This window comes from Notothenia rossii (genome assembly GCF_949606895.1).
Source record: "Notothenia rossii genome assembly, chromosome: 10".
NCBI classification, from domain to species: domain Eukaryota; kingdom Metazoa; phylum Chordata; class Actinopteri; order Perciformes; family Nototheniidae; genus Notothenia; species Notothenia rossii.
The window spans coordinates 25,919,415-25,991,503 of NC_136908.1; the positions used below are offsets into that span (position 1 = coordinate 25,919,415).

The following is a 72,089-nucleotide window of genomic DNA, read 5'->3' on the forward strand; positions in this document are numbered from 1 at the left end:
GATGCACCTTGTTATTTCCTGAGCTCTTGGACTGTTAGGGGGAAGTGGCGCTCCAAATATTTCTGTCAGAGTCAGTTGGCCTGGCTTAGGCATTTTCCTCACAGTAGGTTGTTGTGTTCGGAGCTTTTCTGGGTGGTGATGTGACAAATGACTTCTCATGTTCGATGTGTTTCCCGAATTGTAGGCGACCGTCGCCCGGCAGGATTTGCAAATAGTTTGGCGTTTGTTAGTTTGCTTTTCACCTTTGTCATTTCTTGAAACGGGAAAACCAAAATGCTGCCACACAACAGCTTTAAAAGTCGATGGAGCATCCTCAATTTCACAATTTCTATTTAGTTGGTCAGCACGTTCGTCTACTCCATTCGCCATTTTCTCGTTGGGTCTGAGTGTGAGGGCGGGCTTGCACGCAAAGGATGATGGGAGTATTCTTGATTAGTATTATGGCGTCCTCTGCTGTTCAAACAAAAACATTACAGTTTTTATTTACAGGGCGAGATATAAATGAATGAACGGTAATATCGCGGTAGATCTTTTCAGTCTCACGACGGTATTGAGCCGTTTCATTACCGCGATACCGCGGTATCGGTATATCGTTACATCCCTACAACTGACACTTCACTGTGGAGTTGGTTACATCTTCGTTGAAGTACTGCCATACATAAGAATGTCGGACGTGTTTTGGAGCATTTTGCAGCACCTCGTTTACCTCAATTTTTTTCATGACTAGTCGACTAGGGCCTACAGCGCCGACTAGTGGTAAAGGTAGTCGACTAGTCGATTAGTTGGGGAAACCCCTAACACACACACACGCACATGCACACACACACACACACACACACACACACACACACACACACACACACACACACACACACACACACACACACACACACACACACACACACACACACACACACACACACACACACACACACACACACACACACACACACACACACACACACACACACACACACACACACACACACACACACACACACACACACACACACACACACACACACACACACACACAACACACACCAATAATAAAGATATGGATAGGGGTTACTATCTTAAAAAATGTGCAACTGTATTTTGGAACCTATCCATGTGAACATATTTTGGGGGTTGACCTCAAATCCTCCAGGGGGGTTTGGGGCTAAGATGTTTTTTTTATTTTGGAGTTAAATGCATCAATCTGGTGCATTTTGAGGGGAAAATAAAGAGACTAGATCTATGGAAACACCCATATGAAACAGATGCCACATCATAGACAGACAGTCATCCTGTGTGAGGCCAACCCACATTTGCGCAGCGTTGCGTTCACAATACCCTACATTAAAAAATAATAACCGCCAGGCCATCGGGAAACCTCCCGGTCCTCCCGATAGCCAGTCCGAGCCTGCCAGCAGCCCTCTACTTGCTAAAAACTTAAATATGAAAAGGTTGAACTACGCACACACACATCATCTCGGTTCCCGCAGCACGCTCACAGGCATAGATTGCTCAATAATGTATTGCGTACTTGAGGTGCAGGCATATTGTTATTCAAGAGATGTGTTGTTCTTGGAAAACATGTATGTTTTTTGCCTATTTACCTCGTTAACGTAAATAAAACTTATTACATTGACACATGCATTATTTGTGATTAAAAATAATGGTTGTTGGTAATGTATTAGCGACCCCCACAGATGTATGATTTCATTACATTACATTGCATTTAGCTGACGCTTTTATCCAAAGTGACTTACAGTAAGTACATTCGACCAGGAAGATACAACCTTGAAGAAAACAGAATCATATAAGTACATCAGGTTTCATAGAGCCAAACATTTCAAGTGCTACTCAACTGGTTTTAGATAAGCCAGCCCTTTATTAGTATATACGTAGGTGCTCTGTCAGCAGTTCTTTGTTAGCAATTCTATCGCTCAAAGTGGAGTCGAAAGATATGAGTTTTCAGTCTGCGGCGGAAGATGTGCAAGCTATCTGCTGTCCTGATTTCAATGGGGAGCTCATTCCACCATTTTGGAGCCAGGATAGCAAACCCACGTGTTTTTGCTGATGGGAACTTTTTTTTTGGCTGGTGCAGAGCAAAGTGCATGCGCTGGGGTGTAGAGTTTAACCATGTCCTGGATGTAGGAAGGGCCATATCCATCACAGCATGGTACGCAAGTACCATTGTTTTGAAGTGGATTCTAGCAATTACTAGAAGCCAGTGAAGTGAGCGGAGGAGCGGAGTGGTGTGGGAAAATGTTGGAAGGTTGAACACCTGACGAGCCGCTGCATTCTGGATGAGTTGCAGAGGTCGGATGGCACATGCCAGCGCCATATAGACTGAGAGTTACGTCATCTCCGTTCACTCCAATGGACCACTTTTTTACAGCAATGGCGGATCGTGGAGCCTCTCAATCGTTCCCCGGAAGTTAGCGCCAAGGCTAGCAGAGCTGTAGAGTTGCAGCATACTGTAATAGACCGTTCGTGACGGACTTTTAAAGGTAAGAAGAAGTTTAAAGATTTATATTGCGGATATTATCAGTACATCTGATTCAAATTAACATGTGTATTAAAGGATGTTAGTGGATTATCCCTAAATTAGTAGATTTAGGGAACGTTTACAGAACAGATTAAGCTAGGATACCGGATCAAGTTAGCAACACATGTTGAACAGCCTTTTAATTGTAAATTCCGTTCTCTTAATGTCATTTCGTCCAACGTTGTTGAATTAGAGAAGAGGGGCTTCTAAACGGGATTGTATGCGGGGGTGGAGGGAGCTAAATATGAGATAAATATAACTTTGGTGCGTGTAAGAGTGAGTGTTTTTAGCAGAGCCATATTGTGTCCTTGTGATTATGTTGATTATTACCTGTCTGTATAATGTTGCAGCTCAGCTGATTTTGGATTGATGGCAAAGGGAGAGGGACTTAAATGAGAGTGAAACACAAGGTAAGTTTAATACTACTGTTTTATATAAGTAAGCATACTAAACATGTATTCTATCACTGTATTATAAAAGTAATCTTGTTAGTAACCTACTGTATGGCAGGTGGAGGGGCAGTGATGTTACAGGTGCAGGAGCAAAACTGCAAGACTGCAAACTCACAAGACAGAGAAATCAAAGTTTGCTCTCCAGAGAAGAGGTTGATTTCACTTCAATTTTTTATTTCATATTTTCTAAAGATGTGGAAATGGCAAAAAAATTACTTGAGAGCTGTAACCAAGATAACTGTAACAACATGAGTAGAGAGCCACCAAGGTTTTTCAAGTCCCTCTCTTACTCCATTTTGCCAACCCAAACTTCCACGTACGTGATGGGACACCTTGCTTGTTTTTGTTGTTTGCGCTCCTCTGGCTGGGTGCTGGCAGGTGGAGGGCAGTGATGTTGGCAGGTGGAGGGGCAGGGATGTTACGGGTGGAGGGGCAGTGATGTTAGCTGGGTGCTGGCAGGTGGAAGAGCAATGTTTAGTCCAAATATTTCCATTGCAACGACTAATGGAAATGATTGCAGCTGTGGATCTGTTTGGGGGTCGCTGGATATGGTAGCTTGGCTGCTGTTGTTCCTTTTCACCTTTTTGGATTGGCTCTTGCTTCCAAAATGGCCATCTTTAAAAAAAAAAAAAATGTCCTGTCATTTCTGATTTGTTTGGCCTCAATTCTCAGCCTCAGCCGTATGAATCTTTTTACGAGTTTTTGTTGTACTCCACAGCATGACGGAAGCCTGCTGGAGAGGGCCTGAGCTTCTTTCTCCAAGACACCCACTGCGTTGGGGAGCTGCATGAGGGAGGAACCAGTCTTGGTCCTAAATAGTTCCTCAATTTGGTGAATGAAGTCAAAGGCTTCTTGGGAGGGACGACAAAGAGCACCTGCCGTGAAGTCTTTCAAGTCCACTAACAAGCTGTTGTCACCAGAAGGACTCTCATCATGGTGCTCTGTTGCAATTTTGCATTTTTCACAGATGCTGGCAAACTTGATGATTTTGTGGATGATGTAGCCTGCAAGATGGAAGAGAATACATTTCTCAGTTTTTGTGAGGTCAGGTGCAGCTGCTCTGTTCACGGCCATCAGCTGTTCCACTCCGACTGATGGAGTGATTTTTGACTCCCCTGTGTCCAGGAAGTCTGCCAAAAAGCTACTGTGGTCTTCCTGGTAGCTCCCAGAGCTGATGGTGGTGAGGAACTGCCCCACAGATATGATTCTCAGTGCATGATGGAATTCCACTGGAGTTGGGACAGGATTTTTAGACCTCACACAGCTGAATGTATTTTCAAGGCAGTCTTGTGTGAACCTTGATGTTAACACAAACCTGTGTCCTTGTGTAAGCATCTCCTCTTGTATGGCCAAAATTGATGTTGTTGCCATTATCACCCCTGTTTGAACTGGCTTCCAACCTCCCTTTTGACCTATCTTTATCCCATGAAACAGATGGACGATGTTCTGGAGGACGGTGATGGCCTTCTGGTACTCCTCCATCTTGAGCCTGCTCAGGGCTGTAATTGGATGGCGAGATGACATCAGATCAAACCAACGATCAACCTGTTCCAGGAACCACGCTGTCGTCAGGTAGGACAGAGGGCGGTTTTCTTGCTGCACCATGTATTTCAGCCCAGCACTTGTAGCCTTACTGAACACGTTTAGAGAAAGACCAACTTTCATCTTATCAAAGTCACTTGGCTCGATGGCTGCAGCTGAAAGATGGGGAGCTATTTTTAAAGCCATCCCTTCCTGAAAGGTCAATAAGTCCTTAATGGGGACCACAGAAACCTCGTTAGAGGGGAGGTTATCTCTGTTTACAACATCCTCAGGAATTATGAAGACCTGCCCACGGACAAGGGCACTTTTTTAAAATGTTACCAGATGTGGGACATCGGGCATGAAATAAAGCTGCCTGTCTGGTTTTGCTGGATGTGGCACCGATGTTTTATTTTTGGTCCACCCCAAAGGATTTCCACATGGCTCGGTTAGGGCTACCCATGTCGGTGGTGACATCAAGAACATGTAGCCCTATGGATGCTGCCCTCTGTATTATATCAATAATGATTGGCCTGTACTCTGCTCCATTGGTAGATATGCCAGTGTAATGATATGCCACTACTTGCTTCCACCGTGTTGTGTTTCCAGCCAACATAAACACACAAGCATGTGTTGCCACCCCTGTGTGACCTGGTAAAGTCACATCACCGTACAGTTTGCCTGTAATCATGTCTAACTCCACACTTGGTGTGATTGCCATTTCATCCAAGGTCAACACACACTCCCTTTCAAGGTCTGTCAATCTATCTGCCTTCAATTTTAGGAAATCAAAGACCTCTGTCAACACACCAGGCTCAAACTTAACACATTGCATCCTTCTTTGCAGTGTCCTTATTCCTGGAAGGGGAATCTGCAATTCCTGCAGAGTTTTGTAACCCGTTGGTCCGCACGCTAAGCACATTTTTAAAGCCTTCTCAATTGTCTCATTGCTCCATTTCATCCCCTTTGTGGTGAGTTTGCCTAATGCCTTAAGTTGGTCTTTTGAAAACGTTTTCTTATATTTCTTGTCCCTAATTTTCATTGTTTTCTTGAGAGCTGCATTTTCCTTCCTGATTTTTCTGAGTGCATCCTTTGCTTTTTTGGTGATTCCTTCTTGGCTCTTTAATTTTCCCTTTAATTTTTTTAATAGATCTGTTTGACTGGCTGCTGGTTCCCTCGTATTTTGACTGGCTAGTGGTTCCCTTGTATGCTGACTGGCTGCTGGTTCCCTCGTATGCTGACTGGCTGCTGGTTCCCTCGTATGCTTACTGGCTGCTGGTTCCCTCGTATGCTGACAAGCTGCTGGCTGAGTGGGTGGTGTCCACCCTCCCTGTCTCTCCTCACTAGCCATGTCCTCTCTTTCTTCACCCTCACTTTCCTTTCTCTCAGTCTCCTCATCCCTTCTTCCCTCAATCTTTGAGACTAATGTAAGTAGAAGACATGGCACTGTACATTTCGAACATTTAAAATATTATACCACTTAAAAATAAGAAATATTACTTTTGTTACTAAGAGTTATTATACCTGTGTCACCTTTCACACTATAGCTGTGATCATGAGCTATGGGCTTTGTAGATACAGGTCCCGGGGTGAATCGTGGTGCAGGGGCCCTTCTCTTTTTGACCACAGGGTGATGCACGAAGATGGTGGGTATAGCCTCTGCTCTCAGCCTAGTCTTGCCCTTTTTTGTCTTGACAAACTGGTCTGCATCAAAATGTGCCTGCGGAGTGACTTGAGGTTACTTCACACACAGAACAACTCAGTTTTGTCTGCCCACATACATATTCCATAGTGATTGAATACACAGTATTAGGAAACACTTTATACTTACTGGACATGTTATACTCATTACATACTGTATATAAAATATGACCAAGAATGTGAGACAACTTTATAGACATTCCTATCACATCTGTTACTGATGCCATTTGTCATACTTTGTTAAACTCACAAATAATAAAGTTCCATAACTTCAGTTGGGAACAAAGACCACACCTTATCTCCCCAAGGCAATTTCCCATCCAATAGGTGTGCTATATAGGTGTGTATAACCCTTTCTCCTGTCTGTTACTCCCTCTTTCAGCACAAGAACCAGAGGGGGATTCAATGGAGCCTGAATACCTGCACTGAGACCTAGGGCTGCAACGATTAGTCGACATAATCGACGACGTCGATCATAAAAATTTGTCGACGCGGAATTTTAGTGTCGACGCGTCGTATAAAAACAATCAGAGAGCCGGTAACGTTAATTCAAAACTGCGCAAATGTTCATTTGTAACTGCAATGCACTACAGGAAGTGCTGGGGGCAGTATACTCTCCATTGTCTGCCATGACTGCATTCTGTACTAACAACAAAGAAGAAAGAATACGAACGATGGCGGAAAGGAGAGAGAATGAGGGTGATGAAGAGCTCAAAAAAGCGAGACCGAGAGTTTCGAAAGTGTGGGAGTATTTCACAGACGACAAGCCAAAGAAGTCAGTGAAATGCAGAATTTGTAAAGGGGAATTGGCATTCCACGGCAGCACTACAGTGATGCACGAGCATTTAAAACGCAAGCACCCTGGAACCGTGAGGACTGCTACTTTGGATCATGGGTAAGTTTGAGCAAGTTAGCCATAGTCATGTTTACGTTAGCTTACATGTTGGAAAACAGAACGTCTCATGGTTAATGCTTGCTCAGCAAACGCTATTTCAGTTATGTTGAGGCTGCGTGTCCACCAACGAGCTGCTAAACAGCGCCAAGCTTACAGCGTAGTAGAGCACAATAGAGCTTTATCGACGCTGTAATTAATTCCAAACTTAAAATAATAATTAACAAGGGTCTGCGAAATGACAAGAATAAAATGCGATTGAATTTGTATTGTTTATTTTGTTTTCATTATGATATTTTTGTATTTATGTTATTCAAATACATTTGATTAAACAAGTTCAAAGTTCAAATTCAAATGTTTCATGAGTCATTATTTTAATTTTCTATGGGATCATGTTATGTTAAGGCAGAGGGACTGGACAACAGGGTGACATTCACAGGTGTGCAGACTTGAGGTAAAACATGCACTGGAGCCCGGAAAAGGAGCCGTGCCCACAGGAAGCAGAGATGGAGGGTGTGACAGAAATAATCGTTAGATTAGTCGACTAATCGAAAAAATAATCGACCGATTAGTCGACTACCAAAATAATCGTTAGTTGCAGCCCTACTGAGACCCTCACCCTGCACCCTGAGTGTTAACTCTCAGTGTTTTTCAAGCCTTTCCCTGTTTTTTTGTGTTAAACAAAACATTAAGCTTTCCCAATGGTGTGGTTTAAGTTTTGTGAAAAAGTGCAATTTGAGCATCGATTTGAGCATCCCCAGGCAGCACAGCAAACCATGGTGGCTACTAGGAGGCAGCACAGCAAACCAGGACAACACGGAGGAAAAGGCACAGACAAACTGCATGATATGCTATTCAATGTTTATTGAATTCCATGTATTTGCAATGGATGTTCCTGAAAACAACACATTTAACATCATCATCATCATGCTGCTGCTGCTGCTGCTAGTCCTTTGATAGTCACCTGTCGGTCTCCTGTCCTTTCTGAAAGCCATAAAGATGACATTGGTCATTTCGATAACTTGTGTCCTCAATTACCATGGGATTACTGAAACTACCATGAATTTAAGAAAATGGTAGAAATTAATCTAATCTGAATTTTGAAGCATTCCTTTAGATCCCCTCCCTCTAAATATATCAATAAACATTAGAAAGTGATGCTCCTGACTACCATACAAGTTTAAGAAGATAATATTGGTTTTAAAGAATTCAAAGCTATAAATAAACAGCAACAGGCTCTTTAACCAAGGCACTGTTAGCCTAACATGGAAAGTAGTTGTTCACACTAATCCTAATATTATCACTTAATACTAGTAAATTCAATTAAATTTTTTAAAACATATTGATGTAAATACATACAGATATCGATTTGTTGTATAAATATTGCAAATCAAAATCTTTATTCACTAATAATTACCAAAAATCGTAGTTCTATCTCCTGTTATCAATGCATTCACATTGCCCGCCATGAACTTCCGGGGAACGATCCTCGTCTGCATGAACCACGTGATGATAACCGTTTTTGGACTTCCGTTGTCGTACTCTTCTATATATATGGCGCTTGCACATGCAGGTAGACCAGCCAGGAGGGAGTTGCAGTAGTCTAGGCATGAGATGACGAGAGCCTGGACCAGAACCTGCGTTGCTTTCTGGGACAGCTGGGGACGTATCCTCCTGATGTTGTAAAGTGTGTATCTGCAGGAGCGGGTTGTAGCAGCGATGTTTGCAGTGAAGGACAGTTTGTTATCTTGGATCACACCCAGATTCCTTTCAGTCTGAGTCGGGGAAACAACAGAGGTGCCGATGTTGATTATTAGGTCAAGAGTGGGACAATCTTTTCCCGGAAGGAAAAGCAGTTCAGTCTTGTCAACGTTGAGCTTGAGGTGATGAGCAGACATCCACTGAGAGATGTCTGCTCGACAGGCAGAGATGCATGCGACGACCTGGGTCTCTGAACGGGGAAAGGACAGAATTAGTTGGGTGCCATCAGCGTAGCAGTGGTATGAAAAACCATGCGGGCTAATGACTGATCCGAGCGAGTTTGTGTACAAGGAGAAGAGGAGGGGACCAAGAACAGAGTCCTGAGGGACCCCTGTAGTTAATTGACAAGGGTCGGATTCAGACCCTCTCCAAGTTACCCTGTAGGTACGGATTTCACTGCGTCCGTGGGAGCTCAGACCCCTCCTTATGGGAGCTCAGCTCCCATTGGCTCCCACATAACTCAAACCCTGTATTTACACCATAACGGTGCACAGCTGATATAAAAGGACTTGTTTTTTTAAATATTTCTTTGAATATAAGAATGTAAATACTGAGTTGAGAGAACAGGGGTTTTGGGTGATGGGAGACACATCTATGGATTCAGAGTTGCAATAGCTTACCATTAAATGACGGGTATACTGTACCTTCCTGTCTGTGATGTTTTACAAATCAGATATTAATATGTGGAAGTAAAACATGTGAAATAATATAGCAATATCCTGTAAAATTATGTGAAAACATGAATAAAACTACACATCTTCAGATGTTATACATACATAAGTGTCCTACACTAATAATACAAAGTTATTATGGCATTGTATAATTTATGTGTTAACACCATAGACTGAATATATAAACAATGTTACAAAAAATGTTAATTTTTTGTAACATTGTTAATTACTTTAAACTTGACAGTTTTTTAACCCGTACCGCCTAGTGGTTAAAGCACATTATTGAATTATTTTTGTTGAATAATGTTATATTTAATGAAAAAAATATTAAGAGTACATACAACATGGGGGGAAAGTAGAAGGTCAATAATAGAAATATAGAATATAAAAAATCAAGAAGATACTGTAAGTGATCTCTACAATAAAACTGTTTAGTGCAGGATGTACAAAGATATTAATATGAGGACGTGCAAAACAGAAAAACGAATGAACCTTTATTGAGCAGGTCTCCCTTGAAAAAGAGATCAATGATCTCAATGGGATACACCTGGATAAATAAAGGTTTGAAAAGAAATGAAAAATTCAAACATTAAAGAATACTTTAGGTTAAGGTCTTTTTTTAATTAAGAAAAAAGCTTTGGGGGTATCAACAGATCAATATTAAGTCTGACAAAGTACTTAACGTCTAATACAGGGGTTTCAAACTCAAATACACAGTGGGCCAAAATAAAAAAAACGGTACTAGTTGATACTGGTTCAATGTTTATTTCAAAATGTATTGAAATGAACTTATTTCACATATTAAATCTGGAACTAACAAAGCTTAAATTATTGCCTATAAAAACAACATTAAATAAACAGTTGCATTCATTTCTTATGGCTCTATCTGCAGCTTTTCCAGAGTCATTTCTTATGATTACATTTTTCCACAGCCAACAACAGCTTCAAAAAAACAATTCCCCTCAAAGAATAAACCAAACATTCCCTGTTTTCGCAAGAAAGAAAGTGCAGAAGGAAACATCCATTTAAACTCAGTGTGCTGCTCTGTGATGCTAGTTAAAGCCAGATACTTGGCATCTCATCTTGGGTGCAAGCAGGGGTGAAAGTGGTTTGAATTTACTATAATGCTACCCCGACCTTCATTGGTTCATATTGTTCTCCTCCCGCCCCCAGCTTCATGCATCCCTGAACACAAACTTCACATTTGTAATGTCTTTATGGGGTAGAAATTAGAAACACTTGACAATATGTATAGTCAATTATTTATTTTCAATTGTGCATACAACTTGTGTCAAAACTTAACAGACCATTAGCAAGGCATGTTGAGGGACGTAAACTACACACTTTTCCACATTTTCCACAGAGGGCTGAAGTAGCTCTCCTCTTCTGTGTACCGGCGAGCCATGCAGCTTGTTGAGTGGGCTGCTCTTCTTCCTTTGCCCAGCCAGGTCTTCACATAAGGCAGTGGATCCCACTGTCTGCATGGTGGTCCCACAGAGCTGATGAAGAGGAGATTTGCTGCATTTTTTGTAGTAAGTTTGCTCCTATACTCAGTTATGATGTTATTCATTGTGCTGAACCCCCGTTCACAGTCAACATTGCTTGGAGACAGTGCCACTGCCATGAGCAACTTCTTCATTTTGTTGGGAATGTTTCTTCCTCCACTGGCCTTGTATTCTGTGAATCCAAGATGGGCCTATTGTTGGTTCACATGTAGGACATCACACAAAGCCCTCAACTCATTATCTCCAAATCGAGGATTGTCATGGTCCCAGTTGCCAGGTTTGAGGACTGCCATTTGATTGATAAGGCTGTTATAAGCCTCTTTTCGGTTGGCTGCAACACTGGCCTGTGCTCTGTTTGCTGTGGTTGTGAAGAGTCTTTTTTTCATATTGTCTGCCATTGTCTGCCTGTTATTGTATATGTAATATTTTTCACTCCCTTCTCTTTTTCAAGTGAGGGTGCATAACATTCAACTGGGACCCTTATGCACCCCCGTAGAACCGGGCCTGGAGGTGGCCAAACTACGGCCCGCGGGCCACATGCGGCCCGTTGATGTGTTTAATGTGGCCCGTCCAATATTGGTATAAATGAGCCAGGGTTCCCGCGCTGATCTTAAAAAGCCTTAAAGTCTAAAATACAACGATCCAATTTTTATTTATGTTATCCCCCACTGTCCACACGCCGCGCGCGCCGCGAAAAGTCCCTTCCTCCCTGGTCGTCGCAGCTGCGCGTGGACGTCGCCCCGCGCGCGGGAGAATGAGATTAAAACAACCCTCAGCCCGACATGAATCAAGACGGAACCAAACAATGCCCTCCGGCCCGGCTGTCACATTGATACATCATTGTGGCCCCTGAGCCAAAAAGTTTGGCCACCCCTGTTGTAGGACATTAACGATAAAACAGAATATTGTTGTTCTACTTTTAGACATCTCGAGATCGACTGGGGATCGACTGGTTGGGCACCCCATATAGAGATATACAGTTTGCTAGTTAGCTAACTTATTATATTCATCATGGCCAGGTTCATGTCCATTCTCTGGGCTAAATAAGCATCATCACCTGTGTCATCTGTGGGCGTTGTTTTTCAAATTTTAAGCACATTCTGAGTTTCTTCATCTCTCTCCTTTCTCTTAAACATCTGAAGAGTCGTCGTTTGCATTTTTGCTTTAATTACCACGTAGCCTAATTTTCTAGCTGTCATTCAGTCACTCCATTCTTTTCTCCTCCCGCTGTTCTGATCAAGTGGGAAAAAGCTAATATGTGACCCGCTCTATCGAAATCAGTCGGAAGTCGCAACGGCTCATTTCAAAATAAACGTGGATTTGCGTAAAAAAATAGTTTTTCGGGGTTCGGGTGTTTTGTTTGATTTTAAATAAACAAATTCTTGGCTTTCAGAATATGAAACTTGTTTTGACAAATTCAGATGATAAATACAACTTAGAAGCTTGTAACGGCATAATTACAAGCGGAGAACGGAGTAACTTGAGGTCACAGCAGGCATAACAACAGCCGGTGTTTCTCGTTACTGTTTTCCCCGGGACACAAACACAATACGCACAAACGCAAAAATACACAAACACACACACGTATACACACACACACACACACACACACTCGCGAGCTTCCCCCAGACCAGTAATCCAAACCAAAATATCTGCCCTTCGTAGTATAAATTCCACGGGTGGAGCTGTCAATTCTTCCTGGTCCTCCGGACCGCCTGGAAATCTCTTACCGGTACTAAGGACCGGGTAGGACCAGCACACTTTCAACACTGGGTGCAAGTTCATCAATGTTTGGGGTCAGGCTCTGAGCTGAGGGATATACCGGCGGGCCAGATCTAATAGCAATTAGAAATTATCCTGCGGGCCGAAATTAAATCCACCAAGGGCCTGATTTGGCCCCCGGGCCTTGAGTTTGACCCATGTGTCTAATACATTGCTTTCCTGCAATGTTAACTATGTTGAAGCACTTATTTTAACTGATATTATACATATTAATTATACTCTTATAAGATGTATGAAGATAGTATAAGAAATGTACCGAATATGACAGTTTAATGGTGGAGGTATACACACATATTGCAGATTTATAGGAAGAGACTTCTTTGTCTCACTTTTTTCTGTCTCCCGTCTGTTATAAATGTGTGTCTGTGGATGTGTGCATCACCCATCCATGTGTATATATACATCAAGTAAATATCCACATTCAGTACATTATCATGGCCATATTGATTTTACATTTTGGTGTAAGTGTAACAGTCATTTAGAAGATTGGCAGCTTTTATTATTGTCGTCTGCCCTGCAGTGTTCTTGGTCTGCTTCTAAATCAGACTTTACAGGAAATCTGCAAGATAAAAGAAAATCTTCCAACACAAATGGAATCAAAGCTTTCAGAGTTCATGATGTTCTAAGAGGAAGATGCACTCTCAACATGTTTTTTTATTCCACAGTAAAAAGAGAAAACGGAACTGAAGCAGCAGCTTTTTATGGGGGCTGACATGCAGGAACAACTATAAGCAAGGCCTTTGTGAGCGGGGGAAATGGGTTTATGGGAAATGGATCTTAACGTTATGTCATGCTTGCACTTTGCTGCTATCAGCTGCCTCAGCGATGGTCCCATCTGTAGCAAAAGGAACATGCCAATGTTGACATATAAACTATATGACCCCACATTAGACGATTCCAAATCAACGTTGCTATAGTTTAGAGTTTTTAGGAATTTAGATAGCAAATGACTTTAGTGAATGAACAGTGTAGTCAACACATTTTTAGGATATACTGTACAGAGAGCTAAACGAAAATAAAAAGCAAACAAGAATTGGATGACAAGCTTAATATAAAAGTCTGATTGCTGAAGAGTTGTTAATGACCTTTAAAACAAGTATATTAAGCTGAAACATTTTATATAAAGAACGGATAATTATGCGCAAGATAGGAGAGTTTTTGTACAGTTGTCTGCCTCAATCGACATGAAAGTATATTATAAGTGATTTTGGCAGTAGGAATGTACCCGGTGAGAAGTGTTAGGGAAAATGTTGACAGTTCAAGCGGGTATATACTGTGTACTGTATGTATATATACATGTATATACATAAACTCTATATACATGATTGTATTCTATTTATTATTATATTCATCTTTCATTAAAAGTAAAACGAAAGCATAGGGAAAATAAAAGCATATTTGAACCTAATGTCCTCGTGACATTTCTTAAAATGAGGGACTAGAATACTCACCCTGTTATCTTTACTGTCACTTGTATTCATAGGGCTTGGCAGTGTGAGAAAGTGTCTCACCACTGTTGCCTGGTGACTGTGGTCCTGTCAGCACACCTAACAAGCCACAAACATGCTTTTGTTTTTAAAACAACTGCCCTCCACCTAAGTAGCGCACTCAGCGAACATCACCCAGCAGACTGTGATGATGGGGATACTGTGTGGAAACTGCGTTGAAAGTTGCATTCAGTCCCCAGGACATGCCGTTGTTCCTGCTGTTTTACTGTCAGAGCGTAGAAATGCATTCGCTTTGACAACACCTACCACCTGGTAGAAAGCAAAGCAATTTCACAAGAAGGCACTGAATTTGAATTATCATCAAAGGGAGCATATTACATGCAGGACTCTTTTTATAAAATGCAATACTCTTTGTAATTAATCAACTTCATTTGTTTTCTTGTGTTATGTCTATCTAAATCCTTGGCTTCTCCTCTAAAGCACTTCACATCCAGCTGGTATCTTGCTCTCATAAAAGAAGTGGAAGTGGAAGGCAGCCAGCCGCTGAGATTGAGTCCATGACATCTATTGGCCTCGAGGATGGAAAAAGAGAGAGAAGGAAAGAGGGAGGGATGGGATGTGTGACAGAACATCTACTCTAGTTGAGTTTTTCTTTCTGTGAGCGTAAAGCTTGAGAGAGCTCTTCGAAAGATATTTCATGTGAGAATTCATAGCTTTTGATAGGAAATGTCTGTGCTCACCTGCTGCCTTTGTGACTATGGAGAAAAGTGCAAAGTGAGGAGAAAGCAGTTTTTTAAAGTTGCACTATTCAGTCTGTCTATGAGTTCCTGTCTCTATTCAATTCCTAAATGCTTCGGTCTCTGAATCAGCTTCTCACATGGGAGAACAAAGCTGACCTTGGTCTTGGAATTTGAAGGAGCTCCAAGAATTATTCTCTATTATTCCTGAGTTGAAGTTGATTTTAATGCATTTTGTGATGATATTGCTAGCTGTGTCCTGCACTAATATTTCTCAATTAGCTGCTGGGAAGACTGCCATAAAACACTGACTGAGAATCCTCTTTCTCTAGCACCACCATGTGGTGGGCATTTGAGTCAACACCTTTGGATTGTCATAATGTTTTGTACAGAAATTCCTGGTCCCCAGAGGATTAATCTTACTATGATGACACTGCACCACCAAAAGGGTCAACAGATAAATGTGTAAAATTGATTCATGACTAAATATTTGATGAATCATTCCCATTAGTCACACATAGCATTTAGTGCTAATTAGCATGTGTTACTGTAGCATGCTTACACACCAAACATGAATGAGGAATGTGGTGATAGACCCTTTGATAGAGTCTTTGTTAAGTCTTTAATTGAGATGAATCTGGTTATTGTTTTTGAATTGTTGTACAAACATGCAGGGCCGGCCCTAGACTTATGGGGGCCCTAAGCGAGCATTGGCTTGCCCCCCCCCCCGTGCGTTCCCACTACACAACACGGAACCAACTTTTGTCTTATGATGCTAGCATAAGCACACATATTGTATAAATAAGCAAACACAGTGAACCTCACCTCTTCTAGGGGGGTCCGGGGGCATGCTCCCCCGGGAAGATTTGTTTTTAAATATTGAAGTTAAAAGCATCAATCTGGTGCACTTTGAGAGCAAAATGAAGAGATTTATGGATACATCTCTCAACACCCATATGAAACAGAACTGTAAACAGATTTTTGTTTATGGATATTTTACAAATCACTCCCCTTTTAAACTGTATTCTTGTTTTGTCATATAGTATTTCATAACTGTTTTTCATGTATTCTCTCTGGCTGTCTCATAATGTTCACATATAAACTAGCTGTCAATAGGAATATCATTCAGAAGAATTATAATTTCATGCAAAAATCTGTCACAAAAAGAGGTTGCACATTTAAATTCAGGTGTTGTTATGGCAACGTCAGTGGCCAAACAGCCACATTTACTGCTGCAAATACGTTCATACATGCTGTTGACACGCAGTGGCAACTATGCCACCATTTCAGCTGACTTTTTCTCAGAAATACTGTCACATAACATCCATATATTTCAGTGCTAGGTTGATGCTTAGTTAAGCTAACTATGAAACACTTTAACTGACAGGACTCCGGATCAACTGTGTACTGTAAGGTTGCTTCTAGCTTCATGTCGAACAGTAAGTCAACATTTCCCAGAGAGCTTTCTTTGAAATCACCAGGTAACGCTAAAAAACATTACATTTAGATTGTATGACAAAGTGTTTATTTAATATATCTGGCTAGCTATATCTACTTGCTAACGGTTTAGCTTACCCCCGTGATTCAAAGTAACGTCAACGTAGCTGTCATTTTTGCTTTGCTTACATGTTCGCATAACTTGGAAATGTACTGACATTTGCATACCTTGTTTACCTGGCTCAAGTGGTGGCTCTGGGGTTGTTGTGTGAGCCACAACTTGAGAATTGTCGTCTTTTTTAAGAAAAATGTTTCTTATGCCCATCTTCAAAAACTCTGAGTCCGACTGACAGTTTATTTTAAACATTGTCACAGCTCATAGGATAGGTAGCCTGTCAGCCAATAAGACAGATTTTTATTTCCATTCAACTCTTTGGTATGTCTGGTGTCTTGCCTCTGTTGCATTCACTGAACACTAGGGGTGTAACGGTACACGTACCCGTACCGAATGGGCCCTTCGGTTCAGTACACATGTGTACCGAAGTGTACCGAACGAATATAACGTTAAATGTAAAAAATTGAGAACGTGAAGTTCGTGAACAACTTTTTGGAAGTAATCTCAGCTGCTGCGTCGCAGCAGCCATAGTAATTTGCTCACATTGGGTTCAATACGTCATAGAGCGAGCAAGTCATTTCATTGGACAAGAGGCATACTATGAGAGCTGGTCACAGGGACGCGTTCAAATGTAGTCAGTAATTTGAGGAACTGTCGAAATGGCGAACGCAGATAAAGTTGAGCTCGAAAATCCTCTAGCATCATTGAAGTCTCAGGTTTGGGAACATTTTGGTTTCGCAGTTACGTACAAGGATGACTGACAAAGACAGGTGAACCGAACTGAAACTGTTTGTCGGCATTGTTCAACTAAAATTGGTTACGCGGCTGGCAATAGACAAGTTTACGCGCCAAAACACGGGTAGCGCCATAACCCTACACAAATGCACTTCATTTCCGCCGGAAGTCTTTTGCACAGCGTCTGTCGGTGTAAACCAGTGTAAACAGTCAGACGGGCACTGGTGTAAACACAGCGATTTCGATGCTAACAGTGATGCTAGCTTGGGAACACGATTCTACTTCTTTGACTGGAGATGGCGTTACTCTCCCCCACCCGAATTCAGTGCAAAACTGGGAGGATAACATGACGACGTGGCCCAGCATAACGTACAGCAAAATTTGCTCCTACTTCGTTCAATCCATGGCAATAGATGGAAAAGCAATGGACAGTCTGAAGGCATATCATAAGGCTGCGCACATTCTACTTTGCCCACATGCTCCCGAAAATTGTTGACGATTTTGTTGAGGGAAGGTTACAGTTCTGCAGTAAATATCTCAGCATTTTAAAACCAAAATAAACTGCCTTATTTAGGTCATGCCCACAGGAGCCAACAGTTGTCTGTTGTTTACATAATGCACAATTTACATGATCTCTTTATGCTGTGCAATATATCATATGTGCCTGTACTGTTTGAGTGAAAATAAAGTTTGATGTAATTTAATTTCATTATTGCACTGTTATTGCATTATTGCATTTCATATGTTCCTTAGAGTGCTACAATTTCTTTTAACACAGTTCATCATTCATATTAAGCTCATACTGTACATAAATAACACTGAATTAATTAATTGTTGAGAGGAAACTAAAGAAATGGCTTCAACAAGAAAGATCACATGTTTAATCCTAACAGGTATTACAAATTAAAATATAAAAGCAGCCCACACAATTACATCACTATGAAAATATTCATATATAATATTAAAAAATACAATGCATGCAGTATTTGTTGTGTTTATCTGTATTTAATGAACAACATGGCTGGGTGCTGGGTGCTGGTTTGTGGTCGTAGCACTCTCTATCTAACCACTCGTTCAGGTGCTTTCTCGAGTGATTGTAACCAACTACCGCACACGTAGTTCCCGAACCACTTTTCTTCATGTTGTAATTGTTATATCCTCTTTGTCTCTGCGATATCAGTGCTTTGTCGGCACAACGGAGCTAGCTAGCAAAACAAACCCAGTCCGCCAAAACGGAAGTGCATTGCATCGAAGGGAGGAGTTCAGGATGTAGAGCGGAAACGGCTCAATAACTTGTGTATACATCCAACTTGCACACTCATTTGAAAAGGCATCACCCGAACGTGAATATCACCGGTGTTACAGTATAAGTTGAGTCATGACAACTGGCGACATTCTATTATTTTCGTCATAGGAATCCGGGGCGTGTACATTGAGGACCCATTGTTGACTTACCAGGAAAGAAACATCGTTTGTCGTTTACGTTCATCTTTTGCCATATCTGCCTTCCTAAGATCACTTTGCTGCACATTCAGTACTCGTATGTGAGGTTGTGGGTGAGAGTCCGATATCGTGACGCTTACAGGGAGGTATCGAACATTACAAAGTAGGTGACTGTGTGGATGCCTGTTCAAAACATTGCAAACTTCAATAAATCATTTAAATTATATATTTGTGTCCGACTCTCATTTGTTCATCGTTCTTAATGTGATGTATAGTAGCTTTGATAGCTGTCCATACCTTCAGACAGCCTAAAAGTAAAACACAAGTTGTTTATTCACAGCCCGAACGCTCATCGAGATGACTGGATCAGTCATGAAACTTGTGATCAGCTCCGATTAAATTGTGATATCAATTCTGTAGCTAACCTCCAGGGAGCACGTTTATTTTATGAAATACCTGTATCCCTCTCATCACAACAAGATTCTACACTGTGCAGGAAAAACAATTACATACATGAAAATAACCTTGATGCATGGGAATTAAACACACAAACTATCTTCCGTGGCTATACTGATATGTCACAGTAACGGTAAACCACAGAAAAGTAAGTCCAGCGGGGCACAAGTTGAATACATATAATACGGTAGTTCTATTATGCCTTTAAGCCTATACGTTTAACGTTTATTTCATAAAATAAACGTGCTCCCTGGAGGTTAGCTACAGAATTGATATCACAATTTAATCGGAGCTGATCACAAGTTGTCATGACTGATCCAGTCATCTCGATGAGCATTCGGGCTGTGAATAAACAACTTGTGTTTTACTTTTAGGCTGTCTGAAGGTATGGACAGCTATCAAAGCTACTATACATCACATTAAGAACGATGAACAAATGAAAGTCGGACACAAATATATAATTTAAATGATTTATTGAAGTTTGCAATGTTTTGAACAGGCATCCACACAGTCACCTACTTTGTAATGTTCGATACCTCCCTGTAAGCGTCACGATATCGGACTCTCACCCACAACCTCAGATACGAGTACTGAATGTGCAGCAAAGTGATCTTAGGAAGGCAGATATAGCAAAAGATGAACGTAAACGACAAACGATGTTTCTTTCCTGGTAAGTCAACAATGGGTCCTCAATGTACACGCCCCGGATTCCTATGACGAAAATAATAGAATGTCGCCAGTTGTCATGACTCAACTTATACTGTAACACCGGTACCAAAAGAAAAAAGACTGAAGTGCAAACCCAACTCCCGCTAGCATTTAAGCCTCCACCACTCGCAAAAAGTTCAGACCGAGCCAAATCTATTACTAACGCCAAATATCCTTATGTTGCCATTATGGTTGCCATGTTAGCAAAGCGCTACCTGGTTGTATCTGCTACCTCTGTCCCTAGCGAGAGGGTGTTCTCCACAGCAGGATACATTGTTAGTGCCAGCAGATCTGCCCTTTCTGCAAGCAATGTGGACAAGTTAAGTTTTCTTTAAAAAAACATGAAAATACAATGACAAACCAGTCATAATGTCAAACTGGCTGCTTAGGTACTAGTACAGTACAGTTCAAGTACAGATTATTTCAGTTCATCGAAATGCTGCTCCTTAATGTTTATTTTATTATATTTTGTATTTATTTGAGTGAATATTCACAGTTTAATAATAATTAAAAACCCAAAACTAATAGTTTATGTTTTGTAAGTACTAGTACAGTAAAGTTCAAATACAGATTATTTCAGTTCATCGAAATGCTGCACCTTAATGTTTATCTTATTATATTTTGTATTTATTTGAGTGAATACATTATTCACAGTTTAATACTAATTAAAAAGACAATTTTTTCTGCTGTACCGAAAACGTACCGAACCGTGACCTAAAAACCGAGGTACGTACCGAACCGAAATGTTTGTGAACCGTTACACCCCTACTGAACACAGGAAATTACAATCCTGCCGTCCTCTCATGATGAGGTTCAGGTAAAGCACGGTTAATGTATTATATTATTGACTCAATAATATAATACATGACTTTGAGAGTAGGCAATCTAGGCATATTAACACAATTAATTAAACATACTTATCACTGCGACAGTGTACTGAGATCTTTTTTTCTTTTTTTTGTTGCTAGGGGGCCCCTTAGTGGCTGCGGGGCCCTAAGCGGCTGCTTATGTCGCTTAATGGGTCGGGCCCCCTCTGCAAACATGTTTTAGATTACCTAATTTCGAAACACTGGTAGGCCAGCCATATCTTCCCTTTGCTTTGCCCTTGGCTTTCTGCCACGGTTGCTCTCCGAAGTGTTTGATCATCCCTCCTTGCACTAATACAAATAATTAGACTGGGGAAATATACCAATACTGCCTCTTTAAACAGAATGGATGTTTTCTGTGACTATGGACTTTGTGAACAGAGCTGTTTCAAGCCGGTAACATCCCCTGCAGTCTTAGGACCTCATTGACTGATGATGACTGATGATGAGTGTTCTACATCTCTGATCACAGTCCCTGCATGCTGTGTTAACAGCTGCTACCTGTCTGATCGCCCCTCTTCTCAACTAAAGGAGGTCAATAAAACAGCATATAGTCTCATCTAGGTTGGTCACACAGAGTCCAAAGTATCCTTCTGGACATATTTGACCTAGAATTAAGACTTAAATGCCTTCTTTTGACAATTTCAGATGTGTTTCTGTTTATGAGATGCTATTTTAACAACTTGCAAGTCACATGTAATTATGGTAATAATATTAAAAATAAAGGAGAGAAGGAGAGAGCAAAAAGAAAAGTGAACCAAACTGCTCTGTCTGATGCCGTCTGTACCGCAGCATCAGGACAAAAACTACCAGACTCGAAGACAGTTTTATCCCATACAGTAGGCCTTGAGACTATGAAACATCTGAGCTTGCACTATTTTTATTTGTGTTCTTTATATATATTTGTTATGTCTTCTGTCTTGTAAATTGTACTGTTGAGGTTTCATGCATTACATAATTACACCGCAGTTTTTATATATGTAATGACAATAAACCTTTGAATCTTGAATTTTATCTTTATGAAGAAATGTTTTTTCTGCAATGTCAGTTCTCCAAGGTAAAAGTTACATGTTTAACATTGTAGATTGTATACATCTTTTAGCATTCAAGCAAACGGTATTAAGTGAAGAGTGTGATCTGTTGGGTTTGAATTCAAGTTTCTATATAAATACCAAATTATGGAATATATGCATATTTAAGTTCTGGCTTCAGCACACCAGAAGCAGGACAGATCTGAGAATTGTTGAATATATATTTGCTTCGATATATTATTATATTGTGTGGCATCCATCCATCCATCTTATCTTAATATTTTTAATGATTATGTTAGTTATGAAAGCCAGGCACATTCACTGGTATAACTAGATGATTTAAAAGTAACAAAAAAGTGCTTATTGGAATGGCATCAAACAATTTATTGCAAATTCCTTAGTTTTCCTAGGAAATTCTAGTAGTAGCCTAGTAGTCCATCGTGACGCCAGGGAACTGCGATGACGTAACGTTGCCTGGTCCGTCTGCGCTAGGTTTGTCAATAAAGGTTGTATTTGAAGCCAACCGGGATGGCGCATTAAGTGTAAAATGACTGCTCCTGGGAAAGATAATGTATGTTATATAATGTTGACCAAATTAAGTGATTTTGCATTAGGAAAGCTGCTGGAAATGTACAATAAGATCTGGGAGAAAGGGAAGCTGCCAATAATATGGAAAGAGTCTGTCATTATTCCTATTAGAAAACCTGGGAAAGATCCAACCAGTCCAGGCAGTTATACACTGTAAGAAACGTACCGTGAAATTCACAGTATTTAACTGGCAGCAATTGACAAGTTACTTACTGTAATTCATTTTACAGTATTTAACTGGCAACACTTGACAAGTTACTTACTGTAATTCCTTTTACAATTGCTGCGAGTTAAATACTGTAATTCATTTTACAGTAAGTAACTTGTCAATTGCTGCCAGTTAAATACTGTAAAGGAAATCACAATATTTACAAGTTTTTATTTACAGGAACAGTGTAAAATGAAACAAAGTAACTTCCAAGTACTGTATTTGTGTTTCCGGTAATAGTGTTTTTAACCAAGCGGCAAACTCTGGGGCAGGTGTTGTGTCCAATTATGCACCCCCGTCATGAAATGCACCCCTTGTCACGGGAACGCGCATTTCTAAATGACACGTTTACACCTTAAAACGATGTTTAAAACGAAAAGTAAACGTTCAGGGTTTTTATTAATGGTCATTTTCAGACTGTGAGTTGTTTAGTGGTAGCTCATATAGTCTTGATTATTCTGGTTTAACTTTTCGCTCCGTATTTGATGGTACTGTAGTGGTGTCGAAATTCATTCGTCACTTCCTTTCCAGTTTTGTTTTTTTTTTATCTTTCTTTTTATTATTATTGTTACGTCCTGTCTGTATAAACGTGCTTTAAAATGTATTGTTTAATTTTACATAGTTGTCATCTAATAATCAAAATATATGTTTATGTTACATAGTCTTTGTCATTATATTTTTGCCACGCTATGCACCCCTTGCTATCTTACATAATAAAAGTGTCACATACATGAAACTTGCTCCATTTATTGGTACCAGTCCTAGAACCATACCCTGAAAAATGCTTGAGGGTGGGATTAATAGAAACCTCTTTTGGGGTGGTGTGCATTTTATGACAGGCCTGGTTGCCACGATATGCACCCCCTGTGTGTGCGCTCTTGCTTAAGACAACACATCCCTGTACATAGCTTTTAATTAGACAGTAAAAGATCAGTGTAAACACAGTCAGACGTGATAAATAACATCAGAGTACCGCACAATTTAGACAAATTATTTGCAGCACCCTGTGGTACGTTCAATTTAGCTGACTAACCTTTGACAGCATACATCATCACAATGCACCCCAAGGGAGGATTTGAATACTTTCTTCCATTACAGAGCATGTATTATTTCTCATTGATGTAGGTATTAAGGAGTTTAGATTACGTATCCCCTGGTTGCTGAGAGTTGAGAAAATACAAACTGAACATGCAAGTCATGTTAGGGGATATTTAATCCATCACCAAGTTACAGAAACTACATAAAGGTATTTTTTACTGAACACTTAATAATTCCCTATGCTAACAATAGTTGCATTGGTTGAAATGACAGTGGACAGTTAATGATGGTTCCTTCGGGGCATTATGTGCATCCAGGGCACAAGTACGGTTGGTCCACTGGAGGCCTTTGTACGCATTGGTGGTGGTACCACCGCTGACAAATGTCACAGCAAATCTGAGAAAACAATAAATACTTGTTCTGTAAGGTATGCATTATGGGATTTTTTTATGATAATAGAATATCTCTAATGTATTTCCCACTAACATTCTAACCATTCCTTCAACTATCGAAATCTTTCAAAAACATAAATGTTGTGTTATGAGAAAGAAATACATTTTCAACAAAAATGTATGGAAAAACAATCAAAACATTAATCCTTTATCAGTTAATGCTGAAGATGCCAAATATAGTAGCAATTACCAACGCAAATGTTATGTTGATAAAGTCTGGAAACATATTTCTGCTAATTTTCTTTATTTGTAATGTGCAATAGGAAATTACCCAATGTTCTTCATCCTGCTCCTCCATCCCACAGTAAAAGCAAAGCCTGCTTAGATCATCTGTTGAGACAAAAAGTAATCAATATCTTCAAATAAACCACATTGCAGATTTGGGGTCAAGGTGATTCATTCCAATTTTTGACTAAAAGTTCAATTATATAAGGACACATTTGTTGTGGTCTTTTATTGTTTTGTGTGAAGAAAAGGCAAAACACACACAAACACATAGATTTTCTAAATTATTAAATCTGAGCACAGAGGAGCCATCTGCTCCTTCTTTCACACTCTCCTTACCCTCTGTAGAATGGGAACCTGCACAATATCATTACAAAACTTCCAAAAACTTATTTCGCACTGGACACATCAATTTAATTTTGGTTCGCATGATTCTTTTGTTGTTCATCACATGTATTAGCTTTACAGCTTTGATTATAATAAGTTCAAGGTAAAAATTAACTGAGGATATCAGTTAAAAGTAATACACACCAATGAGCACATTGAAAGGAGGAAGATGGAGAAATCTCACATCTTAAATAAACCGCAGAATTGAAAGGGTGTGTTAGAGTGTGACGTGTGTAGTCTATATGAAATTGCAGTTCAAGATGCCTGCCTGCGATGCTTCTATGTTATCTGTATAGTTTGGAATTGAAATACACAATATACTGTATGTAGTGACTATTTACCCTAATCTATACTTAAGCCACTTTCTTGCTTTTAAAAACCTGATAATGTCCCTGGTCAATATTAACCCAACAGTACCAATGGTCCAAGCAGTGATACAATACAACAATTTGCATGGAACATTATTAATATACTAGGTTATTGATTCATACTTATGAGATACGATTAATAAAAGTAACTACATGAAGTCATTGACAATGTTGAGAAAAAAGGTAACAAACCAGATTCTCTGAGGAGAGAAGTAGCAATGTCAAGCCTCAGTTCGTGCACTGCCTTCTGTGAGGTTTCAAACTCAATTGCCTCCCCCAGTAAAATCTTCTCTGCAAACTGAAGAGAGCTCTGATTAGTATATGGACTGCATGGTCTATGATTTACCCTCAAATGGAATACAGACAAATGACCCAACAGATTTAAAGAATTACATGTTGTATATGTTTAGTTTGACACAATTCAATACATCTTTGATCAAGATGTATAAAAGCAAGTCAAGATATTCAGTCTAATTGCTTCTGAATTTGAGTTTGAGAGTAATGTTTGGGTAAATGCATTTCACACTCACTTTTAAGGCCAGGACACCACAGGATGTGCTGTCTTGTTGGCGATTATGGGGGAGGGTGCATTGTCCACCCTGACACCTTGCAGCCTTTCATACTCATAAAGGCTCTACAGTATGTAGATAGTACATGTGTCAAGATGCAGCACATCATTGTCAAAAAACGCATACAACACCAGAACTAGTACACTGTATCAAATGTACCTTGTAGACTGTAGGCACACCCTCATTTTGCCTTTCCCTTCTCCAAGTGGATCCAAGAAGAGGGTTTTCTTCTCATGGGGGTACATTACCTTTTATTATTCACATGGAAACACAACATGCATTAGGCAGGAACCATACACTAGGCAGGTACGATGTAGGGTATTGTTTAGATGTTATCAATAATAAGTGACAGCATGTATGTGTGGCCCGGTTATCTTGCAAATCACTAATTATATATGGTGTATACAGCACTATAGATACAGAGTGGAGCTTAAAATATGCTCCTATTCTCACCACCAACATCCAGTGATGGTTCTCGTTCACAATTCCCACGATGACTGTGTGTGCCATTGGATCAACCTGAGAGTAGTTGCAAAAGTATTACATTCCTGTTGAAAAACACACATTTGCAACATTTACAAATGCAAAGTCATTCCAATCATGTACATACCCGGATTCTTCCAAATTTGTGTTTCCAGATGGCGGTCATAGCATAGCTGTCAATACCAGCTGCTTGACTGTCATTGCACTGGTTAAATCTTCTTACAATGAGTGTAAGGTAGGCATTGATCACCTACAGTATGAGAAAAATGATCACAATGTATTAAAAAGAGGCATGTTTACTGTAATACTATCAACTACATTGTTGTAACATCACTGAATTTCCTTTTATGATTTAAGTCAATAAAACTGTAATACAATGTTTTGTGACTCATTAAAACAAATATTGCCCATTAGGGAACGGAATTATATAAAATATAAAAATATAAATTATAATGTGACAAGGCAATACCTCACTCTCCAGCTCCTTGTTTGGACCAGTGTTTGTGATGTCCCAAAAAAAAAGTTTGTATGGCCCTATTTTTGAAAGGAGGACGTGTACATCCTTCCCAGCCCATACCTCCTGCACATCTGAAAAAAATACATTAATGCACCAACCATGATATAGTTAAAGAATTAGTTCATGTTTACATAATCACTATTCAAATGTGACAAATCAATATCAAAACACCTACATTTGTCAGTTAGAGTGACAGTATTTATTGGAGCAGATGAGGCTGGCGCTGATGGAGCAGCATGTGGGGCTGATGGAGCAGCAGGTGAGGCTGATGGAGCAGCAGGTGAGGCTGATGGAGCAGCAGGTGTGGCTGATGGAGCAGCAGGTGGTGCTGATGGAGCAGCAGGTGAGGCTGATGGAGCAGCAGGTGGGGCTGATGGAGCAGCAGGTGGGACTGATGGAGCAGCAGGTGGGACTGATGGAGCAGCAGGTGGGGCTGATGGAGCAGCAGGTGAGACTGATGGAGCAGCAGGTGGGGCTGATGGAGCAGCAGGTGGGACTGATGGAGCAGCAGGTGGGGCTGACGCTGATGGAGCCTCCATGTAGGCTGGTGATGTGGAAGGTGCTGCTGTTGCTGTTTTTTTTTAATTTGGTGAGGGATTCGGGGCAGATGTGCTTTGGATATTTTCAAGTGATCCACATTGATTTTTTTTTTAACTTTACCATCCTCCGATAGCAGATCAGCACTTTTCCCCTCTAGTGCTGTAATTTGGAAAGGGCCAAGGAACTTTGCCTCAAGCTTGCCACCTTTTCTTTGTGGGTTCCGCACATTCTGTCGCCACACCTGGTCACCTACTCTGAAGTGGCATTTAGGAATGCCCTTTGTCAAGCGCTCCCTGGTGCTTTTTTCCTGCTTGGAAATATTGCCATGGAGAATGTCCTTGATTTCCTCAAGGTTTTTAACGCCCTGGGAAACCTTTTCCTCAGCCACAACATCCTCAACACTGCTGTCTACCTGTGAATAAATGTTTTGATATTCCTTCAGTAAATGTTTTCAACATTAACTTGATATACCTTAAGTTTTATTGAGACGTGTTTACCAATCATGAAGTTTTCTGGCACCTCGGTTGGATACCGAGCCTCTCGGCCAAACATCAAAAAGTATGGTGAGAACTTAGTTGTCATCTGCTTTTTTGTTCTCAAGCCAAACATGACTGCATCTAGGTACTCATCCCAGTCTTCTGGTTTGTCTGCCACCAGCTTCCTGAGAGCTCTAAAAAAAAACCGGAAATCCATCCATCCATCTTCTCCCGCTTATCCGTGGTCGGGTTGCAGAGGTAGCAGTTCCAGCAGAGAGCCCCAAACTTTATTTTCCCTGGCCACATCAACCAGCTCTGACTGGGGGATCCCAAGGCGCTCCCAGGCCAGCGAAGAGATATAATCCCTCCACCTGGTCCTAGGTCTACTCCTTGGTCTCTTCCCATCTGGACGTGCCTGGAACACCTCCCTAGGGAGGCGCCCAGGTGGCATCCTAACTAGGTGCCCGAACCACCTCAACTGGCTCCTTTCGACGTGAAGGAGGAGCGGTTCAACTCCGAGTCCCTCCTGGATGACCGAACTTCTCACCTTATCCCTAAGGGAGACACCAGCCACCCTGCGAAGAAAACCCATCTCGGCCGCTTGTACCTGCAATCTCGTTCTTTCTGTCATGACCCATCCTTCATGACCATAGGTGAGGGTAGGAACGAAAATGGCGCAGTAAACAGAGAGCTTTGCCTTCTGGCTCAGCTCCCTTTTCGTCACAACGGTGCGGTAAAGCGACTGCAGTACCGCTCCCGCTGCTCCGATTCTCCGACCCATCTCACGCTCCATTGTTCCCTCACTCGAGAATAAAACCCAGAGATACTTGAACTCCTTCACTTGGGGTAAGGACTCATTCCCTACTTGGAGTGGACAGTCCATCGGTTTCCTACTGAGAACCATGGCCTCAGATTTGGAGGTGCTGATCCTCATCCCAGCCGGTTCACACTCGGTTGCGAACCGATCCAGTGAGTGCTGAAGGTCACAGACCGATGAAGCCATCAGAACCACATCATCTGCAAAAAGCAGTGGTGCAATCCTTAGTCCACCGAACTGCAGACCCCCTCCCCCACGACTACGCCTCGAAATCCGATCCATGTACAGGACTGTCTCAGAAAATTTGAATATTGTGATAAAGTTCTTTATTTTCTGTAATGCAATTAAAAAAACAAAAATGTCATACATTCTGGATTCATTACAAATCAACTGAAATATTGCAAGCCTTTTATTATTTTAATATTGCTGATTATGGCATACAGCTTAAGAAAACTCAAAAATCCTATCTCAAAAAATTAGAATAGTTCCTCAGACCAAGTAAAAAAAAAAGATTTATAACAGCAAAACACAATCAAACATTTGAAAATGTCCATTAATGCACTCAGTACTTGGTTGGGAATCATTTTGCACGGATTACTGCATCAATGCGGCGTGGCATGGAGGCAATCAGCCTGTGGCATTGCTGAGGTGTTATGGATGCCCAGGATGCTTCAATAGCGGCCTTTAGCTCATTAGCATTGTTGGGTCTGGTGTCTTTCAGCTTCTTCTTCACAATACCCCACATATTCTCTATGGGGTTCAGGTCAGGGGAATTTGCAGGCCAATCGAGGACAGTAATGCCATGGTCAGTACACCAGTTACTGGTGGTTTTGGCACTGTGGGCAGGTGCCAGATCATGCTGGAAAATGAATTCCTCATCTCCATAGAGCTTTTCAGCAGACGGAAGCATGTAGTGCTCTAAAATCTCTTGGTACACAGCTGCATTTACTCTGGGCTTGATGAAACACAGTGGACCAACACCAGCAGCTGACATGGCTCCCCAAACCATCGCTGACTGTGGGAACTTCACACTGGATTTCAAGCAACTTGGATTTTGCTCCTCTCCAGCCTTTCTCCAGACTCTGGCGCCTTGACTTCCAAATGAAATACAAAACTTGCTTTCGTCTGAAAAGAGGACTTTGGACCACTGTGCAACTGTCCAGTGCTTCTTTTCCTTAGCCCAAGTCAGACGCCTCTTCCGTTGTCTTGAGTTCAGAAGTGGCTTGACCATGGGAATACGGCTATTGTAGCCCATTTCCTGGACACGTCTGTGAACAGTGACTTTTGATACCTGGACTCCAGCTTCAGTCCACTGTCTTTGAAGCTCCCCCAAATTCTGGAAGCGACTCTTCTTCACAATGCTGTTAAGGCTGCGGTCATCTCTCTTGGTTGTGCAGCGTTTCCTGCCACATTTCCCCCTTCCAACAGACTTTTTGTGGATGTGCTTTGAAACTGCACTCTGTGAACAGCTTGCTCTTTGAGAAATTTCTTTTTGTGTCTTACCCTCCTGATGGAGGTTGTCAATGACGGTCCTCTGGACAGCAGTCAGATCAGCAGTCTTCCCCATACTTGTGATTTAGTTTACTGAACCAAGCTGATTGTTTTTCAAGGCTCAGGAAACCCTTGCAGGTGTTTCGAGTTAATTAGACGATTCAAGTGATTCGTTGAACACCCTACTAGTATACTTTTTCATGATATTCTAATATTTAGAGATAGGATATTTGAGTTTTCTTAAGCTGTATGCCATAATCAGCAATATTAAAATAATAAAAGGCTTGCAATATTTCAGTTGATTTGTAATGAATCCAGAATGTATGACATTTTTGTTTTTTTAATTGCATTACAGAAAATAAAGAACTTTATCACAATATTCTAATTTTCTGAGACAGTCCTGTATATTACAAACAGGATTGGTGACAAAGCGCAACCTTGGCGGAGGCCAACCCTCACCTGAAATGGGTCCGACTTACTGCAGAGGACCCGGACACAGCTCTTGCTTGGGAGTACAGAGATTGGATGGCCCTGAGTAGAGACCCCCTCACCCCATACTCCCGCAGCACCTCCCACAGTGACTCCCTGGGAACCCGGTCATACGCCTTCTCCAAGTCTACAAAACACATGTAGACTGGATAAGCGTACTCCCAGGATCCTTGCGAGAGTAAAAGCTGATCCGTCGTTCCACGACCAGGACGGAATCCGCATTGTTCCTCCTCAATCTGAGGCTCGACAATCGGCCTGACCCTCCTTTCGAGTACCTTAGAGTAAACTTTCCCGGGGAGGCTGAGTAGTGTGATGCCTCTGTAATTGGCACACACCCTCTGATCCCCCTTTTTAAAAAGGGGAACCACCACCCCGGTCTGCCACTCCTTCGGTACTGTTTCCGACTTCCACGCAACGTTGATGAGACGTGTCAACCATGACAGTCCCTCAACACCCAGAGCCTTCAGCATTTCTGGGCGGATCTCATCCACCCCCGGGGCTTTGCCACTGTGAAGTTGTTTGACGACCTCAGTGACCTCCCCCCGGGAGATTGGTGTCGATCCCCCGTCATACTCCAGCTCTGCCTCTAACATAGAGAGCGGAGTTGTCGGGTTCAGGAGTTCCTCAAAGTGTTCCTTCCAACGCCCTAACACTCCATCAGTTGAGGTCAACAACGTCCCATCCTTACTGTACACAGCTTGGATGGTTCCCTGCTTCCCCCTCCTGAGGTGTCGGACAGTTTTCCAGAACAACTTTGGTGCCGCCCGAAAGTCCTTTTCCATGTCTTCTCCGAACTTCTCCCACACCCGCTGCTTTGCCACGGCCACGGCTGCTGCCGGGATAACAAATCCCTGAAGGCCTTCTTTTTCAGTCGGACAGCTTCCCTGACCACCGTTGTCCACCAGGAGGTTCGAGGGTTACCACCCCTTGAGGCACCTAGGACCTTGAGACCACAGCTCCTCGCCGCGGCTTCGGCAATAGAGGCTTTGAACACCGACCACTCTGGTTCAATGTCCCCAACCTCCACAGGAATGCCCGAAAAGCTCCGCCGGAGGTGTGAGTTGAAGGCCTCCTGAACTAGGGCATCCTCCAGACGTTCCCAGTTCACCCGAACTACACGTTTGGGCTTACCAGGTCTATCCAGAGGCTTCCCCCGCCACTCGACCCAACTCACCACCAGATGGTGATCAGTTGACAACTCCGCCCCTATTTAGGGGCAATGGATGTCCACTCTCGGGAGATGACCGACAGTGGTGCGGTTACCCAAAGTGACAGACCTAATGTTAGCCCTATTTACAGGCAATGGACGTCCACTCTGGGGAGAGAGACCTCCAGCGTGTGTCCCTGCCATGGGGACTCTGTTTATTTCACACTTCCAGGACAGAGACCGGGAAAATCTCCTCTCTGTGGCCCCTCCAAGAGCCCCAAATGACGGAATAATGACCTCCAGCGTGTGTCCAGCAGCCGCTGATATGGACGGAAATCTGTCCGTTTCGTTAACATTTGAATGGCCAAATGGACGGAAATATGCCCATTTCGTTAAAACGCCGGACTGGAGCCTGTGCAGGACCCCAGTGAGAGCTCCAGACTGTGTGCACTGTGTTAGGGACCCATATGAACGGTGTACATGAGTGTTAAAAGTGACTTAAACTGTTTTAATTCAACAGCAGCCGCTGACAATCTCACTGTGTTACCCAGGAAATGAGCCGGATTTGTGGGTAGGCTGAGTGTTGAAAGTGCATCAAACTGGTTTTAATTCAACAACAGGCTGCTTCATATCACACTGTTACCCAGGAAATGAGCAGGATTTGTGGGTAGGCTGAGTGTTAAAGGTGCATTAAACTGGTTTTAATTCAACAGAGGACAGGCTGCTTCATATCACACTGTTACCCAGGAAATGAGCCGGATTTGTGGGTAGGCTGAGTCAATAAACTGTTTTAATCCGACAGCCGCTGATGCGCACGGAAGTCTGTCCGTTTCGTTAACATTTGAATAGCCAAATGGACGGAAATCCGTCCGTTTCGTTAACATTTGAATGGCCAAATGGACAAGCCTGATTAAAGCATATGCAGGACCCCAGTGAGCTCCAGACTATGTGCATTGTGTTAAGGAACCATATGAATAATAGCATCAATCATTTAAAAGCAAAAATAACGATTAAAAATCATTTTTAGGGGGAAAACGGTGGATCTGTCCATTTCGTTAACAATCTGATAGCCAAATGGACGAAAATCTGTCAGTTTCGTTAACAATCTGATAGCCAAATGGACAAGCAGGTAAAAACGGCCGAGTCGCTGCTCTCAGGGCCTCAGACTCACAGGCACACACACCTGCAGAGAACCAGGGCGGTGCACATGGCTTTTTTACCCAGCAATAAGTCTCTGAGAGGCGGGGGAAAGTTGTGTGGATAGAGGCAGAGCGCAGCGGCAGGCAGAGCGCAGCAAAAGCAGCAGCAGTCAGAGAGGAGCAGGCTGCGATACCCCCCCCCCCCCCACAGAGCCCACCCAGAGGACAGGCTGCGTCACCTCACTTTGTAACCCAGGAAAGGAGCAGGAATCCTGGCTGCGTGAGTGTTAAAACCGCATTAAACTGTTTTAATCCGACAGCCGCTGATGCGCACGGAAGTCTGTCCGTTTCGTTAACATTCTGATAGCCAAATGGAAGGAAATCCGTCCGTTTCGTTAACATTTGAATAGCCAAATGGACAAGCAGGTAAAAACGGCTGCTCTCAGGGCCCCAGGCTCACAGGCACACACACATGCAGAGGTCCAGAAGCAGGAATCCTGGGTACGTGAGTGTTAAAAGTGCATTAAACTGTTTTAATCCGACAGCCCCAGGTGCTGACGAAAAACAGGCGGAAATAAATGGATTATTTTACCCAGGAATAAGTGTTTGCAAGGCGGGGAAAGTGTTCCTGCAGCCCCTTCATCACGGTAATAATGATTAGAAATGATTTCCAGGGCAGAAAGCGTTTTTTAAAAGTGGAAAAACTATTTTAAACCGTTTGAAATGACTCCCAGGGTGCTGATGGAAAGCAGGCGGAACAAATGGATTATTTTACCCAGGAATAAGTGTTTGCAAGGCGGGGAAAGTGTTCCTGCAGCCCCTCCATAATGGTAATAATGAGTAGAAATGATTTCCAGGGCAGAAAGCGGTTTTTAAATGTGGAAAAAACTATTTTAAACTGTTTAAAAAGCACAAAGTGATTTGAGTGCAGTTCTCATGTGTCCCCACAGGAGGGCGCATCATCCCAGGGAGCACAGTGTATTAACAGTAACAAATACAACAAAAACAGGGCAAAGCACCTCTCTGTGGCTGCTCACAGACCCCCGAAGCAGCTCCAGCTCGGCTTCCTAACACGGGCAAACAGGTTTTTTCACACCTCCAGGACACAGACCGGGAAAAGCACCTCTCTTTGACACCTCACAGAGCCCCAAGGGACGGCCTAATGACCTCCAGCCTCTCTCCCTCACATGGAGCTCAGGTTATTTCATACCTCCATCAGAGGGACCGGGAAAACCACCTCTCTGTAGCCCCTCACAGAGCCCCAAAGGACGGACTAAGGACCTCCGGCAACAGTGGCACTTCCATAACCTCGTGCACCGTGAGTCCCCGGGCCCCCGGACTTAAGCACTCCCCCATGGACTAAACCCAGATGATCACACCCTACAGAACTTCATGCCCCTGGTAACCCTAAAGGGGGTGGATTTTGCGGTGCTTTACCGTCCGCATGTTTAAATGGTCGGGGAAAGTGTTTTCAAACGTCTGGAAGAGAGTTGTAGCTTGTCATTTTGCACGATATAATTTAACATGTAACCTCTCCTGGAAATGCACAGAAGGAAAGGTTACATGTTAAATTATATCGTGCAAAATGACAGGCTATAACCCAGGAATAAGTGTTTGAAAGGCGGAGAAAAGTTGTTTAAAAATAGTCTGATACCTCCAGGGCGCATCACCGCATTTTACAAGCCAGGGAAGGTGTCTGAATCATGGGTAAACATTGTTTAAATAGTCTGATACCTGGTACTATATTTGCCCCTGGGAACCTTCAAGGTTATACTAATGTTTTATTATTTATTTAATTATCACACGATTTTTGCAAAAACAGTATACAAAATATACATAATAAACATAATAAACATAATAAAAACATGATTAGCAGGGGTCTGGGAGCCATATTAGCCGTCTAACTTGTACGGTACACCGGGGGAAAAAGGTTGAGTCCACGGCCCCTGTCCCCTCATCAGGAGTATCAACCGGCCCTGAAGAAGAGGTATCGCTGCTCTCCGCCCCTGAGCCCTCTTCGGAGGTAGCTGACGGTGGTAGACCTCCTTCTGATGATGCTGCTGCAGCTGCTGCCGCCCTGAACATGGAGCGGATCTTCAATCCCTCCTTTATTCCAGGCGTATTTGCATAGAACCGGTCTGCAGTGCTTACGTCGTGACACATAAACCTAGCGAGAATCGACCTGCTCTCTGGATCTTGGTGATGCTTGATATTGTCAGCCAGGGCAGTGCGCAAGATGGTGAAGGTGACGGCCGTTTCTAGCCCAGCATCAGCCCAAGCCCTCTTCAAGTGAGCGTTCAGGTTCTTGGAGGCGTGCTTCCCCGTTGGGAAAAGAAAGAATTCACTCTGAGGACCCGAAAAGCCCTCTTTTATCCCCATCCACCGCATGACCCAGCTAAACTCCTTTACTGTAAGCAGCAGCTGTGTTTCGCCAAATGTCTTGGCAGTCTTGTGATCCTGCACGTGGATGATGTAGCCCTCAGCAGTGCCCCTTCTGTCCGCCTCAAAGACCTCCGTGTTGGTCATGTTTGCGTACACACCCGGACGGTGGCCATACAGGAGGCTCCAATGGAGGGTTAGATAGCCATATAGCAGGTACTGGGTGGTTGAGGTCGGATTGCTAGCCATCAGGTCAAGGAGATCAGGGATGCGCTTCTCAGCGGCCGCCATGGCGGCGAGAAGCTCCGCCTGGCTCGGCAGACGATCCAGCTTGTTCCTCTTCACCTTAAACTGGTGGACAGTGACAGACTTTTTCAAGTCGTTCATGTTGGCTGTCACCTCTCTGATGATGTGGGTCATATCAGACTGGGTGAGCCTGCACCCCCGAAGCTTTGACGCAGACAAGTACCTCAGGAAATGGTTCACAGTCTTCAGGAACAACAGCGATGTTGTGACTGCCCGGCCCGACTTTGAAATATACTCACTCCAGCCACGGACCCTCTTTGTGTCTTTTAGAAACAGCCAGTCTGACAGCCGGTCAACACCATGGGCCATTAATACTAGGATGTTCTTTATCCGGCTGACATTGGACATACAATTCTCTTTCCGTTTTACTGTCGGTGCGACACCCTCACAATGATCTCTGTATGTCTGAATGTACGTCTCCATGCTTTTAGGCAACGTGATTTCACGCATGGTATTCCCCCGTCCCTTCCCAGTGGACCAGTGATTTGGGGGAGAGGGCCAGTCCTTAGCCAGATTAGCTTTCAGCTTATTGGAGACAGACGCACGGGTCTTCTGGCATACAGGGGTTTCACTACCGGAGGCTTCTGCGGACCGCATGATAGTTTTCACCGGGGTCTTGAGAGGGGTATTGCTGCCGGAGGCTTCTGGGGACCGCATCACAGACTTGGCCGGGGCCTTGAGAGGGGTCTCACTACCGGAGGCTTCTGCGGACCGCATGACAGTCTTCACCGGGGTCTTGAGAGGGGTATTGCTGCCGGAGGCTTCTGGGGACCGCATCACAGACTTGGCCGGGGCCTTGAGAGGGGTCTCACTACCGGAGGCTTCTGCGGACCGCATGACAGTCTTCATGAAGAATATGTCAGCATAAATGAGCATAAATGAGGCCACTCCACCCAGCCATATCAATACTCATATTGCCCGAGGCACGGGCCGAGGAGGTGGAGTTGCAGCAATCTTTGACTCAAGTTTACTTATCAATACTAAACAAAAATTAAATTATACCTCCTTTGAAAGCCTCATTTTCAGTCTTACGCATCCGACCTGGAAAACTTTGCAGCCAATCTTATTTGTTACAGTGTACCGTGCACCAGGTCCTTATTCAGAATTCTTATCAGAATTCTCTGAGTTTTTATCAGCTTTGGTTCTTAAAACAGATAAAGTAATTATCGTAGGTGACTTTAATATTCATGTTGACGATGATAAAAATAGCCTTACTGTTGCATTTAACTCTATATTAGATTCTCTTGGTTTCTGTCAGAGTGTAAATAAACCAACCCACTGCTATAATCACACTCTTGACCTTGTTCTGACTTATGGTATTGAAATTGAGCAACTATTAGTCGAACCGCATAATCCTGCTTTATCCGACCATTTCTTAGTAACTTTTGAAGTACTGTTACTAAACTACAAAGCATTAGCCAAAAGCTCCTGCAGCAGAAACCTATCTGTTAGTGCTATAGCCAAATTTAAGGAAGAGATTCCACCAATACTTAACTCGATAGCATGTCTGCATGTAGGGGAGGAAACTTATACAAAATGTACACCACCCCAAATTGATCATGTTGTTGATAGTGCTACAGATGCGCTGCGAATACAATTAGACTCTGTTGCTCCTTTGAAAAAGAAGAAAATAAAACAACATAGATTAGCTCCATGGCATAATGCCGAAACCCGCAAAATAAAGCAAAAGTCGAGACAACTTGAAAGGATATGGCGTTCCACTAAACTTGAAGAATCTCGTTTAATTTGGCATATTACTCTCAATGAATATAAGAAAGCACTGCGTAAAGCGAGAGCAGCATACTACTCTTCATTAATAGATGAGAATAAGAATAATGCAAGATTTCTTTTCAGCACTGTAGCCAGGCTGACAGAGAGCCACAGCTTGACTGAGCCTTCTATTCCCATAGCACTCAGTAGTAATGATTTTATGTGCTTTTTTAACGATAAAATTGTTACTCTTAGAAACAAAATCAATGACCTCTTGCCTTTGACCAGTATAGTGTTATCAACAGCTCCCGGAAACGTAAGTTCTAATAATATTACACTAGATAGTAAACTAGAATGCTTTTCAGCCATAAACCTTGAACAATTAAATTCAATGATTCTCTCTTCTAAACCATCAACGTGTATCTTAGACCCGATTCCAACTAAGCTGTTAAAATAAGTTTTTCCATTAATTAGCACTTCTTTATTAAATATTATGAATATGTCTTTATTATCAGGCTATGTTCCAAAATCATTCAAAGTAGCAGTGATAAAACCGCTTCTTAAAAAGCACAACCTCGATCCAGAGGTCTTAGCCAACTATAGACCTATTTCTAATCTTCGGTTCCTCTCAAAAATTCTTGAGAAAGCAGTCGCAAAACAGCTGTGTGATTACTTAAGAAACTATGATTTATTTGAAGATTTTCAGTCTGGCTTTAGAACACAACATAGCACAGAGACAGCTCTGGTTAAAGTCACAAATGACATTCTAATAGCCTCTGACAAGGGACTTGTCTCTATTCTTGTCTTACTCGATCTTAGTGCTGCATTTGATACTATCGACCATGATATCCTATTGCAAAGACTAGAGCACTTAGTTGGCATACAGGGAACTGCTTTAGGCTGGTTTAGGTCTTATCTATCTGAACGCTCTCAGTTTGTACGTGTCAACGATGAATCTTCCATGCAAACCAAAGTTAGCCATGGAGTGCCACAGGGCTCAGTGCTTGGACCTATTTTGTTCACCCTATATATGCTTCCGTTAGGCAATATTATAAGGAATCATTCTGTAAACTTTCATTGTTATGCGGATGATACTCAACTATATTTATCAATCAAGCCTGATGAAATTAATCATCTAAATAAAATTCAAGACTGCCTCAAGGACTTAAAAACGTGGATGACCTTAAATTTTTTGATGTTAAACACGACCAAAACTGAAGTTATTGTACTTGGCCCGAAGAATCTACGAAACAAATTATCTAAAGATATATTAACTATGGATGGCATTAATTTGGCCTCCAGTGAGACTGTAAGGAATCTTGGTGTTATATTTGATCAGGATTTATCCTTTAACGCCCACATAAAATCAATTTCAAGGACCGCCTACTTCCATCTACGTAACATTGCAAAAATCAGGCATATCTTGCCTCAAAACGATGCAGAGAAACTAGTCCATGCATTTGTTACTTCAAGGCTGGATTATTGTAACTCCTTATTATCAGGGTGTACCAAGAAGTCAGTCAAGTCGCTTCAGCTGATTCAAAATGCTGCAGCTCGTGTACTAACCAGAGTTAGGAAAAGGGACCACATTACTCCTGTTCTGGCTGCCTTACACTGGCTCCCTATAGAACACAGGATAGAATTTAAAATTCTTCTTCTCGCCTACAAAGCCCTCAATGGGCAGGCACCATCTTACCTTAAAGAACTCATTATACCCTATTGTCCTACTAGGGCATTGCGTTCCAAGAATGCAGGGTTGTTGGTTGTTCCTAGAGTCTCTAAAAGTACAATGGGAGCCAGAGCCTTTTCTTATCAAGCTCCACTTTTGTGGAATCAGCTTCCAGTTTGTGTTCGGACGGCAGACACCCTATCCGTTTTTAAGAGTGCGCTTAAGACCTTCCTTTTTGATAAAGCTTATAGTTAGGGCTGATTAGATTCATCCCCTAGTTTTGCTGATATAGGCTTAGTTTGTCGGGGGACATCTTACTTCTTCCTTCTCTCTGTCTATACCTGTGTACTCTCATGTTCCGATTAACCCAGCTTCCCCAAATTTCTTTCTTTTTGGTGTCTATATACGCCGGGATCCGGAGTCATGGATGATCCTGCGGTCCTGTGTCATGGATTGCGAGTCCTGGATCTTGAGTCGTGGCTGCGGTCCTGGATCATAAGTCCTGGATGGATATCCTCGTGGATTCATCTTCTTATTATACACACATGCATTTCAAAACATTTGGACTACCTATGTTGCAAATGTATTATCTTTTCAATTTACACACGGCATCTATTGCACGTCTGTCCGTCCTGGGAGAGGGATCCCTCCTCTGTTGCTCTCCCTGAGGTTTCTCCCATTTTTCCCTTTAAACTGTGGGGTTTTCTCTGGAAGTTTTTCCTTGTACGATGTGAGGGTCTAAGGACAGAGGGTGTCGTATTGTCATACTGATATTCTGTACAAACTGTGAAGTCCACTGAGACAAATGTAACATTTGTGATATTGGGCTATATAAATAAACATTGATTGATTGATTGATTCACCGGGGTCTTGAGAGGGGTATTGCTGCCGGAGGCTACTGTGTTCATGCCGGGGGTACTTGAGATTGCCAGGCCCTTAATTCGTATACATTCTTCGTCTTCCTCAAGCACAGCAGCAGTGGCACTCTGCTTCCTGGGTTTTAGCCCCTCTTTCAGCCTGGAGCGCAGGGTCTTCACCTCATCAATGAGGGCATCCTTCTGAGCCCTCAATGCCACATTTTCCAGCCTCAACTGCCTGCAGTCCTCTTCGTCACACTCGGTATGTGGGGAGAAGGGTGGAGGGTGCACCGGGTATTCCTCCTCATTGTCTATATCCAATGATGTAGCCATTCCAATGATGGGATTAGTCTCTCGGAGGTCATGGAGCAACTGCATGGCCACACTATGCTTCAGCCTTGCCATGACCTGATGTGCCTCATCTCGGGAGAACTCAGGGTGGTCACGAGTTACATGACGGTGTAGTCTCTTCCCAGCATACGAACACCCTGTGATGGGACAGGGTTTGGTTCCGAACATTTATTCTACCACTGGCCATTTTAGGAATGATGCCTCTTTCCTCCAGGTTCCGCACTGCATGTTTGTGCTTAAGGTGCTTATTCAAAGCCAGATAGCAGAGTCTGTACACCGGGCATTCGGACAACATCCTTCTTAAAACACACACAATGAATTGTATTTAAATGGTTTTCTGTTTCTCCGTTTATATGCGTTAGCTAACCAGTGATTGCAACCATGGGTCCGATGCTTCAATGCAGGGAACACGGACCAAGGGGAGGACTTGGGTTACCACCTGGTTAAAATGGTCCCACCTCCGCGCCAACGCGGGGCTGGTGATGGGTCCGATACATTGATTGTTTTTTGTTTCATGGTTCTGCCACGAGCTCACAAGACAGTTTTGGGTACGAAAACGTGGGGATAACAGTACCTCCGGGCGCTCCATCCCGCGCCGGCCTTCGCCGCAGCGGGGGGAGGAGGCATTGAACCCCTCGCACCTGCCCCCAGGGGGAGGCAGGGGATTCAGGTACCCGGAGGCGCACGGTGGACGGCCAGGGCGAGGCCGCCACACCGCACTGGAGTCAGCGTTCCGAGTTTTTCGAGCCAGGTCCCGGTGAAACGCAGTACGGAGCACCCGGCAGGAGCATCCAGCAGACCCCCCCGCCCGGTTCCCTCGTCCCTCGGAAGAGGCGGAGAGGTGGGTGTTTTTCATCTGCTGGCGGACTGCCGGGGAGAACGTGCTGCTCGGGAGCCAGGCTCAGAGTTAGTGGCAGTGAGAGCCCGTGCACCTGCCTTTTACAGCAGGCACGCGCTGGTATCGGGGTGGGGAGAGAAGGTAGAAGCAGAGGCTGCAGAAACAGCCAGAGCCTTCCCCTCTAACACACCCTTCATTTGGTCCACATGCGCTGGGCAGAGTCCCCTGTCAACTCTCCTTATATTCCTCCGGAGACCAGTTGGGACATGGCAGCATCCCACTTCTCCTGGTACACCATATTGTTAAATGAGCTCAATAATGTACTGCACAACATCATATGCGTAAATGAGCTACGTAATGCCTGCAAAATCACATTTGGTTTATTCCCAAAAAGCCTGGAAAAAACACATATATCCGTCATGTCCTGTAAAATATAATTCTTTGTTTATTTCCATCCTTCAGGCAAATACACATATCTTTGTCCGCTCCAGGAGCAGAGTCGAACCCGCAGTTTGGAGGAACCGACCACCAAGCACCGGAACCTGGACCCGGGGAGGAAGCCCTCTGATGGCGGATCAAATTTGCTGATACCGCAGCTGGCTGGACACTACCCGTAGAGGAACACCCGGGCGGGACCAGGCATGTCCCTCTTTGCAGACAAGCATATATGCGCTCCGGCATTCGCCGCACTTGAGTCATGGTGCTCAGAGTTAGTGAGCTACCCGGAGGCGCACGGTGGACGGCCAGGGCGAGGCCGTCACACCGCACTTGAGTCATGGTGCTCAGAGTTAGTGAGCTACGGTGCGCACGGTGGACATACGCGGGGCTGGTGAGCACGGCGCGGAGCACCCGGCAGGAGCCTCCAAGTCTGCTGGCGGACTGTCGGGGAGCACGGTACGGTACACCCGGCAGGAGCCTCCAGGTCTGCTGGCGGACTGTCGGGGAGCACCGTACGGAGCACCCGGCAGGAGCCTCCAGGTCTGCTGGCGGACTGTCGGGGAGCACCTCGCGCTCTGAGAACGCTTTATTGCACCCGGCAGGAGCCTCCAGGTCTGCTGGCGGACTGTCGGGGAGAACGCTTGATGCACTCGGCAGGAGCCTCCAGGTCTGCTGGCGGACTGTCGGGGAGAACGCTTGGTGCACCCGGCAGGAGCCTCCAGGTCTGCTGGCGGACTGTCGGGGAGAATGCGCTGCAATACATGGTACACGGACCAGGGGGAGGTATAGGGTTACCACTTGCTTAAATGGTCCCTACTCCGCGGGGCTGGTGATGGCAACATCGGGTCCGATGCTTCAATACAGTGTCACAAAAGAGGAACACCCGGGCGGGACCAGGCATTTCCCTCTTTGCAGACAAGCATATATGTGGTTGTTACGCAGGATCAAACAGGTAGCCTGTGATGAAGTAGGGTCGACCCTATATCATGTGAAATTACACCGAGCCGTGGTCCCCGAGGGAACCGGTGCCCGGAGCAAGGTCAATTGCTGAATGCCGCAGCCGACTAAGGCCGCTATGCAACAGTGGAGGATTAGAGAAACAGGTGTTTGCCTGGCACTCCGCGGCGAAGTGGGGAGGTGGAACTTCCACCCCGCTGCGGAACCCGTGGTGGGACCCCTGAGTCAGACGGTTCGTCTTGGAAACGCTTCATATCGGTCGGCCCGGGAGGTAAGAGACACGCAGGGTAACGGACACGCAGGGTTACCCCCACGCAGCACACGCAGCACACGGAGGAGGCAGGGGAGTCAGGTACCCGGAGGCGCACGGCCGCCACACCACACTGGAGTCAGGGTTTCGAGTTTTTCGAGCCAGGTCCCGGTGAAACGCAGGACTCCAGCAGGAGCCTCCAGCAGACCCCCCGACGGTTCCCTCGTCCCTCCTGGCCATCAGAGTCGAACCCGCAGTTCGGAGGAACCGACAGCCAGAGCACCGGCACGAGGCCGGGCCGGCGGAGGCCCTCCGATGGCGGGTCACGTTTGCCATTCGATCAGTAGTGAGAAATCAGTTGGGACAAAAAACATTGGGTCCGATGCTTCAATGCATGGTACACGGACCACAAAAGTAAGAGTTTGCTTTTTGGAGAACCTTAAAAACAAAAAAGTGTTAAAATGCATCCGAAAATAGTGTCTCATAATGCAGGTAGAGTCCCCTGACAATCCCCCTTGCATTCCTCCACTGTCACAAAAGTAAGAGTTTACTTGCGGAGTTAAATCGTCCCACCCCGCCACACAGCACTTGAGTCATGGTGCTCAGAGTTAGTGGCAGTTTATCTCCTCCTAGTTCCATGAAAACTCACCCTTGCATCCGTAGAAAACGGGTAAAAGTGTTAAAATGTATCCGAGAATAGTGCTCATAATGCGGGTTGAGTCCCCTGAAAACTCGCCTTGCATTCCTCCACTGTCACAAAGTAAGACTTTACTTTTTGGAGAACCGTAGAAAACGGGTAAAAGTGTTCAAATGCATCCAAAAATATTGTCTCATAAGACAATATTTGTCTTATAAGAGACCCCTGACAACCCCCTTGCATTCCTCCACTGTCACAAAAGTAAGAGTTTACTTGCGGAACTAAATACTCCCACCCCGCCACACCGCACTTGAGTCATGGTGCTCAGAGTTAGGCAGTGTATCTCCTCCTATTTCCGTGAAAACTCACCCTTGCATCCGTATGAAACGGGTAAAAGTGTTAAAATATATCTGAAGATAGTGTCTCATAATCACATGACAACTCCTCTTACATTCCTCCAGAGGTCATTTCAAAAACGTAAAGTTTGTTAAGAACCATGATGGGGGGTCTCCGAGGCAACAAATGTGTCCGGGAAACTCAAAGTTTGCAACCATGAGAGAGGGTAGTGGCTCAAAACGGTATCCAAGCCAGACTGCAGTTGAAGCCGTACGTACAAAAGTAATGTGTCTGACAATACTGCTCATAATGCGGTTAGAGTTTCCAGACAACCCGCCTTGCATTCCTCCAGAGGTCATTTCAAAAACTTAAAGTTTGTTAAGAACCATGCTGGGGTGTCTCCGAGGCAACAAATGTGTCCGAGTCTGAGTGCACATGAAGTTACACAGCTGTTTTTTTCTGAGTCCTCTCAAAAACCGGGTTTCCGATTTCGTGCAGACAGTAGTCTGAAAAAGATGAATTAATTTTTTGGACGGGGTAGGGGGGGCTTGGATTCCCCTCTCCGTTGTAAGTTGCAACGAGGGGGTGTAAAAGTGTCCGGGGCTTCGGCCCGAAGCGCCGAAGGGTTGAGCTTAGTTTAGCCCCTCCTCCGTTGGCACTCGATTTTTCGAGAATCTTTGAAAACTTCATTTTTGATTATTTTAAGATATAATTGACCGCTTCCTTTCATGTTTTCTTCTTTCCACGGGTGGGGGCGCATGGCAGGCCGCCTATGAGCTCCCAAATTCAGCCTGGAAGCTCCAGGATTTGTGGGACAAGCTCCATAAACTGACAAAGTCATCCAAAAATGTCACTTTTATAGCCCAAACATAGGAAAGGAACCATATGAATTATAACGTACATCATTTAAATGCAAAGAAAATCATTAAAAAGCATTTTAGGGGGAAAACTGGGGCTCTGTCCATTTCGTTAACAAACTGATAGCCAAATGGACAAAGCCTGATTAAAGCATATGCAGGACCCCAGTGAGCTCCAGACTATGTGCATTGGGTAAAGGAACCATATGAATTATAACGTACATCATTTAAATGCAAAGATAATGATTAAAAAGCATTTTAGGGGGAAAACTGGGGCTCTGTCCATTTCGTTAACAAACTGATAGCCAAATGGACAAAGCCTGATTAAAGCATATGCAGGACCCCAGTGAGCTCCAGACTATGTGCATCGGGTAAAGGAACCATATGAATTATAACTTACATCATTTAAATGCAAAGATAATGATTAAAAAGCATTTTACGGGGAAAACTGGGGCTCTGTCCATTTCGTTAAAATTTGAATGGCCAAATGGACAAGCAGGTAAAAGTGGCAGAGTCGCTGCTGTTAGGGCCTCAGACTCACAGGCACACACACATGAAGAGATCAAGGGCGATACATATGGCGTTTATACCCAGACATAGGTATATGAAAGGTGGGGAAGGTGTTATTGCAGTCCCCCCCCTCTCCATAGTCACTCTCCGTTTGAAATGACTTCCAGGTGCTGATGGAAAGCAACCGGAAACAAACATATTTATACAGAATGAGGATTATTTTACCCATCAGATCAGTGCTTATATGCGGGTATCTTGTGTCAGCTTTGTGGACCCCAACTTATCATGTTGCATACATGATATTGACAAACATATTTATACAGAATGATGATTATTTTAGAGTGCATCCAGAGGACAGGCTGTGTCACCTCACTGTGTTACCCAGGAAAGGAGCAGGAATCCTGGCTACATGAGTGTTAAAAGTGAATTAAACTGTTTTAATCCGACAGCCGCTGGTGTGCACGGAAGTCTGTCCGTTTCGTTAACATTTTAATGGTCAAATGGACAAGCAGGTTAAAAACAGCAGAGTCGCTGCTCTTAGGGCCTCAGACTACCAGAGAGATGCACGTGGATTTTATACCCAGCAATAAGGGCTTGGACCCCCGGGTCAAACTGTTATTACAGACCCCTCCACCTCCATAGTCACTGCTGTATACCAGCAAAAGGTCTACGAAAGGCGGGGAAGGTGTTATTACAGCCCCTCCCCCTCCATAGTCACTGCTGTGAAGGTATCAGACTACCAGACTGATGCATGTAGATTTTATAGCCAGCAATAAGTCTCTGAAACCTGGGGAAAAGCAGTGAGAATAGAGGGTTTGGGGAAAAAAGATGAATGTTCTCCATAGTTAAACACTTTTGAGACCAATATACAGACCAATGCCATATTTTGACCAAGACACATGCAAGTGCTGTGAATAGAGGCGTGGAGCAGAGCCAGAGAGGAGCGGGCTGCGAGACCCCACAGAGCGCACCCAGAGAGCTCCTCGCAGCACATGGCCCTTGCAGCTAGACTGCACCCAGAGAACAGAATGCTTCACAGCCAGGAAAAGTGATTGAATCCTGGGTATACATGTTTTAAATAGTAGGATACCTCCAGGGCACATCACCGCATTTTACAAGCCAGGGGAGGTGTCTGAATCCTTGGTAAACATTGTTTAAGTGTTTTTAAATGTGTGGAACAGTGTTTTGTCACTTTTAAAACTCTCCTGTCATTGACCGGAGAAATTGGGTCGATTTTGTATTCAATCTGGCCATTAATATTCCAGTGAGACGAAGTACGTACATTGACCGGAGTGATCCCATGTTAATTTTGTCCAAAAACCGGAGCATTCCCTAACCCTCTCTTTACCCGAGTATCCAAAACATACGGCCTCAGGTCCGATGATACGATAACCAAATCGATCATGGACCTTCTGCCTAGGGTGCTCTGGTACCACGTACACTTATGAGCATCCTTATGTTCAAACATGGTGTTTGTTATGGCCAATCCATGACTAGCACAGAAGTCCAGTAACAAACCACCACTCCGGTTCAGATCAGGGGGGCCGTTCCTCCCAATCACTCCCCTCCAAGTGTCTCCATCATTGCCCACATGTGCGTTGAAGTCTCCCAGCAAGAGACTTCAACGCACATCCCCTTCAGGAGCCCCATACAGGACTCTTTCCAGGGTCTCCAAGAAGGCCGTATACTCTGAACTGCTGTTGGGTGCATAAGCACACACAACAGTCAGAGTTTTCCCCCCCATAACCCGCAGGCGTAGGGAGGCGACCCTCTCGTCCACTGGGGTAAACTCCAACAACGAAGCACCCAACCGGGGACTTGTGAGTATCCCCACACCCGCCCGGCGCGTCACACCTTGAGCAACTCCGGAGAAGAATAGAGTCCTACCCCAATCCAGAAGTAAGGTTCCAGAGCCGACGCTGTGCGTAGATGTGAGCCCAACCAGATCCAACTGGTAACGCTCCACCTCCCGCACAAGCTCCAACTCCTTCCCCCCCAGAGAGGTGACGTTCCACGTCCCCAAAGCCAGCTTCTGTCGCCCGGGTCTGGTCCATCGAAACGCTCTGCCTTCACTGCCACCCTTCTGGCAGCGCACCCGACCCCATCGCTGTTTCCCGTAGGTGGTGGGCCCGCGGGACGGAGAAGCGGAGGTGTTGCCCACGTTGCTTTTTCGGGCTGTGCCCGGCCGGGCTCCGTGGCAAGCCCGGCCACCAGACGCTCGCCGACGAGTCCTCCTTCTGGGCCTGCTTCCAGAAGGGGACCCCGGGCTTCCTCCGGGCCGGGTATCCTCACTTCTTTGTTGTTCTTTCATGAGGTCTTGTGAACCAATCTTAGTCTGGCCCCTTGCCTGAGACCAATTTGCTATGGGAGACCCTACCAGGAACACAAGGTTCCAGACAACACAGCCCCCAGGTTCATCAGGGCACACAAACCTCTCTACCACAGTAAGGTGCTGGTTCTTCAGAGAGGAAAAAAAAAGAAAAAAAAAAGAAACTGAATTTGTACTGATAATAGTACTGATAATAGGCATTATGTATACTGTATATATATATGGTCCGACTGGCATTTGCCTCACCTTTGTATGGTGCCGTTCATCCTCTCTACCAGCCCATTGGTTTGAGGGTTATAGGGCGAACAGAGACTTCTCTGAATCCCCATCTTCGCACATACATTCTTGTTGATCTGCAAATATAAAGAACATTGTACAACGTTTTATATAGATGAAAACACAACCACAATATTTTTGCAAAAAATGTTTAAACCATTTTCAAAATTACCGCATTGACAAACTCTCTTCCTTGGTCAGTCAGGATTCTTTTTGGCACCTCAAACTGATGGAAAAACTTCACAATGCATTTTGTCACCTCAGTTGCTGTTTTGGTTTTCAGAGGATATGCTTGCGGCCATTTGGTGAGGTAGTCTACCATAACGCAAATGTATACATTCCCACTATTGGTAGTTTTTAACCTGCCAATCAAGTCCATGCCAATTAGCTCAAATGGATGTTCAACCTTGAAAAAAAGGACAAATAATAATTATACATTTTATTCTGGATATAATGTTTGTGAGCATGTTGTGTAGGGAAAATAATTCTGCTCAAATCAATCAGAGCTTTCTACCTTTCTACATTATCTGCTGAGATGGATGTGATATATGTGAGGTAAAATATGTGTTTTGTGATACAACAACAGACATTTATTTTGAGAATGTGATAAAAAATATGACCTTTTTGGGGGTATATTCCACCTCCTGTTTTATAGGATGAGCAACTGCCTGGCACACTGCACATTCTGACACCTGTTCAAAACACATACACAGGTTAACTATCTGAATACCTTTTTCTGTCAGTTCACACAGGACCAGAACAAATAGAACAGATTCTTACATTTCTGTAATTTAAGGAAATAATACATAAACTTAAATGCAAGGAGGCAGGGTATTTAACTTAATCTGCGATAAGCTGAAGCTATAAAAAGTGAACAGCTTGCTTATCAGCAGTTGCAGTGCTTACACATTTATGTAAGTCAGAAGACATCCCAGGCCAAAATAATCTTTTCAACATGGCGTCTCTGATCCTGTGTTGGCCTGTATGAGCACCTGTGGCGCTATCGTGGAAATCTAGAAAGATCGCGTTTGCCTCCTCCGCGCCTCTGACCACTTTGGTCTTGGTGGCCTTACCCTTCATGTAATACAGGGCTCCATCTTTAACATAAATTGTAATATTCGTTGACATCAAATAAATGACAGTTATACAATCCGCATATTGATTTACAAAAGTTTGTGTGGTGTCTGTGAATAGGCTACTTAAACAATCAATCAAAAACTCACCATCCAGGACATAAGTGGAAGCCTTTCTTCTTATTTAATTTGTACATGTCTTTGTGCTGTCTAGCGGATACTGGCCTTTGCGCTTGTAATCGACAATGGTTTGGTACAAATTGTTATCCATTTTACCAGAGCAAGCTTCACGATATAATTGTCGGCTGTACCACAAATTGGTTTTCGCGCCGTCACTAATGACTGTGGGACTCGGGAACGAGTGGGGTACAAGTAGCTTGTGTTGGTAATATGCAAAATTAATCCAGTAGACAGACATGTGCGCATATATAAGATAATTACCTGCATTACATTCTTTCTTGATCTGGGCTATAATAAGGGGAGACTGCAAGGTTTCTTATATTAAACTTTGCCTATAAAAATCTAATAAATCTTCAAAATGAATGTTTATTTTATGTGTGATAATGTACACCATTTTAGTATGGATAATATGTCACTTTATTTCATTCAACATGTATTCATTTCATTTCATTTCAAACCTTTATTTATCCAAGTGTATCCCATTGAGATCATTGATCTCTTTTTCAAGGGAGACCTGCTCAAATAGGTTCCACATGAAACATAAAAAAACATAAACAGAACAACAAAAGGACATCTTAGAGCATCATTACAGGGATAACAATTTACACAACTATCCACATGAACAGGTACCAACAGCTTCCGATTGATTAGCATCCAACCAAGCTTTAAAAACATTTAGTGGCACCAGATTGCTCAGTTTCCATTTCAATTGCAGACTGTTCCAAGACAGTGGAGCTGCGCATCTAAATTCTATCTTCACTAAGACAATCCTAGCATTTGGCACATTTAATAAAACTACAGCATGCGATCTCAGGCATGGCCCATTGGCATGGCCAGGCCTGTCATAAAATGCACCCACCCCCCCAAAAGAGGTTTCTATTAATCCTACCCTCAAGCATTTTTCAGGGTATGGTTCTAGGAATGGTACCAATAAATGGAGCAAGTTTCATGAATGTGACACTTTTATTTGGTAAGATAGCAAGGGGGGGCATATTGTGATAGCCAGGGCTGTCATAAAATGCACCCCACCCCAAAAGATGGTTCTCTTATTCCCACCCTCAAGCATTTTTCAGGGTATGGTTCTAGGACTGGTACCAATAAATGGAGCAAGTTTCATGTATGTGACACTTTTATTTTGTAAGATAGCAAGGGGGGGCATATTGTGATGGCCAGGCCAGTCATAAAATGCACCCCCCCCCCCAAAAAAAAAGAGGTTTCTATTAATCCCACCCTCAAACATCTTTCAGGGTATGTTTATAGGACTGGTCCAAAAAAATTGAGCAAGTTTCATGTATGTGACACATACAACATAAACAACATAAACATATATTTTGATTATTAGATGACAACTATGTAAAATTAAACAATACATTTTAAAGCACGTTTATACAGACAGGAAGTAACAATAATAATAAAAAGAAAGATTAAAAAAAACAAAAACTGGAAAGGAAGTGACGAATGAATTTCGACACCACTACAGTACCATCAAATACGGAGCGAAAAGTTAAACCAGAATAATCAAGACTATATGAGCTACCACTAAACAACTCACAGTCTGAAAATGACCATTAATAAAAACCCTGAACGTTTACTTTTCGTTTTAAACATCGTTTTAAGGTGTAAACGTGTCATCTAGAAATGCGCGTCCCCGCACAGCCCCACCTAGTGGCAGCAGAAAGTATTACAAATAATTATTACAAAAAAATGCAAAAATAAATAAAAATTAAATATATATATTGTGTGCCTATTGAGCTGTTTAGAGCCATGTGGGACAAAACCCGATCATGCCCTGCCTCTCACTGTCTAAGTGAACGGTGGCTGTAAAAACTACACTGCGCATGCTCAGAGTATTGTCCTATTTAATGTGTGTGGAAAAAAAATAATGACCATTGGGGCAGAGTGCTGCCATGACGTATGGTGGATACGTCATCTCACATAATTCAGAGCTGATTGGCTGTAAGTACGTGTGCCACGAAAAGTGTGGTGTGTGAAGAGGAGGAGAGAGACGCGTCCCAAAACCAGGAAGTAAGCTGCGCATGCATTCCCTCCACAAATAGCAATGAGATTTCTCCATAGGATTTTAGAAAATATCTCCAAATAAGATCTGTGGGAAATGTACCTATTAGATAAATGCACGTTTTGTTCAGCCGGATAATATCCACATGTCTACCCTAATTTTATAATTTTCGAATCATAAATCTATCGATTAGATTTATGATAGACTTTTGAAACTACAAAAAGATAAGGAGGACTTTTACAAACAAGTAATAGAGATTTTTGTCCAGAAGGATAGCCAAATGGACTTCATCTTCAAGTCAAGGTAAGACCGCAAAAAAATTGAAAATGGGATCTTACTAAGAGAGAACAATTCAATATTTAAATGATAAAATTACATTTTTTGGGTATCCTTTTGTTGAACTGTCTGTTTAAAATTAATCGAAGCATCAGACAAAAAAAGCTTTTGAAAATAATATTATATTTTGATTTAGGTCAAAATATTATATTTGTAAACCTGAAGAGTCAGTGCCGGTGCCTCACCAGCCATGAACCTCACTACAGAAGCTTATATATAGACATCTACGTTTTCTGTGCCCCACTACTTTTGTACATATAGAAACGCCACTTTAGCCAGCTAAGGACGTAACCCTATACATACATATACATTTTAGTTTATGATTCAGCCTTGGGTAAGACTTTTATAGTCTCTGGCAGGCAGAGGCGCGGGAAGGTATTTTGAGTGGGGGTGCTGAGGTACTGGACTCCAGTGAACACTATTACGGGCACTATAGAGCAGTGGTTCTCAAAGTGGGGTCCTCGACCCCCCGGGGGTCCGTGGCACTCTGCCAGGGGGTCCGTTAAAAGTTTTCAGATTCATTAATTTAAATTATCATATCATTTTTTTTCTTTTTTTTTTTTTTTACAAAAGGCTTCATAGTTCAACAAATAATATTTTTCTTTTTTTAATCTAAAATAGTTCATAGATTACGTTCTAATCTAACACATCTATACATTTAAAAATCAAGCGTGTCACCCGTTACCGTGGAAACAACATTAACTGGTACGTCAGTCAGAGAGTGCCGCTGCTAGCATCATAGAGATATAACACGGCTAGCATACTACGAAGATGGACAGATTTTTAAAACGACCGGTTACGGCTACAAATGAAGTAAATGAAAAACAAAAAACAAAAGTAAGGAAATACGATGAGGAGTATCTCCAATATGGATTTATTGAAGTGGAAGGGAAACCGAAATGTCTGATATGCCTGCGGTGTCTTGCCAATGAGGCAATGAAGCCTGCCAAATTGAAGAGGCACCTCGAAACCAAGCATCCAGATTATGCAAAAAAAGACCGGGCTTTTTTTGAGAGGAAGGGCGAGGACTACAGCCAGCAACAACAACGGATGGTTAATGTTACGTCTGTTTCTGCTAAAGCGCAGCGGGCCTCCTACCTGGTAGCGCAGAGGATTGCTAAGGCGCGAAAGCCCCACACAATAGCGGAGGAACTGCTGCTCCCTGCTGCGGTGGATCTGTGTGAGGTGATGGTGGGGAAAGATGCGGCTGCCAAATTGAGAAGTGTACCTCTGTCAAATGACACCATCAGACGACGAATTGAGGACATGTCTGCTGATATCAAATCACAACTGCTGGAAAGACTGAGAGGTTCTAAATTCGCGGTTCAATTGGATGAGTCCACTGATGTGTCCGGCTCTGCGCAGCTCATCGCGCTGGTTCGCTACCCGTGGGAAGGAAGGATTCAGGAAGATTTTTTATTTTGTCAAGAGTTGACGGGGCGAGCAACAGGTGAGGAGATTTTCAATGTTATAGATATGTTCATGGAGACTGGCAATGTGAGTTGGGAGAATTGCATTGCGATTTGCACGGATGGGGCAGCTGCCATGACCGGACGCAAGAGTGGGGTGGTTGCTCGTGCCAAGGAGCGCAATCCAATGATGATAGCTACCCACTGCATGCTGCACAGGCAGGCTCTGGCATCAAAATCATTGAGTCCTGAGCTACACTCCGTTCTCAGCACGGTGGTATCTGTGGTCAACCACATCAAGTGTAAGCCACTGCAGTCCCGTTTATTCGGCCAGCTCTGCAGGGAGATGGGCGCAGGACAGGACACCCTGCTGTTCCATTCAGAGGTGCGTTGGCTCTCCCGTGGAAAAGTGCTACAGCGGGTGTACGAACTGCGCTCAGAGCTTTGTGAGTTCATCCAGAATGACAAGCCAACCACTGCAGCACTCTTCTCGGACCCCGAATGGATCGCACAGCTTGCCTACCTCGCAGATGTGTTCAACTCATTGAACGATCTCAGTTTGTCCGTTCAAGGCAGATATGCCTCTATCCTGGAGGTAAGCGACAAAATGAAGTCATTCCGTGCCAAAACAGCGATCTGGAGAAGGCGGGTGCAAAATGGCATTACAGACATTTTCCCCCAACTCACAGAGTTTTTGGACACAAACCAAATACCAGCTGAGATTGTGAAAAATACAATCGGTTTGCATCTTGCCTCCCTTGGTGACTATTTCAATGACTATTTCACTGACGTTGACACCGATGCCTGGGACTGGGTGCGCGACCCCTTCGTTGCCCATACATCAGCGCGGGGTCTCAGTGGAAAAGCAGAGGAGGAGCTGCTGGACCTGGCATACGACGGGACGCTGAGAATCCGGTTCGGCCAAGGGGGTTATGTGGACTTTTGGCCTTCAGTTGAACAGGAGTATCCGGAAATCGCTGCTGTTGCCATGCGGGTGTTGCTCCCCTTTCCAACCACATACCTGTGCGAGTCATCATTCTCAGCGCTGACCTCCATGAAGACCAAGTACAGGGCTCGGATGGAAGTGGAGAACGACCTACGTGTATGCCTCTCATCTACTTCTCCAAGGATGGAGAAGTTGTGCAGCGAGAGACGGGCCCATATCTCACATTAATGGTAAGAGCATGCTATCTCTCTCTCTATCTCTGTGTGTGTGTGTGTGTGTGTGTGTGTGTGTGTGTGTGTGTGTGTGTGTGTGTGTGTGTGTGTGTGTGTGTGTGTGTGTGTGTGTGTGTGTGTGTGTGTGTGTGTGTGTGTGTGTGTGTGTGTGTGTGTGTGTGTGTGTGTGTGTGTGTGTGTGTGTGTGTGTGTGTGTGTGTGTGTGTGTGTGTGTGTGTGTGTGTGTGGGTGGGTGGGTGGGTGGGTGTGTGTGTGTGAGAGCAACAGAAATGTCAGATATGTTGCATTTGATGATTTAGTTTGATATGTGTGTCTTCACTTGCAGAGAGAAGCAATCAGCTTCATGGACTGCCTTGCATCACTCCAATAGTGTTCAGAGCTGGCTGCCATTACAAGTAGTGGTTTGGGATTGTAACAATGCAGTTGCAGTTGTTTTGCAATTTACTTAATATATGTTGCAATGCAGGCATGTGTTCAATTGTTTATAGCTTGCATTTATTTTGTGATTAGACTTTTATAAATCATTTAATTTTTAACTAAGAGTGAAACACTTGATGTTTCATCTTTATGTGTGTGTGTGTGTATGTTCTGAAATGCACTTCAAATTATCACTTTTCTCTTGATTTCCCTTTGATATTTTGTTTAGGTACAGTGTTACTTGCAGCTAATTGATTGATTGTTTTATGGGTATTCTGTGTTGAGATGGTGCAAATATTTTTAATACATATCTAATATCTTTCTAATACATTTCTCTTGTGTTGTTCTTTCACATAACTAAGACTATAGAAGTGTAAAAAAATAGGCTACGTCAGATTATTCCAAGGGACATACATGTCAAGTCAAGTACATTTTTATTTATATAGCCCAAAATCATAAATCAGAATGAGGGGGTCCTTGGTGTATTCTCTATCTTGTAAGGGGTCCTTGGCTGCAAAACAATTGAGAACCTCTGCTATAGAGCACGCACAAAAAAACTCCCCACACGCAAACACACAGTAAACCCGCGACTGTTACAATGAAGGGTCGATAATCAGCACACGGCATATAGGCAGCGGTAAAGTGCTATTTTTTACGAGTGGGGAGCGGACCTAACCTCCTCTAGGGGGGTCCGGGGGGATGCTCCCCCGGGAAGATTTTTTTTAAATATTGAAGTTAAAAGCATCAATCTGGTGCACTTTGAGAGCAACATTAAGAGATCTATGGATACATCTCTCAACACCCAGATGAAACACAACTGTAAGCAGATGTTCTTTTTCTTTATGGATATTTTACAAATCACTCCCCTTTCAAACTGTATTCTTGTTTTACTGCCATATAGTATTTCATAACTGTTTTTCCTTTATTCTCTTATTTTTTTTATAACTATAATGATCATATGAAGGTGTGCCGCGGAAATAATCTTTTGAATAATTTTTGACCAAACCGTTTGAGACCCACTGAGATAACTTAGACTAAAGTTAACTATCGAAACACTCAGAGAGTCCTTTAGCTCACCTGAGCCTCTCAGTCTGAGAGGAGTGCTCTACTCCAGCTTGTTGTGGAACAAACAGCTCCGTATGTCCGTTAGTGCAGCTAGCTAACCAGATGCTAACAACACGGTCCCTGCTGCTGGCACCGGTCCCTCTCTCTCTCCCCCTCTCTCACACACAGTAAATTCGCTATTTCTGCACACACACAGAGTCGCGAGCTTGAATGACACAAGCACACTTTTATTTCCATGCAACTCTCTGATTGGTCTGGTGTCTCACCTCTGTTGCATTCACTGAACACGGGAAATTACAGTCCTGCCGTCCTTTCTAGTGTCTTGATGAGGTTCACATAAAGCACGGTTAATGTATTATATTATTGAGGTAGAATTGTCCGGGGCTACAGAAAAAACATTCGGGGCAGGCCAAAATATTATTTTACCAACAATGTGGAATTTATTGGCTACATATTACACAGATTATGCACAGCAGGAGCAGCAATAACCGTCAAATAATAATTCAGACAGGGGAGCGCCGCACCCCCTGCCTGCCGCTAGGGGGTGCTGCAGCGCCCTCAGCACCCCCCTTCCCGCGCCCATGCTGGCAGGGGTTGGCAACCCGCGGCCCACGGGCCGCATGCGGCCCTTTAAGCCCTCTGCTCTGGCTCCCTTGAGTTTAGACAAAAATAAGAAGGAAATAAAATAAAAGTAGTTGTAGGACTATTTATATTTTGTTGCACGGTTGAAAATGTTTCGTATCTTGTATTTTGAGGTGATACTGTGACACATAAATAAAAAACTAAACGGTTTTAATTAGGTCAACTAAAATATGCGTCACATCCTGCGTCACGGTCCCGCGCGAGCGCCTTTTCTTGGAGGCGCTCGCGCGGGGACCCCCGGCTCGATGAGCGAACTATGGATAAATCAAAGAAAAGTACCGGAGGAACACAGGATTTAATTCTGTGTGGACAGAGTTATATGCTTTCACAGCAAACGATGCTGGTTTACCGGTATGTTTGATATGTAGAGAGAAGTTGTCAACGGTGCTGCAGCCTTTACGTATCGAGGAACAACAAGGGAGAGGAAGACAGCTGACAATCTTCAGTCATAATTCAATGGGGTATGTAATTTATTTCAGAAACCACTTTTTGTTATATTCCATGGAATGCTCTTAACGTCCCGATAGCAATGAATATATTAAATGCTTTGACAATAAATACATACAAAAATGTATCTCTGGAAGCCGTAGCGCTGTAAAAAGCACGACCAATCATTTTAGCCGACCCGGCTAAAATAACTGGATGGCCTACCTGCCTGTCAGCCTTCCATCTGTGCACATTGCACAAACTTATCTCGTGGCCTCATTGATGATGCGCGTTCGTGTGTGTTGGAGGAGGGAATCTGTAAGAAAGTCTGAAGGAAGAGGCTTATTTTTTCCGGTTGTGTATCTTCAAATTCTAGCGCACACGAGCTGGTTTCTCCATTCTTACCTACCCTACCTTTAACTCGTTTTAGGGTGCAGCTATATGTTTTATTTATTTCAAAGTGGGCCCATTTTAATAATATTTTTTTTTCCTTCAAATGTGCAGAGGACTCCCCAAGTGCTGTGTTTAATTTATTTTAAAGTAGGCCTGTGTATTATTTGTAATTCTCCTTATAGGAGTTCTTTGTTTCTTATTAGAGGTTAACAGTTTTATATAATGTAATAAGTAGCCTAATAAATGCAAAACAACTGTAGTTTTTGTCTGATATAACAATAAATACAACTTAGCTATCAAGCTATGAAATATGTTTTGCGGCTCCAGACAAAAACTTTTGGGGAAAAAGGAGCAAAATGGCTCTTTTGGTCAAAAAGGTTGCAGACCCCTGGTCTATGGCTATGACGCCCATAATGCTAAACGGGAGCAAATGTTAAAAGGGGACCCAATTATCCCAGTGGTGGCCACCGGAGCTAACGGAGCCGCAGGGGGCTAGCTCCAGCCGGCGTCCCTGAGCTAGCCCACTGCGGCTCCGTTAGGTCCAGGCGGTGGAGTCCGTCTTTTCTTAACGTGTGAATCAGGCCCGGCTCCAGGATGAAATGACTGAGGGGGCTGTTAAAAAATCAGAGGGGGCAATTTTTTTTTCACAACAACGAAAAATACTGGCAATGTAATGAATTGACACACCAAGCTTTTTTCCTTCTCACTGCTCTACAATCTCTTTGCTTCTTTATTTGTTATTCTGGATTTACCCCTCTCGTTCTGTTCTTTACCTCTGATCTTTAATAACAGATTGCACATTATTAGATGGCTGCACTTTGGTTAACAGACTAACATTGATTTCCTCAATTTATAAATTGACAGGCTCTGTAATTATACCATAACCTTTTCTCCTCTATCCCTTAACTCGTCTTCCTATACAGATGTACTTACATCTAGTCAGGTCAGGATTAAAGAACAATTAATCTGGTTGATTTTTATTTCCAGGATTGAATATTCAAACCAAGGCCTGAAACCTGGCATTTCATAAGAAAGTGACAAATATATAAACCAAATGTAATATTGGATCAAATACTACACCAAATGGACAGACACAGATTAATAATACAAATATAGTCCCCTGGTTTGTCTCTAGAGTCTAACTGCCATGAGAAAAATCCAATCAATGTTCCAAAATCCGTCACTAGATGTCGCTCATTGTACCAATACGGTTGATATAATACTTAACATATTATTATTCTAGTAAAAGGGCTCGCTTTGGCAAAAACCTGATCCATACAGGCAGCCCTGAATAATAACAAGTAACCATCATGTGTGGTGCTATCTGTAGTTGTCTGTCTTATTTTTTGTTGATGTCATTGTTTTCACCAGGGCCGGCCCTTGGCATAGGCAGTATAGGCGAATGCTAAGGGTGCATCAACCCATCGGGGGCACCGAAAATAGGGGAGACAAATTACGCCATGTATTTTTTAGCTGCCCGGATTATAACAGACAAAGACTCTGAAAACTGCACTGGAACAACATAACATCAAGGACAATGGATTTCAAGTCAATATACGAAAGTAAATCAAGAAATTAAGTAAACAAGCTGATCTTCAAGTTCCTCAAAAACACTGGTCTGAGGACAAGGATTTAATATAAACATTCAATAAATCAACAGTAGGTGGCGATATATGCTCCAAGTGGAAGCGATTCGCCATTAAATAAAGAAGAAGAAGACGAAGTAGTAGAAGAAGAAATACGCTTACGCTACAAACAGGCACAACACTGTTACACTGTTTTTTACTGACATATAACATTTGATTTCACCTTGCTCTATTTATTTTAACGCACGTTCAAAAACGGGACTATTTTCGGGAGTTTCAACCGGGTACCAGCCACCGAAAACGGGGATTCTACCCGGAAAACAGGGACGTTTTGGTCACCCATCCGACTGTGTTTACAGCTAAGCACACACGCTAAGACTACAAGCTCAGTTGGGGTTGAGGCTGTTTTACACGTTGCTTGACTGCCTGCCCGCCCACATATCTAATCAAAACATAGTAACGTTATTGGGGAAAATAATTATTTAAAGTTATTTAATAATTGTGACATTTATTGTACTTTTTGATGGATGAATGATGCTCAAAGTGAGGGGGCAAATAATACAACTGAGGGTGCAATGCCCCCTTTTGCCCCCTCGTGGCACCGGGCCCGGTGTGAATGACAAGCATTAAGAATAACAAAATATAGCAAATTCTCTTGCAGATTGTCTCATTTGATTATGAATGTAACGTTTATATAGGGGAACTACACTGTTAGCAGTAACTTGGTATGCATGTATTTCATGTTAGCTTAGCTTCTTAGTCTGAGCTAGCTCTGTTTACTTCCAGTTCGGAGGCAGCAGGTCCCGCCTCGGCTCCGCCTCTTTGCCCTTATTTGGAGCAGGCGGGATTAGACTCTGACGTCGCTTTCAAGCCGTTAGTGGCCGACTCCGCCTACTAAGGGCTTCTCGGCAACTCTGCAGAATCCTATGGGTGACGTCACGGACACTACGTCCATTTATATATACAGTCTATGGTTTTAACTGTAAAATGAAACACAGTAATATTTAATTACTTTATTTTTTGTTACAGCAGTAGTGTTATAGCTGTATAATTAAACAGTCATCTCGAAGCATTGTATTTTTGTTTAAAGTAATAGTGTTTCAATTGTAAAATAGAAACTTTAATGCTATCATTTTAAGTTACAGTATCAGTATCGTAACTAACATTTTTTTATTATAGTATACTTCATGTCATGCTGGTAATTTACAGATTACCAGAAATTCTTGACAAAATGTTAAAGCTCACCAATAACTGCAGGGAGACAGCAAACAATACATTTTAACAATGTGTTCTTAATTGTTGAACGGTATCAAGACCATGTATTTTCTTGTGCTAAATTATAAATATTTTCATCCATAAAACAATCTATATTAATATCCAAAAACATGGAGATTGCATTTTTAAAACAGTGTCGATAACAAAACACAAAGAATATGAAGCCATTTCTTCTGCCAAGCCATTTTAGAGACGTGCTGTAGTTGAAAAGGTGTATTGACCTCGACACAAATTGGAGAACCCAAATGCACGACCCAGAGAAACAGTCTTGAATGTAACAAACATTTTCTTTTTAATGTCATTGAACAGAAAATCCCTCTAAAATAAACTTAAACTAACAAAACCTGACATGACTGGAAACGATCCTCTCTTTGCTGAGGCCTGGCACGACCACATGTGGGAACAAACATGAACTGACACAGGACAGGGGGGAGCGGGACTATTTAAACATGAGGTGAGTGGGAACAGGTGGAAACAATCAGGGGCGGGGCAGACACTGACAATGGCGGGAAAACACAAAAAGGGAGGAAGTAACAGGGCCTGAAATGAGAGACAAGAGGTAAGTAGAAAATGAAACAGGAAATGGAAAACGAGACACAACATGAAACACAGGGGACTTAACTAGAGATGAATGAAATAAATAGACAGACCTTTCATGACGTGAATAAACATGAAAACCTTACTAAACGTGAAATGACAGACATAATACATAAACATAACCAACACATGAGACACAACAAAAGGCACTGTTTGGCAAATACATTATCACTATTCTTAGATAATACACAATATTTGAAAACACTTTGAATACAAACAACCAAATGCATGCAGGAATGGACCCTGTCCTGAACTTACAAACCTTACGTGTAAGACATTTTGATAAGCTTGGCGAGTACAGTTAGCTTAACTTGCTTTTTCACTAAGCGGCCTGACGTCGGACTGTCAAACTTTGGCTAGGGTTACACAAATTAACTGACAAAATGATTTGTATTAATTACTTTCTTTGTCTCTTGAGTTACCATGTCCATTGGGGGAGTTTACTTCCTGGTTCAGCAAAGGGCGTGGCCTAGCGCTGAGGACTCATAAATACTGCAAGGAGCCAATTGGGACAGATTGGGACAAACCACCTGCTTTCATGTTAAAGGGAGGATTTGGGTTTTGTCAGTGTCCTTTGTGTTTTCTGTTACTATTAATTATCCCTTGGTTTCAACTTGGTTTGGCCAGGCCACTATATAGGTTCCTTGGTTTTTCATTGCAGGTCAGTTTGTTGAGTTAACACCTAAGTGTGAAGTTGATGCCATGTTTCTTTGAAGTATTTTCTGTTGACCTCTTTTATAGGCCTAGCTATTATAAATTATTGGTTTATGATGTTTTCTGTGGACTTTTGGGTAAATAAAAAACCCTTTTTATTTAAACCACTCCTGTGTCCTGTTGTTCATATACCCCTCACTGTTTATTCATCATTCAATTCATTCTAAATGTTATTCTGTGGATTGTGTACATTACTTTTCACTTTACTGCTTTTTGCACTACTGGTTAGAAGCTAAACTGCCTTTCGTTGTCTCAGTACCTGTAATCTGTGCAATAACAATAAAGTTGAATCTAATCTTGAGCAGGAACAAATGTCTTTACTTAGTACATATCTGACATTAACGATTAAACACATTTGTGCATTCTTTATAAAAGCAAACTGGTCAAGACCACTGACGGAAGTAGTTTTGCAAAGTATTAAGTCGTTCTGTCTTTTACATGTAGGATTCAACCCCCCTTGTATTGATTTGTTTTAAAATGAACAGACACTTGAGTCATTCATTTGTAGTGATATAATAATTGTTCATTTGCAATGAAGAACGGCAACGCAAATCCCGCCATTGCAAACCGAGTCAAGTCGACTCCGAGCTGTCCGACTTCAGGCAAGCTTTTTGAGACCTCCCCCAGCTGTTATCGGCTATTCTCGTCTACTTTCGAGCCGCCACAATAATAATACAAATGATGATTATTACCTTACTTTTGTCTATTTTTATTCCTCTGTGTTGCGTTTTTAAGGTGCAATGCCAAGACACATTCTTTGTATAAATCAGCACCACATTTGTAGTTCTTCCGGTTTTCAAAGACATAGGGTCCTAAACTATACAGGGGCGCCGCCAGGGATTTTGGGCCCCATGAAAAGATATCACATTGGTTACTTAAACATTTTTTTCTTAATATTCTAAAATTGTTTGGGCCCCTGTCAGTCACGGGCCCTTAGAATCGTTCTAACTTTTCACCCCCTTATGGCGCCCCTGCAAATATATATTTAATAAGTATATAAAATATCTAGTATAGCCAAACTAGTAATTACACTGCATCAAAATTATATATATTAAGAAACATATATGTTGGTTTATTTAAGATATTTTAGCTATAAATGGGGTTTTTCGGTTGGTTCTTTCTTTTTTGGTTACTGTGATCTTCTACAGTACATTGTTGGTTACTGTGATGTTCTACAGTACATTGTAGGTTACTGTGATCTTCTACAGTACATTGCTGGTTACTGTGAATATCTACAGTACATTGTTGGTTACTGTGATCATATACAGTACATTGTTGGTTACTGTGATGTTCTACAGTACATTGTTGGTTCCTGTGATCTTCTACAGTACATTGTAGGTTACTGTGAATATCTACAGTACATTGTTGGTTACTGTGAATATCTACAGTACATTGTAGGTTACTGTGATCTTCTACAGTACATTGTTGGTTATTGTGATTTTATACAGTACATTGTTGGTTACTGTGATTTTATACAGTTGGGACGTTACTACTGCTATTTCTACAGTAACTCCAGAGTTGCTGTAATTTTTGGTTCGAAACACGGTATTATACTCTAAAATGGTATACAGTAATTTACTGCGCACAAACACTGTAAATAACTGTGGATTTCACAGCCATTTTTTACAGTCTATACCTATAGCTCTGACATCGCACTTGTGTAAAGTTATGGAAAGAATGATAATAGAAAGGCTGACATACTACATTGAGAAAAATGAACTAATGACTCCTTATCAGAGTGGGTTTAGAAGAGGGCGGAGTACTTTAGATCCACTGCTGTGCCTGGAGTCTGAAGTCAGGAAAGCCCAAGCGAATAAGGAGTGGGTTGTAGCTGTATTCTTTGATGTGGAAAAAGCTTACGATATGATGTAGAAGGAAGGATTATTAATAAAACTGGACATTATGGGTCTGGGAGGTAATGTATATAATTGGATTATGGATTTTTTGTTTGGCCGTGCCATCAGAGTCCGAGTTGGCAATTCATATTCTCGAAGGCATGAAGTTGAAAATGGAACCCCGCAGGGGAGTGTAATTATTCCTCTTTTGTTTTCTATCATGATCAATTATATAAGTAGGATCTGATATTGGTAAGTCACTTTTTGCAGATGATGGAGCTATTTGGAAAAGGGGCAGAAATGTAAATTATATTGTAGCTAAGATTCGGGAAGCCATTACGGAAATTGAAAGCTGGTCTCTGACATGGGGGTTTAGATTGTCGCTGGAAAAAACTGAAACTTTATTTTTTACGAGGAAAAGGATAGGTGAGGAGGTTAGGTTAAAACTTTATGGACAAGATCTAAAGAAAGTGAAGACATTTACATTTCTGGGAATATGGTTGGACGAGAGAGTCACAACGAGTACCGTAATTTTCGGACTATAAGGCGCACCTGAATATAAGCCGCAGCAGCTAAATTGAATGATGTGTACATATATAAGCCGCACTGGACTATAAGCCGCAGGTGTTTTAATGTTTAATTACCATATGTAAGGGTTCGTGCACAGAGGGTATTGTCGGGAAAGAGATGGCTGTTTGAGGAAGCTCCCATTTATTAACATTTCAACAAACAAGTTGCATATTTGCATAACGTATTCAAGTGTTACCATTTAGTGCAATAGTAGCTACAGAACATGTGCTGTGTAAACTGTACTGTATCACATAGCGTTTCAGACACACAAACTTTTCAACTTTCAAACTTAAACGGTGCGCTCCCAGCGCACGTTTAACACCTTTGCACAAACTGTCTCGCTCTCGTAATGTCTGTCTGTCTTGCTCTCGTTGTGTCTCTCGTACCACTCTTGGTTCCACTTTTACTTTTGCGCGCAACCTGTCTCACTCTTTTCCGGCCTCCAGCTTTTCCTGCTGGAGCCCGCCGCTTAAAGGTGGGGGGCGCGGACCGGCCATAGAGCCCATAGAGTTAAAGGTGGTGGACTGTAACCTGTAAAATCCATAGATTTAGGAGGTGCCCTAGTGGCCGATAGCTGTAAAAATCCATAGATTAGCCGCACCGTTATATAAGCCGCAGGGTCGCAAAATTTGAAAAAAGGCGCGGCTTATAGTCCGAAAATTACGGTACTCACATTGATAAAGTAGTAGATAAATGTAAAAGGGTTTTAAATGTTATGAGGTGCTTGGCAGGCACTAAGTGGGGGGCTGATAAAGCTGCTTTGAGGAATGTATACACAGCCTTAATAAGATCAGCCATAGAATACGGACTAATAGTGTATGGTTCAGCTGCATATTCTTCTCTTCAAAAATTAGATAGAGTCCAGGCACAAGCACTAAGGATATGCTGTGGGGCAGTCAGATCTACACCAGTGTTGGCACTTCAGGTAGAGGTCGGAGGAATACCAATTTCTTTGAGGAGAAAACAGTTAAATGTTCATTACTGGGCAAATCTACAGGGCCATAAAGATACTCACCCAACTAAACAAACTGTAAAAACAAGTTGGGAGAGTAACAACATTTAAAAAAGAAAGTTTTTGGTGTTTGTGTTTCGGAAATATGTAAGGAATTCTAAGTTAAAGAATGGAATATTAGTCCGACGGTGTTGTTATCAGCTGTTCCACCATGGTTGCTACCTCAACCTATAGTAGATTTATCATTATTGAAACGGTTACATTCAATGAAAAACAAAATCAATGTACAGGCTTATGTGAATACTGTTCTACATGGAGAATATGGGCACTTTATAAAAATATTTACTTGTGGATCCAAAAATCCAGAAAATGGTCTAACTAGTTGTGCATTTTATGTTCCTGAATTAAAAGTCAAAGTGGGAAAGCGCACGAGTGATCACATTGCAGTATATACAGTAGAGATTATGGCTATCTCTCTAGCACTTCAGTGGGTAGAGAAAATACAGCCAATGCGAGTGGTCATTTGCTCTGACTCCAGTGCAGCTCTGGAGAGTATGTTGGAGATTTGGAGGATGTTCAAAACCAACCTCGTCTCCGCGTGTCGTTTGATAAGCTGGGTGAATTCGTAAAAAGGAAGGGATTAAGAAACACCAGAATACAAGTTAAACAATAATCTTGCTTTAATGATAAAGAGTAACAATACAAATACAAATACAAATACAAAGGAAGTACTTCCTGCTCTTTCTCCTGTCCTACTCTCCTGGTCAGCCTGAAGAAAAAGAGGTCGAACCCCTGGAAAACACAGTGTTTCATACTAAAAACACAGGAGGGGGTGTGTGCGGGCTTTCCCCCCGAGGTCATCTTATTGGCAGAGACCAACACATGGCCTGTCGCACCCAATCAGTGCGACACAGCAGAAGAAACCCGGTTCACATCTTGTAGCCAGCACACACCTCCTTTATGGCCCTTTGTCCCTGAGTCCATCTTCCCCCCTTCAGGTTACCACACACAAGTTAAAAGTATGTTTTAAGATATAGTTATTATAGTTGGCTAAATATACGTAATACATGTTAATTACTTTCATATCAATAATAACGAGGAACACATTACCTATGCTCTTAAGCAGTATTAGAGATGCTTTTCAAATAGTCAAACTTCACACAGGCCTAATACAGAGAACACACTCATTTGTCCTACGGCCCTTCCATTTGTTTGAGCTATTGTTCACATCTTTACTTCAAATAAAAGGTTTCACATTGCATATTTCCAGCTTCCTTTACACATACTGTTATTATTAATACAAAGTAACCAACCACACATATCTATTGAAAACAAGTCGATTTCCCTGATAATTGACATGCTGAAACTCTTCGGAATGTGTCCCCTCCCCCAGCTCTCTCGTCCCTGTCATAAAAAACTGCTTCCATTTCCTATAGAGTAATAAAACATGTTTAAGCTAATTTCTCCACAATGTTTGTAGCCATTTAGTACCCACACATGAAAGAATAAGAACAGAGGTATAGTTGACCAGTAATCATGTAGCACATATATTTACTGCAATGAAAACACACACACATCTGCTCCAAGCATGTGTAACGCACACCCTTCTTTTACGAGGGAAACATTCCAGCGTCTTGGCACTATCTCCAAATAAGGGTGTCCCCTGCTCACCTCTCTCTCTAAAAACAAGGACTTCACCTCAATATATTGGGGGAGGGAAAAGATACTTTGTCCCTTCTAATTTAACACACATGAATATATATAAGGTGACATTAAAAGGAATATACCAGATTGAACTTTCCTGCCATACCACGTTACTTTAATACTTCAAATAATTCGAATAATCCTTCATTTCCCCCTTTTGGTCTCGCATTAACGAGACCAACACACATAAGACATTTGAAACAAAACTACTGTCCTTCTTTAATACTGTGTCTGTCCCCCTTCATTAAACCTTTGGGAACAGAAAACAACCTCCAATGACAGTTAAGAAAGACCAAACTATGTTAAAAAATGGTGTCCTTGTTTGCCGTATCATCATACTCGTCCTCTCCCTCCGCATATGCCAACAAGGGCATTTGGTACAGTGGGGGAGGAGCAGCTTTTCCTTCAATGGTGGAAATGATAAGTTTGACACACAAGGAGCGGATGCACGGCACACAACAACAACCACATGTTATTAAAATGGCCACAAAAGTAGCTACAGAAATAAAGAGAGACATTATTAAACCTTTCCATTGACCAAACATGTTAGCAAACCACTCCTCTAAGAAATGTTGTACCCCTGATTGTTCATGCATAGTTTTAGATAGGGTGCGAAGGCCTTCTAAAGCCCTTGTGACGGAACCGTCTGGAGCCGTGTTATTGGGAATAAATGTGCAGCACATCTCCCCAAACATTGCACAAACTCCACCCTTCTCTGCAAGAAGCATATCCAACGCCATCCTATTTTGCACAGCCATAAGGGATGTTGGACCCAATTGTTCAGCCAGGCCCTCTACCGCGTCCCTAGTGAGATTGGCCAATCGGAGTATGTTGTAATGTACATAGTTGATCCTTTCTACATTTTTGATAGGGGTCACAGGGAAGAAGGCAGAGATAATTGGCAAACTTTCAAACCCTGCAGCTATTTGATCAGCTAGTTTGTAGTCGTTAGGGACCCCTCGTGGGATTCCGATGGAATCGATGTAGGTGGGAGAGTCGACAGACAAATCGAAGGAGCCCGGGGCGTGGCGTTTGGACAGCGCGTGTCTCCTACGTCGAGTGATTAGGTTGGTATTAAGTGTGTCTTTAGGGTCCGTGAGCCCCAGTTTTTTGCCTAATAACATTAGGGGTGCCTAGGGGTGCCCATAGCACACAATCCTACAGATAGTTCGGGAATACGGGTGAACAGGCGGTGACCCCCACAATAATAGTAGAGCCCAGCTCTGGCCCAATGTCCTATATTAGTGCTAGACAGGGTGAGGTTACACCAATCCGGAGAGACATTTCCTAGGTCAAAACGTGGGGATTTTTGAACCATGGAAAAACATGTGTACCCACCGGCGCCTTTGTCAGGCGTAAATGGGCCTGTCCTAGTGTCATTATCAATTGGAGGGAAAACTTTGGCTAGGGTGGTACAGTTAGGAGGGCTGGCCATCCTAGTCAGTTGTAACATACAGTTGTACCCCCAGGTATCTGTGGGAAACAGGGGCGCAGGGTCAGTGGCTAATTGCGGGCGGGCCGTAGCACAGGATAGACAATCCCCGGCCATTTGTTCTTGGGCTGTTTGGGCAACCCATTTTAACCATAGGTTGTCATCTGTGTATCCTGTGGCCATTTGGATGACGTCTAGAGGTTGAAGTTGGCTATAATCCCCCGTGCATTTATCCGTACATGTAATTTTAGACAGGTATTTAATATTAGATGCTGCCCGAGGAAGGTTTCGTTCCACCTTTGGTTTAACTTTAATTTCGAAGAGGCCTTGTGGCGAACCCCCCCCTGCATGTACCGCGAGGACATAAAGTCCAGCGTCGGAGAGCACTACATTTTTTAGCGTTATGCGTACGGGATTACAAAACCTGACAACGCATGGGACGTTTGGGTTTCTCCTAATCACTTTCATTCTATGTTTGAGGGATCTAACGATTTCCGCCGATCGGTAAGGTGGCATGTATCCCCAGTCATCAGGACCCGAATTTGCTAGGACACCGGACCAGGACTCGCAGGTGCACCCGTATGTGTATGTGACGGACACATAAGGGTCGCCTTTGGTCCTGTATGTACTGCCTCTGTAAATGTAAGGAGCACCTTTAACCGTATCTGTGACGGTTTTGTTACATACCGCAGGGGCTAAGCAGACGTATTTGGCTAGGTAGGAATAGGTACGGTCGAGGCTTCTGCAGGGGGCAATTTTGCACAAGTCGAGTTGTATTATTCCATCACTACCTGCATGGAGAGTGAAGGTTTGTCTAGGAGACATTGGGGTAACTACTGTCTCATAATGGCCCCGTTTGACTCTAGTTACGGATTCATTTGGCGGAGGAGTGGAGTCTGGGTGGTCAATGGAATCACATAAGATTAAAACAATGGTAACAATCACAGTAGAAACCAGGGCTAATCCTGCCAACCATTTCCAGTTACCATACATAGTTATACTGTGAGCTCCAACCCTTCTAGTGTCAGTATACGTCTATTCTAACCCCCAAGTTATTAAAAAATGCTGTGAACCACTGGGTCACTCAACCATGATTTTAAAGGTTACAATGTACATACAGCAGGGCGAACAAGTAGATTATTACTCCTAACACTAGTAGTGACCAACAGGTTATCAGGAAATTCAGGGCTCCTTCAGACATTTTCTATTCTTCTCTGAGAGGTTTTGGTCCCTGTGTCAGTATCACATGAGGTAAAAAGAAAGACAAATCCCTTAAATATAGATTTTTTAGAAAACAACTCCCTAAATTTGGGTTTATAAATGGGGTCTTCTTATAGGTTAATAAATGACTTTAACGTGTGGATTAAGATTCCACTTCCCTCAAAAAATGGGTTATTGAAAGAACTTTAAACTGTGGGTTAAGATACCACTTCCCTCAAAAAATGGGTTAGTAAATGAGGTGCTATGTGTAGCTTATAGCAACCTGATCAGAGGGGAGCAGGTTCCTCTGTCTTCCCATGAAGTCCTGTGTCTTCGTGCTCCGGCCTGCTGATGGCGACTTCTGGGCTGTCGGTTGTAGGGATGTCCTTGTTGTCCTTCTCCTCCAGTCCGCTGATGCCTGCTTCCAAGTCGTCTGCTGTAGGGATGTCCGCGAGGTCCTTCTCCTCCAGTCCGCTGATGCCTGCTTCCAAGTCGTCTGCTGTAGGGATGTCCGCGAGGTCCTTCTCCTCCAGTCCGCTGATGCCTGCTTCCAAGTCGTCTGCTGTAGGGATGTCCGCGTTGATGATAGCCAGGTCCGTCCGGATGTCGTCGAGGGTCCTTCCAGGTGATTTCCCCGCTGCACACTGGCTCCAGTGGTACCAGATGTCCCCCTTTCCTTCTAGGCGGACAGCATGGGATGTCCGCTGGGTCACTCTGTAGGGGCCGGTGAACCTGGGGTTGAGCCACTTGGGCCGGATGACCTTCAGCCAGACGAACTCCGCTGTGTTGGCCTCGTGTTTTTCGGGTCCCCCTTTGGCATCAGCAACCTATGTGGAAAATCCTGACACCAATCCCTTAAGCTGCTGGAAATAAGGTTTCGGACTCAGGACCTCTACTTCCTTTCCTACACTCAAGGCTCCTGGGCCAGGAAACTGATGGCCATGTGTCAGCTCAAATGGGGAGAAGCCTGTCCCTTTGTTTATAGAGCTCCTAATTGACATGAGAGCCAGAGGCAAGGCCTCTAACCATTTCATGCCTGTCTCCTCACATGCTTTGCTGAGTTTCTGTTTGATGTTCTGGTTCATCCTTTCTACCTTTCCCTGAGATTGGGGGTGATAGACAGCTCCAAAACTGTGTCTTAGTCCTAAAGACTGTTCTACTGTGCGTAGGTCGTGGTTCTTGAAATGGCTGCCATTGTCTGACCTCACTTTCCTAGGAAACCCATGTAGTGGAATGTAATGAGTGACTAAGAACTTGATCACTGAGTCTGCATCTTCTCTCCTGCATGGCATAGCTTCTGGCCAACCTGTGTATGCATCGACTACAACTAGTAAGTATCTGAACCCTCTTACTTTGTCAATCATGTCAGTGTAGTCAATTATGATTTCTTCTCCTGCCATCTTAGGTAAAGGAAACTTTCCCTGGTGCGGTTTTACAGTGGCTCTGATGTTATGGGTTAAGCAAATTACACATTCCTCTAGGTAATTAGCTATCATGTCAGGTAGGTAAGGGTGCCACCAGTGAGTCAGGTGTCTGTTCATTTGAGTTTTGCCGCAATGTGTTGGGCCGTGTGCTTCTTTAAGCATTGATCTTATCCATCCTGGGGGTATCACTGGTCTCCCATCTGGGGAGTACCATATCCCGTCTTTGTTGGTAGCTCCTCTGTCTAACCATACTGTCTTGTCTTGAGGAGACCCTGTTGCTTGAGCTTCTTTAAGAGTATCATCTGTTACTGCGGGCAGTAAGTCAGCAGATTTTAAGACCAGCATTTGAAACTGGGGCATATACCCTGCTTTGGCTTTAGCTGCCTTGTCTGCTGCATTGTTACCCCAAGCCAAATAGTTGTCCACCGTGCTGTGACCTTTACATTTAAGTAAAGCTAGTTTGTTGGGTAACATTACTGCTTCTGCAAGCCTTTTGATCTGTTTCTCGTGTTTGATGGGAGTATTGGTGGATGTTACAAATCCTGCTCGCATCCATTGGCGCATCTCCACATGTATGACACCATGAACATATGCTGAATCTGTATAGATGTTTACATCTTTTCCCTTTGATAGCTCTAATGCTGCAATGACTCCCATTACTTCTGCCAACTGTGCTGAGACTTTCCCTGTTACTTCTCCTGTTGATCTTTCTTCAAACTCTCCCTCAGCTTTTTGACTCACGACTGCGTAGGCCGCTTGGAGCCCTTTGGTGGGGTGTCTAAAACAACAGCCGTCTGTGAACAGGTTTTCTGCATGTGGCATAGGCTCGTCTCTGAGATCTATTCTTAGCTTCACATCCTGGATGATTCTTTCCTCACACCTATGGGGTTCTCCGCTGCCAATGGTGTCTGCGCTGTTAACTCCTTCATGTGTGTAGGTGATGTGTGCTTGCGTCAGAGTTTTCTCTAACCTGGTCTGTCTTGTGGAAGTCATTGTGAATGCACTTGAGTTCACAAAAGAGACAATGCTATGTGTTGTCAGTACTGTCAAAGGGTGTCTCATCACAATGTGTGAAATTTTGTTTAAGATACGTGCTGTACCTGCTGCATGTCTTGTGCATGGAGGTTCCCTGTTCTCCACTCTGTCCAGTGTGACACTAATGTACATCAGTATTGACCTACATCCCCCCTTTTTCTGAAATAGAACACCATTTACTGTGTTCTCATTTTCAGAAACATCAAGGAAAAATGGCAATGCATAGGATGCAGAGGCGAGAGAGGTGACCTGGGACATGGATTGTTTGAGAGAAATGAACGCAGCTTCTGCAGCTTGTGTCCAGTCCAGTGTGACAGTGAGATTGCGCATGCCTTTCTCATTGATCAATGTCCTCAGTACAGCTGTTCTTGGGTTATACTCTGGGATATAGTGTCTGCTGTAGCCTGTGAGACCCAGAAAAGATAACATGTCTTTGACTGTCCTGGGTTTTGGGTGATGCAATATAACCTCCTGATGTGTTGCTGACATGCCCGTACCTGCTGGAGAGATAACTCTGCCCAAAAATGTCACCTCTTTACGGGTGCATTGTAGCTTTTTCTTGGAGACCTTGAACCCTGTTGCATGGAGGCGAACCAGTAGGTTCCTGGTGGCCTCTAAACAAGAGGCTGCGGAGGGTGCTGCAATGAGAAGGTCATCTACATACTGGATCAACACCACCCCCTCTGGTAATGAAACGCCATCTAGCTGGTCCCTGAGTATTTTGTTAAATATTCCTGGAGACAGACTGAAGCCTTGGGGCAGTCTCGTGAACTGTAGTTTCTCCCCTCCCATTGTAAATGAAAAAATAGGCCTCATCTTCTCCGCCAGGGGTATGCAGAAGAAAGCGTTGGCCAGATCAATACAGGTGAACCAGGTATGTTCAGGTGTGATATTACAAATAGCCGTGTATGGGTTAGGCACTGGTACCAGAGCTGTAGTTGTAATAGCATTAATGGTCCTTAAATCATGAGCCATTCTGTACTCCCCGCTAGGTTTTGATACCGGGAGTATTGGAGTGTTCCACTCGCTTTGTGAGGGTTCCAACACCCCTGCTCTCTTCAGACCCTCAACTGCCTTGCTGATTCCCCCTTTGGCCTGTGGTTTAACAGGGTACTGTGGTTGATATACAGGCATAGTGCTACTCACTTCAAATGTTATTGGTGCAGCCTTTGAGCAGAAACCTACGTCATGAGAGTC

General features: G+C 43.1%; 3 protein-coding genes across 5 annotated transcripts in view; 1 reads left to right on the top strand and 2 right to left on the bottom strand.

The window, feature by feature from the left end:
* Positions 1-656, bottom strand: part of LOC307022591 (E3 SUMO-protein ligase ZBED1-like) — a 3,369-nt gene extending 2,713 nt beyond the window's left edge. Inside the window, exon 1 of the mRNA XM_079655433.1 lies at positions 1-656. This exon is cut by the window's left edge and continues 1,122 nt beyond it. Within this exon, the coding sequence (XP_079511559.1) occupies positions 1-369 (369 nt within the window). The 5' untranslated portion in view covers positions 370-656.
* A 22,146-nt stretch (positions 657-22,802) lies between these two features.
* Positions 22,803-47,742, bottom strand: LOC307023373 (uncharacterized protein). 3 transcript variants are annotated; one of them, XM_079656604.1, is made up of 12 exons: positions 47,604-47,742; positions 47,402-47,508; positions 46,714-47,284; positions 26,808-27,584; positions 26,585-26,703; positions 26,243-26,365; positions 26,086-26,151; positions 25,792-25,880; positions 25,594-25,697; positions 25,256-25,361; positions 24,355-24,413; positions 22,803-24,027 (listed from the first exon to the last, which is right to left on the bottom strand). In XM_079656604.1, exons 4-9 carry the CDS (start codon positions 27,169-27,171, stop codon positions 25,637-25,639), a joined length of 822 nt encoding a protein of 273 aa, XP_079512730.1. In that variant the 5' UTR covers positions 27,172-27,584; positions 46,714-47,284; positions 47,402-47,508; positions 47,604-47,742; the 3' UTR covers positions 22,803-24,027; positions 24,355-24,413; positions 25,256-25,361; positions 25,594-25,636. The 3 variants fall into 3 exon arrangements, 2 of the variants coding, with proteins under 2 accessions (XP_079512730.1, XP_079512729.1); XR_013803685.1 differs by lacking the exons at positions 46,714-47,284; positions 47,402-47,508; positions 47,604-47,742 and adding an exon at positions 27,670-28,784; XM_079656603.1 differs by lacking the exons at positions 46,714-47,284; positions 47,402-47,508; positions 47,604-47,742 and having other exon boundaries at positions 26,808-28,784.
* A 3,792-nt stretch (positions 47,743-51,534) lies between these two features.
* On the top strand, positions 51,535-53,997 carry LOC307023102 (SCAN domain-containing protein 3-like). The gene is made up of 2 exons (XM_079656133.1): positions 51,535-53,622; positions 53,951-53,997. The coding sequence occupies exon 1, from the start codon at positions 51,809-51,811 to the stop codon at positions 53,618-53,620; it is 1,812 nt and encodes a 603-aa protein (XP_079512259.1). The 5' UTR covers positions 51,535-51,808; the 3' UTR covers positions 53,621-53,622; positions 53,951-53,997.
* Positions 53,998-72,089: the final 18,092 nt, after the last annotated feature.

What these genes read in the sequence shown, in the direction of transcription:
- LOC307023102 (XM_079656133.1), top strand. Translation starts at nt 51,809, where the DNA reads ATGGACAGATTTTTAAAACGACCGGTTACGGCTACAAATGAAGTAAAT.
- LOC307023373 (XM_079656604.1), bottom strand. Translation starts at nt 27,171, where the DNA reads ATGGAGGCTCCATCAGCGTCAGCCCCACCTGCTGCTCCATCAGTCCCA. An exon ending in TGTCACTCTAACTGACAAAT is followed by an intron (nt 26,704 to 26,807) that starts GTAGGTGTTTTG and finishes TATTTTTTTCAG; the next exon opens with ATGTGCAGGAGGTATGGGCT. An exon ending in ACAAATTTGGAAGAATCCGG is followed by an intron (nt 26,152 to 26,242) that starts GTATGTACATGA and finishes AACTACTCTCAG; the next exon opens with GTTGATCCAATGGCACACAC.